This window comes from Amblyomma mixtum, chromosome 10, assembly GCF_055824585.1.
Source record: "Amblyomma mixtum isolate Tamu chromosome 10, ASM5582458v1, whole genome shotgun sequence".
Classification (NCBI taxonomy): domain Eukaryota; kingdom Metazoa; phylum Arthropoda; class Arachnida; order Ixodida; family Ixodidae; genus Amblyomma; species Amblyomma mixtum.
In genome coordinates this window covers 12,431,475-12,500,814 of record NC_143021.1, presented here as the reverse complement: position 1 = coordinate 12,500,814, position 69,340 = coordinate 12,431,475, and the positions used below count along the sequence as shown (strand labels likewise).

At 46.7% G+C, this 69,340-nt stretch overlaps 1 protein-coding gene across 2 annotated transcripts; it reads left to right on the top strand.

Annotated features, from left to right (window-relative positions):
* Positions 1-19,685: 19,685 nt before the first annotated feature.
* On the top strand, positions 19,686-60,284 carry LOC149325153 (uncharacterized). Of its 2 annotated transcripts, XM_089562692.1 has the most exons (4): positions 19,686-19,859; positions 25,492-25,575; positions 29,460-29,543; positions 56,715-60,284. In XM_089562692.1, the coding sequence occupies exon 4, from the start codon at positions 56,887-56,889 to the stop codon at positions 57,982-57,984; it is 1,098 nt and encodes a 365-aa protein (XP_089418818.1). In that variant the 5' UTR covers positions 19,686-19,859; positions 25,492-25,575; positions 29,460-29,543; positions 56,715-56,886; the 3' UTR covers positions 57,985-60,284. The 2 variants fall into 2 exon arrangements, with proteins under 2 accessions (XP_089418818.1, XP_089418819.1); XM_089562693.1 differs by lacking the exon at positions 29,460-29,543.
* The last annotated feature ends 9,056 nt before the right edge of the window (positions 60,285-69,340 follow it).

Here is a 69,340-nt window from a genome sequence, read left to right as displayed (position 1 = left end):
AAGTGCGCAAAAATGCTGGGAACCCGAAAAATCAGGGAACACGAAAGAAACGTTCAGCAAAATAAAGAAGGCCCAAATATGCCTAAGCATATAAGGCCCTGCCCGTCACACTCTTGGGAGCCATGTTTTTCTGGTGTACGAGTTCTGTCAGAAAGCAAAGATACAAAAGCCAGGGAACCAATCGAAGCATTTTTCATTGCAAAAAAAAGAAAAGGAAGCATGTGCGTCAGCGACACATCCATATCTTTGTACAAGGTTGAGAGCAATTTTTTCACCCGTTCGCTATCGTATTAACTTTGAAGATGACAGTATTCCTTGCATGTAATATTTATGCATGTTTTCTTCGAATAAATCAGTTGTGAGTGGCGGTTTGTCCCGTCTTTCTGCCTTGTGTTCTGTCTTTTTTCGCGCCTGTAACCAAAGATGAACAGTTACCAACTTTCCCAGCAAGACGTTCTTTTAAGCACAGACAATAGCTCCGTTTTCGGCCACGTAACGCCACAAGCATGTGAGCGCCATCGAGCTCAGACACAATGGCGAAGCGGACGAGCGCCAGCTCGCGTGTATCCCTTTGATCCGTGCCGCCTCCCGTCAATGAGGGGAAGACGACTTCACCGCTAGCCATGCGGACGCGCTCGAAGGCGAATCCCAGCCGCCGGGCCAGAATGCAAAGTGCTGCGGTAATTGACCTCTCGTCAGGGGCGCTTACCGCCAGCGCCGGTGTAAAGTGTCGGGTTGTGCGCGGGCCGCTAACGAGACGCACTCCACCACGTGGGGGTCCCGCAGTGGTCTCTCGGCACGTGGCCCCGTAGGGCGCGAACGTGCTCACGAGTCCACTGTGGGGAATCGCTGCAGGAAACAGAGATGCGCATGGTTTCACTCTCTTTCTCTGCCCTCCTGTTCGCATCGTTGGCCACCCCTGAATGACCTCCTGCCCCTCTCTCGAAACGGCATCGAACGTTGCAGGCACAGATCGCGACGTTCGGACTGAACCTCGGCGACGATTTCGCAAAACCTCCAGCGGATCGGCCCTGTGTCCACTCAAGCACGGCGCAAAGGACTAATTGCTCACGTCGCCTTGCCGAAGGTGGCTTCGTGCATCTCACGCCATGTTCACTTTATGATACATGGAATTCTCGAGAGACGTTTTCACGGCGGATTAAGACACATCGAACTTCATGCTGTCCGATGTGGCAGGGTCACCACGTAACGGAATGCTTAAATCATACTAAGTTAAAATGTTCAACAGGGCTTTGTCTTGGGCGGGTTTTTTGCGCGTGATTTTCACGAAAATGAGGAGCACAACAAGACGGGCACTAGCGAGAGACGCAGGACAAGCAGAGGACACAATGATACTTCAATGAAATTTCGCACTTTTTATGCAAGCAGAAGTCATACTGCTAAATGTGAAAAATAAGGCACGTTACTTAAATCAAACTTTAAATTTAAATAAAATAGGCGCGACACACACTTTTGCTGCGACGACTTCTCATCACACCGTCGCACATGGGTGCATCTGCAACCTGCAAAATGCGACATCACAGCAGCCTCGCTTCCCCGATCGAATCGAATTTCTTAATTTCTATGCGCTGGTAGTAAACGCAGCCAGGTTCTCTGTGCACGCGCGGTGACTAATTCTCTGCCTTTCCGCGGACGACCTTCGCCCTTAAGCGCTTGGCCCGACGAAAGAAAATTCTCAGTTTTCTGTTAAGCTCAAGGCCCTCATAACAGCACCCTTGTTATGTTCTTAAATTTGTATGTTCGTATCCCATGCTTTATGCTAAATAAATACATTTTCTTTCTTCTTCTTTTGAACTGACACATCTCTGCATCCAATCCTACGAGATGAGAAGGCCTGTGGCGGCGTACTGGGCATCCATCGATTGGTGGGTTGGTTGGCCTCAAATATAGTGGCACATACCCACTACGGGGGAGTGGCCAAGACACAGGCGGTGAACTGATAGAAAGAGGAGCATTTAGGGGGGGGAAGGATTAGTATTAAGGTATAGGCAGCGATCGAGGCCAGCATGAATGCCCGTGCAAAGCAACTTCATTTTAAGGGCGCACTAAAGAGGAATATGAACTCGTCTTTTTACCGTGGGAACTCGATCTACACGTTCCGACAAACATCTCTTACACCTTCGGGACGCCAGACGGAGCCTACTAAAAAGGTGGAAAAGGCAAAAGCATAATAGGCGGCTCAAGCGTAAGATCGCTGAGGTCACCAGACAAGCCGTATATGCGACGGAGCTCTCGAGGCGCGACTGGAACCAAAAGTGCAACGAACTTCAGGGGACTCTAGGTTGGGCCAAGACATGGGCCTTGCTAAGGGCTCTCATAGACTCAACCACGACAAAATCCGAAACTCGTAAGACGACCCAAAGGATCGCGCACCAGTTCCAAGGCACTCACGAGGAAATGCTACAGAACATCAAGCAGCGTTATATCGGCAATGCAACACACGCCGACAGCAGGTTGGCATACACTGGCGAAGCGAATCCCGCTCTGGACGAACCCTTACCATAGAAGAAGTCAGACACGCTGTGATGTCCACCACAAAGAACAAAACACCAGGGAGGGATGGCATCACCAATGCCATGATAAGGAATCTGGATGACAATTCAATCAAAAGATTCACGGAATTCGTCAATAAACACTGGCAACAGGGGACCCTCCGGGATGACTGGCGACATGCGGAAATAGTAATGATTCCGAAGTCCGGAAAGACTCCAAACCTGGAAAATCTTAGACCCATTTCCTTAACATCATGCTTGGGAAAAGTGTACGAGAGAGTTGTGCATCACAGGTTGCAGACCCACCTTGAGGACAACGAACTCATGCCGCACACTACGTTTGGATTTCGAAAATACCTATCGACACAAGACGTTCTCCTGCAAATCAAGGAGGAGGTGCTTACTACCGTTCCAAAATATGGAGAAAACATCTTGCTCGGTCTCGATCTTAAAGCGGCCTTCGAAAACGTCAGTCACAGGGCTGTGCTGGAGGGACTCAGCAAACTGGGTTGTGGGCAGAGAATATTTAAATATGTGAAAGCCTTTCTGACTAACCGAACCGCTCCCATTGGAATAGGAGGCATCAGGACTGACACCTTCAACACCCCCGAAAAAGGAACACCGCAAGGCTCTGTGTCACCTATGCTTTTTAATATTGCAATGATTGGTTTAGCAAGCGCGCTCGAAGAAATTGAAGGAGTCAGGCATGCCATCTACGCAGATGATATCACAATCTGGGTGACAAGGGGATCCTTAAGAGAAAAACAAGTCCTTCTTCAGCGAGCAGCAGACACGGTCAACGCATACGCCCGACACTGTGGACTTCCATGCTCCCCTGAAAAATCCGAGGTGCTCAGAGTCTACAGACAAGGGTATGATCTGCAAAACTTCATAGATATCTACATAGGGGAAACGAAGGTTCCGGAAGTATCGAAAGTTAGGATCCTGGGCATGTGGATCCAAAGCAACCGTCGTGTTGATCACACGATCAGACAGCTAGCAAATACCACAGCACAGATCACCAGGATGATTGCAAGAATTTCCAACAGAAGAAGAGGTATGAAGGAGGAAGACACATGTAGGCTAGTACAGGCCCTCGTGGTGAGTAGGATCTTATACGGCGTCCCCTACCAAACACCGCTCGAGCAAGAAAAGGAGCAGTTAGAGGCAATTCTTAGAAAAGCATACAAATGCGCTCTCAGACTGCCGGTCAACACTTCAACGGAGAAATTCCTTAAACTGGGCATAAACAACACAGTACAAGAACATATCGAGGCCCACCTTCTCGCGCAGAAAACAAGGCTGATGCTGTCCGCAACAGGCCGAAACACGCTGCGGTTGCTCGGCATGAGGGACGCTTTGAAAGTAATCAATAGATCGGCGAGCGTTCCAAATGAAATCAGGATTATCATTGAGATCAGTCCGATTCCAAAAAACATGCATCCAGATATACATAAGGCGAGAAGAAAGGCAAGATCTGAATTCCACGAAAGAAGCTTCGCCGGGGCAAAAGACGTATTATACGTTAACGCAACAACATACAGACACCGATACGGCTCGGTAGCCAGCGTTGTGGATCACCAGCTCAGGGAAATCAACTGCGCTTCGATAAAAACCAACAAATCCTCGAGGCTGAGGAAGCAGCAATTGCACTCGCCATCACCCAGCAGTGACGAGCCCCATGCACACATCATTACAGACTCGCAAGAGGCGTGCAGAAGATACAGCAGTGGACGCATATCCACTGCAGCCATTCACATACTCAAGGCGAGGACAATCACCTTTACGAGATGCTTTATCACGTGGACACCAGGCCATGAGGCTGTCAAAGGGAAGCAATGTGCGGACGCCAATGCCCGAGCATACGCCAACCGGGAGGCGCGCACCGAAGGGCAACTGGATGCAGTCACTAGACGGTATGGAGCCATCTTAGAACACCAACAAGCCCTCCGGAGGACCTACCCTCCTCCCCACAAAGACCTTAGTAGAGAGCAGTCGGTTGCGTGGAGACAACTACAGACTAATACATACCCCAATCTGAGTTTACTCAGCAAAATCTATCCTTCCACATATGACAACAAATGCCCGCTATGCGGTGAACACCCAACGGTTTACCACGTTACATAGGCCTGTCAGAAAATGCAGGCAGCGCCGATAAAACAACACACCAACACCAGAGCAGTGGGAGGCTGCGCTGTCCAGCTCGAAGCCTGAACAGCAGCTCGAGCTGATCGACAGGGCTCGCAAGACTGCAAAGGCCGCTGGGGCCCTGAACTGAGGGCTCCACCTACGTTGCGAGAGAGAACCCTTATACAATAAAGTTTTTCATTCATTCATTCATTCATTCATTCATTCATTCATTCATTCATTCATTCATACACGTTCTGGGCATTCTTAGAAATTTCGAATTATTGCCGTGTGCAGCTGATGTCCCTAGTTTAAATCCGTTGGTCTGCGGATGGTATGCAGTTGTCCTCCAGTGGCCGGTTTGGATGTAACGCAGGATGGCTTGCGTCAGTTCCACCGTGAATGCTGTTCCTCTGTCCGTGATGAGCACACCGGGGGCGCCGTGTCGCTGAAAAATGCACTTCACAAAAAATTTAGCGACTTCTGCTGTTCGGCTTAATAGGGATCTTGCCTTCGGCGTAGCCGGTCAGGTAGTCGGTCGCTATGATGATCCACTCATTTGCAGACGTTGACTGCGAGAAAGGGCCAAGCAAGTTCATGGCGATCTGCTGAAAGAGCCTTGAGGGGGGTTCAATGGGGTTCAGAAATCCTGCTGGTCGATTGGGAGGGGTCTTTCGTCGCTGACAATCTCGGCAGGTTTTAACATAATGTGTGTCATCGGCAGACAGTCGGGGCCAGTAGTACTTGTATTGAATGCGACGGAGGGTGCGAGAAAACCCAAAATGTCCAACTGTACGCTCATCATGGGAGACCTGAGGAGCTTCTCCACGCAGACGTGTAGGTACAACAAGTACGTAGGCTGTTTTGTTCGCTGCAAAGTTCTTCACGAGGTCATCATTCTGTACACAGAAGGAATACAATCCCCACTCGTAAGAGGCGGAGGTGAAAAAATTTGGCCTTCTAAGTACTCGGTGAGGCGTTTTAGGTCGGGGTCTGAGCGCTGCTGCTGTTTAAAAGAGCTGGAACTGGTGGGTCCCCGGAAGGCGTCCTCATCGTCGTCCGACGGCGGTGCATCTACAGGGGCTCGTGACAGGCAGTCGGCGTCACAGTGCTTGCGTCCGGACTTGTAAACGACGGTGGCATCAAACTCCTGCAGGCGGAGGCTCCACCGAACGAGGCGGCCGGCGGGGTCCTTAAACTGACAAGTCAGCAATGTGTGTGCTGACAGTTTACCACCTTGAACGGTCATCCGTACAGGTAGAGGGGGAATTTCGACGTAGCCCAGATGATGGCAAGGCACTCCTTCACAGTTGTCGAATAATTAGACTCGACCTTGGACAAGGAACGGCTGCCGTATAGGATTACCTTATCCAGTCCACCAGTTTTTTGAACGGGCACGCTGCTTGAGTCGGCATGAATTGCAGACTCGCGTTTTCTTCAAAGTGCGCGAGGGCCGGTGGGGACTGCAAAAACGACGCTGAAGTTCCTTGAATGCTTCTACTTGCGCCGCTTCTCCATTAAATGGCAAGTGTGCCTTTCTCAGGAGGTCAGACGCTCGGCGATGCTCGAAAAGTTCTCGACAAATCGTCGGTAGTACGCGCACAGTCCCAGAAATCTGCGCAAAGCTTACTTATTGGCCGGCGGTGGAAATAGTGCGATAGCAGCTGTTTTCTGCGGGTCTGGGCGTACTCCCTTCTAGCTAATGATGTGGCTCAGAAACAGCAGCTCTTCATAGGTAAACTGGCGCTTCTCTGCTTTCAAGGTTAGATCGGACGTCTTGATTGTGTATAGTAGTGTTAGAAACATTTTTAGGTGCTCTTTCAAGTTGGACGCGAGAACAACGACGTCATCCAAATATACCAGACAAATCTGCCACTTCAGGCCTGCCAGCACTGTATCCATCACTCGCTGAAACGTCGCTGGCGCGGAACAGAGACAAAATGGCATCACCTTGAACTAGAAGAGGCCATCCGGAGTGATGAATGCGGTCTTCTCGCGATCTCTTTCGTCGACCTCAATTTGCCAGTAGCCGCTGTTGAGGTCCATGGACGAGAAATACTTGGTGTTGCACAGCCCGTCCAGTCCGTCATCGATGCGGTGAAGGGGGTAGACGTCCTTCCTTGTGATGTTGTTCAAGTGCCGTCTGTCTTTCTCACTATAACAACCGCAGAAGGCTGAAGGCTGTATGACGTCGTCGCGAAGCATTTCTACCTCTTGGTCCCGGATGTCTTGTCATTCCCACGGCGACACACGGTAGGGGCTTTGGCGGAGAGGTCGGACGTGCTGGTCGGTTATAATGCGGTGATTGGCAATCGGCGTTTGTCGGAACTTCGAAGATGAGAAACACTCCGGGTAGCTTAGAAGCAGATTGCGGATCTTTTCTGCTCCGGGGCATAGCTGGGCTGATGTCGAAAGTGAGCGAGTTTTCTTGGCCAGGCGAATCTTCGGATGAGTCGGAGAGGGCGAAGGAGTCTCGTACGTCGGATATTTAATCGAAAAAAAAAAAACAATCGTCGTTCCTCTGTTAACGTGCCGGTATTATTCCCTAAAGTTAGCTGTACTTTGGCTTGTCCTTTGCGGAAGTGTGCGATGCCTCTTGCGATGCCGATTCCATGGTCTAGAAACAATTACATGTTCCTCTCGATGAAGGCTTCAATGTTATTGGCTTCCGTGGCTCCTACGGTGACGATTACGCTTGAACGGGGTAGGACACACACTTTTTCCTCCAGGACACTCAGCGCAACGTGATGTTCCGGAGCTCTCATCAAAAGTGTGGCGTCGTCCATCGAGAGCGTGTTCAGCTTGGATCGCAGGTCGATGATCGCCTCCTATTTCCTATCCTCTGGTGAATTATGTCAGAAGCAGGACAGAAATCATGAAATTGGTCAGTATATTGCCTCCCCAATTGGAAGTTCCATATTCTTGAATCCCTGCACTGAACAAGAAGTATTCACATTCCTTAGAAGCCTAGACAAATCCACTGCGGCAGGCGCAGATGAAATTAAGGCCGAGCCTATTATTGCTGTTGCCGATCTGATTAGCTTGCCCTTGCAGCATATATGTAACAACGCGTTAGTTCAAGGTGTTTTTCCAGATGGTATGAAAATTGCCACAGTGGTTGTTTTACACAAAGGTGGAGTAAAGTTCACAAGTTCACTATCTTCCTTGCACCAGAGGTGCCCCGCCAGAGACGGTTTATCTAACGAAGACCGAAGCTTGATCTCTGCACCAGGGGTGCCCCGTCAGAGACGCTCTCGTGATGAGTTGAGACGCAGGGGTAAGGCGAATACTTGAAGTTTATGTACACGTATATTTACATTGCATACAAGTTCAGGCACTAGAGACCAATTAAACAGCAAAGAGATACACAACAACAAAAAGGTGGAACTGGCTAATTCTAGGGGAGGCCCGTACTCGGCGTAGCCGAAGATACATAGCATCTCACCTTAGCGCAGAGCCCCGCTTCCGGCTCCGGGGCCCGGTTTTAAAGCCCTAAAGGCCCGGCCCACATTTGGTAGCTTCCAATCATGTTGCCCTCTTAACATGATTGGCTCTTCAAGGGCATGGCCAGCCCTCCGGCTTCTACAAGGTAAACCACCCTCTCTACCACAAAATAAAAATAAACACAAATACACATTCGTGCCAGTACGTGCGCGAATCGGTAACGCGGGGCGGGGGGACACCCGTAGTTCCCGGCGCGTTCGCGAGCGGCCGCGTTCCAAGAAAGGAGACGCTTCGCTTTGAGCGCCCCCAGCCGCGTTCCGATGACCCCGCGTACACTACCGATCCCTTACAGTGGCCCTTATGACAATATAAACAACTACAGACCTGTATCTGTACCCCCTTTGTTTTCTAAACTGCTGGAATATTTGATAAAAATCAGACTGTGTAAGTTCTTTGACGACAGACAAATTTTTGTTAACGAACAGTTCGGGTTTCGTGAGAAGAAGTCAACAGAAATGACATTGCTTAGTATAAAAGAAAAAATATTTTCTAATATGGATGACAAACAATTCCCAGTTGGACTTTTTTTAGATTTCAGGAAGGGATTTGATTCAGTTAAACATGATATTTTATTTTATAAGCTACCGTTTTATGGCATTCCAGGAGTTGCCTTAAATCTGATCCGTACTTATCTTTCCGGTCGCGTGCAGTATACATGTTTGGGTGGTCATCAATCACAACCTGGCCATTTAATATACAGTGTTCCACAAGGGTCTATTTTGGGTCCAATATTTTTCATTCTTTCTATGAATGATATAATAGCCATCCCTCGAACTCCCACAATAATTTTATATGCAGATGATACCAGTGTATTTTTTTCTGGCATGCATCTTAGTAATATTCAGGCTGAGGCAATTGTATGGTTACAAGAATTGTCTTTATGGTTGAATATAAATAAACTAGAGTTAAATGTTAATAAAACAAAGCTTATTGTATTTAAGGCGCGTAACAAGCCTGATTACAGTGAAATTAAGCTTACGTTCAAAAATAGCGTAATTGAGCGTGTTTCTTCCTACAAATTTTTAGGCATAATCTTTGAAGAACACTTGAGTTGGACCCTGCATATTAATAAGATTCATGCCAGCATATCAAGGTCATTATGTGTATTATATAAAATTCGAGACCTTGTTCCGAAATGGCTGAAGTGGCAATTAATTATACCCTAATTCAATCACATCTTCATTATTGTTTACTTGTTTGGGGATCTACTACGACAACTGACCTCATGAGGCTGATAACGTTACCGAAAAAAGCAATACGATACGTCGAAAACCTTGCATACAATGATCATACAGGTTTGTATTTCTCAAAGCATTCGATTCTAAAAGTCAACGAATTATTTGAGTTGAAACTGCTTTCTTATGTGTTTGAAGATTTCAAACATCATCCCACAAAATATGTTCAATTAAACTCTAGTAGTGACGCGCTTTATAAATTAAGACACGTCAGTTACAGAGTACCACTCGTAAGGACTAACTATGGAACCGAAATGATTTCATATTTAATTTCCAGTCTTCTAAATTTTTTTCAATTCAATTCATTTCATTTTCCGGAAAGATTCTGGCGGATTCATAGGCAAAAAGCTGTTCCTGACAGCTTGACAAAGGCCTACAAAACCACCAACGAGGCAGTAGGTGATGACCTGATGATGCAGAATATTGAAGAAGAATAAAACATGTTTTACACACAATATATGACTACAAACATGGATAATAGCTGAGTAGAAAAATATACATTAACAAGAACATACATTAACAAGAATTGCGTTTTAGAGCTTGACACCAGTTCTACAGAAAACAGTATTGACGAAGTATCGATTTTAACTTCAAAGGAAATTTACAAATATTGTTTTAGAAATACAATTTTGTGGCATACAAAAAATAAAAGACATTAAGGCTAAGCAAATAATAGCATGAACCAACTATCCATCAAATAGTTAACCGGTAATATATCTAGGAAAAGGCAGCACATAATACACACGATCTCGAAACCTACATTATACAATTATAGCTAAAATGAGTACACTTGTGCACATCTTGTATAATTTGTAAAGAAAGGTACAGCTATGTGGACAAGAATTGGTCAAGTAACTGTTTTAGTGTAGGCTTAGTTATGTGTTTGTATTTATTTAGGATGACTGGAAGATTATGCTGAAGTGTTTGCACTTTATAATTTGTGCGGAAACGAGGTATGAACCATAGATCAGTGTTCCGTGCATGAGTGTTTTTATTGAGTTCTAAAGAGGCTAATGACTTAAGGAAATGCCTGAAAGAATCCATTGCTAAATAAAATGATCGCAGGACTCGAAACTCGTACGCACGTTTGATGCTAATTATATTGTAGGACTGAAAATATTCTGCTGTGGACGACAGGAAGTCTATATTGGCGATGTTACGAATATTTTTTTTTCTGGAGTACGTATATCCTCTGGACATTTCTTTGTGATGTAGTCAACCAAACTAAATTGCAATAGTTAGTGTAGGAGGCAAACAAGGCATTGTAGACTTGTAGTTTTTTTTTTTGTTGGTAGAAAAGAACGGCAACGTGATAATGCCCCTGTAACTGTTGAAAGCTTTTTGCAGAGGTTATCTATGTGAGAGTCCCACATAAGATGGGAACTAAATGTTATGCCAAGTATCTTGATTTCTTCAACAATCTCAATAATTTGGCCTTCGCAGCGGATATCTTGTTCAATTTTAACTAACTTATTTCTGGCGCGAAAAATAACTGCTTTGGTTTTTGAGGGGTTGATTTTCAGCTTATTTGATCGTGACCAAAAGGTTAATTTTTCAAGATTGTTATTACCCTTTGATATAAGAGTATTAACATCACTGCCTGATAGCAAAATACTGCTGTCATCTGCATACACGATAAATTTAGCCCCCCCCCCCCCCATCAATACGGGCAATATCGTTTATATAGATGATGAAAAGTAATGGGCCCAAGATGCTACCTTGTGGTACACCAGTTAATATTGGTAGAGGCGAAGATTTATGATTGCCAAGGTGAACACACAGAGTCCTATTTTTTAAGTATGACCGAAGTAATTCAAGAGATTTGCCACGAATGCCATAATGTGTGAGCTTAAATATTAAAATGTTGTGATCAAGAGAATTGAAAGCCTTACTGTAGTCAATAAAGAAACCAAGTGTAAAGAGTTTTTGATCAATATTTTGCAACACAAATTCTTTAAGTGATAGAAGTGCAGATTCGGTTGATCGTCCCCTTCGAAATCCAAACTGGTTATCTGAGAGCAAATTACGCGTGTCCAAAAACTTGGTTAATCGTACAGATATTATTTTTTCCAAACCCTTTAAAAACAGGTATTACAGAGATTGGTCTGTAGTTTCTCGCATCATTTTTATCCCCGCTTTTATATATGATGGATACCCTAGACCTCTTCATGGCAGTAGGAAATACACCTTTTTCTATAACAAGGTTGAATATGTATGCGAGTACCGGGACGATATGCTTCAAAACGTGTTTTACGGGCGTAATCTGTAAGTTATCTATATCCAGGGCTTGGCTGTTCTTTAGATTCATAAATGTGGTGTAAATTTCATGTTCAGTTATTAAATGGAGAGCAAAACTCTCTAGGCTGAACAGCAGGAAGGCAGCTGTCTTCTGCGGCAACATCGACACACTTTATTGAAATGATCAGCCAGTTCTTTACCAATAAGCTCGCGGTTATTGTGTACTATTCTGTCAGGAATAACATGTTTACTTTGGCGACCTAAAACATTATTTATCACCTTCCATGCAACTTGTGGTTTTTTGCTAACGATATCAAAGAACAGGTGTTCATAATACGCAGTTTTTGCGTGCCTAAGTTCTTTATTTACTCTATTTCTATAAGACTTAAATTCTGTTAACGTTGCCAGGAACCGAGTTCGTAAGAAAGCATGGCAAAGTTTATTCTTCTTTTTAATCATCCCGAGGACGTATGGTGTGATCCATGGTTTCCTAATTCTTTTCGATGGCTTGAATGTTTTAAAAGGGAAGTGCATTGTGTATAGTTTTACAAAAAGTTCCATGAATTTTAAATATGCTCCATTTACGTCAGTAATTGTATATATAACTGACCAGTCCTGCGCACCAATATCTCTTTCGAAAGAAAGGAGAGCCTCTACAGATAGGGACTGAACTGTAACTATGTCTCGTCTGTAGGTTCTCTGTCCAAATCGGTTACAGTAGAACATAAAGATTGGACAGTGATCACTAATATCAAACGCGATTGTTCCGGCATGAGAAATGGTGTTTTCAATATTTGTAATAAAAAGGTCAAGAGAAGTGGAAGAAGAAACTGTCACTCTTGTGGGCGATGATTATGTTAATAAAGCCAGTTGAATAAACAGTGTTGTTAAAGTCTTGTGCATTCGACCTATCACTGCAAACGTCTGTGTTGAAATCACTGCCACAAATCAGCGTAAAATTGCCATCGGAAACAAACTGCAAAAAGTTTTCAAAAAAATTCATGAACTCCCTAAAATTGCCCTGTGGAGGGCGGTAAACAACAGCTATTAGTTCAAGGTTCTGCTTTAAAGTTAGGATTTCATAGTCTGCGGTAATAATACAATATTCAGAGAGAAGTTCGTAATCGCGAGTAGGTTCAACATAAATTGCAACGCCACCCCCTTTGCGGTTAGTACGATTCATGACAAAACTCTTATAATTGTCAAAATGAAGTATGTCGCCCTCATCATAATACCATGTCTCGGTCAACATTATTATGTTATATGAAAAACAAAACTGACTTAGGAGATAAGATATGTTATCATGCTTTCCGGGTGCGGAGCGTGAATTAATGTGCAGAGCTGAAGTATACGATGCAGAGGGAGAGGGAACTGCTTGAGGTAAAACAAAATTGTAATATTCCATTGTCAATTTTTTGTTTTCTTAGGGTGATTGGCTATGAGGTGGTACTGAAAATATCTTAGCAAGATCGTCTTCTTGGGTAATGGGTACAATCTCAGAACCATCGGACTGCCTTGCAAGGATTTTTCCGTTTTGTGTTCACACTGACTTCCATTTGTGTTCCTTCTTACGCTTTATTGCCATACTTAGAAGCTTCTTCAGACTGGGGCATAATAAGTGCTCATACACATATATCGGATTGTCATTATCCAGTCCAATGTCGCGGTTGGTGAAGCGAGCTTTCTTACCTTTCTTTAGTGTGGTGTCACGTTTCACTCTAGACTTAAATTGTACAATTATATTTGTTTTGTCACTGTTTCGGATCGGAACCCGATGGCAAACCTCGATATCGTCTGCAGAGATTGGTTCTTTGATGAGATCACCAATTTTTGATACAATGGCAGTGATGTTTTCATCTTCTGTTTTTGAAACACCCTGGATCTCAATGTTTGCATTCCTGGAATATTGTTCAATGTGAACGAGCTGCTTTTCAAGGTCAGCATTTTTCTTTTCAAGCGCCACACATCTCTCAAGAGTTGCCTGGTTTTCTGTGGCAAGATTAGCATTCTTTGCTACTTCCGCATCGAGTTTTTTCTTCAGTGATTCAATTTCTTCATAAGCAAACTCAAGACTCGTTGTCATGCTTTTCTGCTCAGACTTCAGATTGCGCATTTCATTACGCAAGTCCTTTTCATAGGCCTCTCGGGCCGTTTTAAATTCCTGCCTGAGATCATCTTTGAGCTTCGCGTAGATTTCGTCTTTGATTTTGGCAATTTCTTTTGACATCTTTACAGAGGAAGAACAGCCCTAGTCACTTGGCAGCAGCGACGGTAGAGTATGAAAAAGAATACACCGTACAACATACACTGCACTAACCTGCGTAAAAACGGCAGAAACAGCGTGAGGCGGTGCACCCAGGTCGTCGCCGCTACTGCCAAGTGTAAGCCGGCAGCATCGTAGGCTTCTTTTTACAGCAAGAGACAGGTGACGTCACGGCCTCTGGTGTCGATAGGAAACGCTGCTGGTCGCAACGCTATCGTCCGCTTGAGCGTCGTTCCGGTGGGAGTCGTTCCGATGGGCGTAGGCGCACGTGTAGTCAGCCGATCCTTCCGTAGCCACTCGTTGTACTTTCGCAGAGTCAATGCGCGTAAAAACGGCAGAAACAGCGTGAGGCGGTGCACCCAGGTCGTCGCCGCTACTGCCAAGTGACATACACAGGCCATAGAAATTATTCCGAAATCTGTTTCCCAAAAGTCTTTCAATATAAATGCTAAAGCTTACCTCCTTTCTCGTCCGAATGATTAAAGGGTTGTTCACGCAGAAATTCTTGATGTCCCTGTTTTTCTGTCAACTCTGTGAATTCTCGTGTTTTTCTTATTCTGATGTGCCTTGTAAATATTTACTTTATAATTATGTCATTGCAAAAGTATGCACCTTCTTCCTAGTTTTACCTTGTATAATTATGTGTTTTTTTTTTGTAATGAGAACGTATGAAGTTCTTGCTTCTTTTGCGGCTTGTCCTGAGCATTGTGTCGGGTGCTTGGGCCCCGTCAGGCAGAGTGCATCTGCCTTTTGCCCTTGTATCCGTGACCTTGTTGTCGGAAATGAAAGATCTGTCTGTCTGCCTGTCTGCCTGATGCTCATTAAGGAAATCCATGCCCAAGATAACTTCGCGTGAACATTGCCGTAGCACTACGAAGGTCGCGGGATAGGTATGTCCCTTGACAGTCACTCGCGCTGTGTATCGTAGATGGCGTAATGAGGTGGAACCCTGCGGTGCGAATTTGTGGGCCGTCCCAAGCGGTCATTACTTTCCTCGGCTGCGCAGCGATTGTTCCATTCATCACCAACTAATCTGCTCCTGCGTCGACAAGAGCGGTGACTTTCCGGCCGTTGATAACCACTCCAAGTCGGATGTTCACAGGCGGTCGAGAGCAGGTTCGCCGGCGGGTGAAATAACGACACTTTATTGGTGTTTCTAGGTTTTATTCGCACTTTTCAGCGCCTATAGGTGGCGCGGCGGCATCTCCGTCATGGAGAACGGAGCGGTGATGGAGGTATCACGGAAGCGCGTGCGTATGAAGGAGCATGCAGCTCCCGACCCTGTTGCGTTTGTCGAAGCGATTCTGCCCCTCGCTGAACAAATGCAGATGTGCGCTGTAGGGAATGATACCCCTTTCAATGTCAGCCATATGATCCGTTAACAGCTTGAAACCGTACAACGCAAAGGAAGGTAGGAGACTAAGGAAGCAGTTTCATGCGCCTCTTTTCGATCCTCTGTTGCATTAACTTGCGCTAAAACTTTTTAACATGAATGGCTAAGTAATTGGCTTCAAAGTACCGTAATTTCGGGTATGCAGTCCGCGGGCTGTAATGTAAAAAAAAGCTGAAATTTTGCGCTTTGCGGCGCACTAACTATAGGCGCGGACAGTACAGTATCTTTCAATATCGCCGGATATGCAATGAAATTCCGTACGCTTACTCTATTAGGATATCGTTCTGGGGTGTGTGCAGATAAATTTTATGCGCCGGTCGCACACGTTGCTCCTCTGGGCTTTGTGTATCGGACGCGGACAGTCTAGTGAATAAAATGTTTTTCAGAAATAATTGAGCCCTGCTGACACGTGAGGACTGCATATTGTAAATTACAGTAATCAGCCACGACCGGCACTAATATAGTGCTTTAACCTCGCCCTATTTACAGAACTCGTGAACATGCTAACGAGCGAAAAATACAGAACATTTCGCAAAACATTACTGTGCACAGGGGTCCGCTACGTTTAAATGTTTCATGAGCACCACGGTCAGAACATCAACTGTTCACATTCAAGCTACACCTTTAAAACGCATATATGCAAGCTCTCTAACCGGCTTGCGTTTTTTTTTTTGTTCCTGACGCCATGTCGTGAGAGTACTCGGTAAACTGTAGCGACGACACGGTGCCGGCTGTCAGCCGTGGTCGCAGAGGGCTAAGATTCTTGATTGAAGTCAGGAAACTCCGGACCGAGGAGCGCCGTAACCAGTCACGCTGTGGCGGCTAGCTCACCGAGATAACGCCTGAAGAAATCTTTCTAGATTTCTCACAGTACACGACCATCGAATTTATTCCCGATCTACAGCTCCAAGCTTCAATGTGCTTTCAATTTTTTGTACCTAGAGGAACTGCACAGGCTCAGTTCATCTCACCCGGCACGATTTTTGCACTGGGGGACACTACACAAACGATCGCTTCACACTTTTCGCGCCGACACATCCATTGCGCGAAGTGTAGCTGCTTGCACTGCGAACGCCGATCACCGGCAGACCGCTTCGGAAAAGAACCGCGTGGGGGCGCCACCATTGCTGATAAGTGCGAATTATGTTCCAGAAGCGTTTTGGATTAGTCTTCAGAATGTTCAGGAGGGTTACCTTAAAGAAGGTGGATTTAGTAGACTTCAGTGCTCGTTATTATGCTGAAGCAGCTGTATTGTATGTTGTCCAGTGAGCAAAAAGTCTTTTCTTTTGTTAGAAAATCTTTTTAAATATCGGTTATACCATGGAGCATGGCTATATGAGTACACACGCCGAACAAGGATAAGACGATGAATCAGTTAAGAAGCTTTACTTCCGTACAAGCACCAGTTTGTTTCTGCTGAGCGCTCGAGATAACCTGGTAAGAAAATATCTAAAAAAACATGGTGAAAACAGCGCGGGAAAAACGAACGGACGACGAAAGACACAACACAAGCGCTGACTCGCAACTGAATTTTAATGGAAGAAAACGTCCTTTAAATGCTTTTCTAGTCAGGAAAACATGAAAAGTGAAAGAACACAACCAAAAAACCTGATCATACATGACGGTGACAAGACACCAAACACCATGTTCGTGGCGCATGCCACGGACATGGGTAAAAAAAAACAACAGTTATCAAGGGCTACAAAATTAGCTTTGTTATAGTCGCTAATGGTCTTGGAGCGTTTTGACTATGGTGTATGCGATAAATACGGGTGCGAGTACGATCAGCTGTTTGTTCTGCAGTATGCGGCAGCCATCAGTAATTTGAGGTCGTCGTTTCGATCGCAAGCAGCCTGTTCTGCCGTACGCGTGCGTAGCAATGGGACGCAGCAGAACGCGAAGCTACGGAGAGCATCTGCCCTCCGTGATCCGCGTCTTGCTTGCTGCCGTGATTGGCGGCTGTCTTGTTTTCGTGGCCGCCAGCCCATGTGACCATGATGCATTTTCCTGTCAGAGGTGAACTTTCTGGCAGCCAGCGGGCTGCCCGAGCGCGGTAAATCGAAGAGGCCCATTCTGAGTACCTTTTTGCGTCCAATGTATGCGGACATAGGCACTGAGTTTTTAATCTGCCGAGGGGGAGGGAGACGGGGGGGGGGGGGGGGGTGTTGGGGAGGAGTGCTGGAGCCCATTTAGCACCCCCTTTCCTCTTCTTTCTCCCTCTCCCTCCCTCCTCTGGGCATGCTCCTTGGCAAGAGATATTTATTTATTTATTGTCAGTACACAGAGTACATAACAGAGGGGAACGGTAATTCACAGCTATATAAGAAAAAAAAAGGGCGGGGGGCAAGTACTGATTCTAGAGGGCCCTAGAACCAAGTGGTACAGTAGAGGAATCAGCGTCCTTAATGCTGACAAATCTAACACGAGAAGAAGGAAATCCACGGATCTAGTTAAGAACTAACTACAGGGTCAATGTTTAGCACACTTATTTTATGTATATCAGTGAGTGATTAACTTTATCGAATGCTTTAGCAGAGTCAAGAAGCATCCATGGTGATGAAAAAGCGGAGTCCAAATAGAAGTGCAAGTCGGAAGTGAATTAAATCAGTTGAATGCTCTTTTAGAACAAATTATCCTCCAGAAAATTAACAAGATGTGTACATATATGTACCATTATTTTGCATTCTTTTGAACTCTAAGGTATGGGTCTATGGGTAGGTGGATTCTATTTTTCTGGATTTATTTACTGGTACGACCACAGCAGTCTTCCAGTCGTCAGTAGGGCACGATGATTGCGAGAATATGCATTTCATAATGATAAAACTATACTCTTTAGCATTTCGTAGAAATCTGCCATTTATGACATCAATTCTGCTAGAAGTTAGTTTCAAATCCATAATCGGTATGATACCTCGCAAGTCGAACATGATGGGACCCATCGCGAAATGATCGCACAGTTGGTGATCGGCACTTTGGATAACATAGGATGAAGAAGGAAACGACTTAACGAAAGTATCATTTAGTAAAGCAGCACAGAGGTTGTCAAGACCATGTTATCCGGTCAGAGCAATAACGACACTTTATTGGTGTTTCCAGGTTTTATTATGTTTCAAAAGTGTATTAGATTATAAGGCGGATTTAGTATACTTCAGTGCTCTTTAATATGCTGAAGCAGCTGTCTTGTCCAATAGGCGGGATTTACTGAATACTTAGCAGTTAGAAAAAAGTACTTTATTTGGTAGAAAATAGTTTTAAATATATGTTATACCATGGAGCATGGCTATTGGTGTACACGCGCCGAAGAGGGATAAATCGATGAGTCAGTTAAGACACTTTATTTCGGAACATGCACCAGTTTTTTCTACTGAGCGCTCGAGACAACGTGGTAAGAAAATATCTAAAAAGGAGCCCAGTTATTAAGGGCTACAAAATGAGCTTTGTTATAGTCGCTAATGGTCTTGGAGCGTTTTCACTATAGTGTATGCGATAAATAGAACATGAAATGCAAGATATCGTGATCGTCCTGGCCGGGAATATGTATAACGTGTTACATGGTATCTTCAGATGACGTTAGTACAAAATGTAGAGGTATACTGCCGCCCTTCCCCTATCCTTTCTTTTATCATTCCCCCTTTCTTTGCTTCTTCCTGTCCTCTCCGTCTCCTTTTATTCCCGCAAGCCGCAGCTCAGGTGTTTCAGGCAGATGCCGAGGCTAGCAACATCTTTTCCTTCCATTTTTATTTTTAATAGCAATAAATAGCCCCTAAGAATAACAACAAGATGTAGACAGGCGGAGAGGCTGTATAATAAAGACCCTGCTTTCTAAAGTACGGGTCCGCGATCCACCTCCGCCGGTCGCTGTCCCTGTCGTGAAGCATGCGGCTGGAAATAGCGACATCGCCCTTGGCGACTACCCGTCGCCCGTGTGAATGCGCCAGTTCGTAGCACAAGATATGCCTGGAAAAATTTCGGGGGTGGGAGACTTTAATTAGGCAGATACGCATTCGACTGAATGCGTATCTGCTGGATCGTGTCGCCTGCCGCCGTCGCAGCCGGGCGTGAAGACGCCGATCTGCGTCATTTGCGGGAGTGTGGAGATGTAAGAATAGGCTATCCATGCATCCATCCTTGCATCCACACGCAGCTGTTCGGTACGCACGCTTTGTGCACTATGACGAGCCCTGTTCAAATAACGCGCGGGAATTGCCAGGTCACGTGAAAGAAAGAACTTTCGTCAGCCCCGCCCCCATTTGCCGCCCCCGTCGCCGTCGTGGGGCATGGCCTCCAAGATTATAATCGCCTGGTTTAGGCAATCTTGGAGGCCATGCGTAGGGTCGTAGTTTTTCACTTTTTCACACGGAGCGGCGCAAGCGGTGGCTGGTCCGGCGCGCGCGAAAAGAAGGTGACAACGACAAGGCCTGTCCCTGTCGCAAGGAGCCGACGGAGGAAGGCGGCAAAATTATCTTTCGAGCAGCTCCATCGTTCCTGCCGATTTGTGTCGTCTTTCAGCTCAACCTGTTCGACTCCCTGCCGAGAGCTGCCGTTCGACGGAATGACCATTCAGACAGGAAAATTGTGAGAATTAGGTGAGTACGTGTTGCTTTTACCTGAGCGTATTTTGCTGCACAGCAAGGATTTGAACAAAGGAAGAGTGAATGAAAAGTGTGTCGCGCGCTGCATTCGAAAGCTGATCATGATGAGGCTCCTTCATAACTTTTAGAACTCTTTTGTACTGAACATAGTGCCTGTGCAGGAAATTGTGCGCCTGCCGCCTTTCTTTCCATTCTGCTTCGTGGAAATTGAACGAACACATGGCCGTAGGCGTCGCTTGGAAGGCGAATTCTTTTAAAATGTGAACACTTTCATGTCGGAACTAATGGTACTGATCTCGGATATTGAATGTACAGATGTGTAAAGGTACGATCGCGCCTACTTAGACTGTGAGCAGGAGTTTTTTTTTCCGCTCTTTGTACAGCTACGATCAAAATGCGTGCTGGCACAAAACCTCTAAGTTGCGCTTCGTGCTAGCTATCTAAGCGTTGAGAGCAGCGTCTCGTGTTTCCGCTGGGCAGTAAAATATTAACCCATCCTACCTCCTTCCGGACACATTATTAAATAGATGCCGGTTGGGGCATACTGAGCACAGAAGAGTGATTGTTTTCTGCTGCGTTACAATGATCGAGCCCTTGGTTTTCCACGTACTGATCTTCAGCCAGGAAGCTTGCTCTCTAAACTGCGGCATACCTTGTAAAAAGCTCCAATAATCTGATAAACTTCAAGATGCTGTCATTGCAACTATGATCAGAGTATGAAAATAGGAGCGCTTATGAAATATAAATGAAAGAAGCTAACGCTAACCTTTTCAATCAAGGAAACACAGGGAGGCAATAAGGCAATTTTTATTTTTTTCTTGGAGAAAATAGCGGAGCCCTTTAATTTGAGAAGCGCTTTCACAGAAGCGACTTAGGGTCTTGATTCCTGTATGCTCTGCATATCTTGTAGGGAGATTATCCATGCTTGGCCTTCCTGCAGCTGCTTGTTGTGGTGTCAGGGCTTGTCTTGATGTAAATTTACGTTTTGCACCAATTAAAAGGAAGGAGTTCTAATCCGTCAATGAAAAGCAGAGCAAATGTGTTATCCTTTGCTTGACTACAGCATCACTCACTGAGAGATGATGCAACTTAAGTGTCGCTTCAGACCCATGTAAACATGCAGTAGAATGGGAGCGTGGGGCTGTAAGATTGGTTACTTGCTCAAAAAAGGAAGAAAGGTACCACTTGCGGTGTAAAGAGTGCACTGAGTTCATCTTCATTCTGTTATTTGTTGAAGAGAGACTAAGCAGTTTTTGGACACATTCTTATTAGAGACATGCAGGTTGGGTATTGGTGGGCAGAAATGGTTGTAAGATTCCTTCAAGCAGTGTGCTGCTGGGAAGTTATTCTAAAACGGTTGACAATTTGCAAGGCATTGCACTCAAAGCAGTTTCTGTGCGCTGTTCCTAGCGCCTGCTCTTGTGCATTGGTGAATAGCCTTTGCAGAGTGACATTTCTTAACCCTTTATCCCCAAACCCCGAGCTGTACAGTTCATGGGTGATTGTATCAATATCACCAATGACGAGCGGCACTTGTCCGGCGTGATGTTGCGCTGCTCCCACCGGCGAGTGACGGCCAGCAGTTGCGTTGGTTTCGATTTTCAACACTAGAGGGTAGCGGTTGTACACGAAATGCCTTTTGCATCTCGTTTTGAAGCCTGACAACAGTCACTTTCACCCAAAATCGCTGTACAATTTGTCATTTTTGGAAATTAATTTAGTGCTTAAGGTCAACCCCCGAACGAACTCTTTTTTTTTTTTTTCAAAATTAGCAGGATTAGCAAATCTTAATTTAAAAAAAAAAATTTGGATATTGGTAATGGCCTTATTCAAAGCACGAAAAAAATGCGCATAAAATTTTCTTTTTTTTTAATACCGCTATCTTTATTGGTACATTTCTGTTTTTTGAACATGCAGACCATGAAAAGTAACAATCAAACAACGGGAGGGTTTCTTCAGAGAAATGATCAGTTCCTACTGTGAACGAACATTGAAATCCTGCTACCCTACTGTCTCCTGAGTGTATGAGTGCTCGAAGCAGGGAACTGTGCACTGTGCTTTCTGACACCAGTAGCCGAATTACTGAACAATCAATCACAATTTTACCTGTCACAAATTTTTCCATTCACCGTATTCCTATTGGTCAATATGTCAACATTAAGCAAAGCCGAAATTTCGGCGAGTTGGATAACGTTCATAATGTGAAAATAGCACAAAAGGAACACGAGGGACAGAAAGGATGCAACGCAGAGAAGCGCTTGTCTGCGTCATTTCCTTTCCGTTCCTCTTGTTCGTTTTGCGCTACTGTTACATCATGGTCAATGTGTCTGTCTGCCAGTCCGTGCCGACCAGTAGGAGCAAGCCTTTGTGATTGTTTTCTGACTGTCTTGAGACTGTGATCGTTCTGTAATTCGGCCGCTGATGACCGAGTCCTCTCCACCTGCTGATACACTGTCAAGAGGGTCATCGCTCTTGTCGTCGATTTCACCCGAAGAAGTGATTAACAGAACCGCACAGTGCGCAGAAACATAAAACCTGCTTCATGTGGAGAGATATCACCAGTAACGCAGCCGTTATTTTTGAACCTGCTTCATGCAGTAAGACATCACCAGTAATGCAGCCGTTGTGTTTTAAAGTGACAGCACATCACCAGTAATAATAATAATGCCACGCGACCAACGCGCCACGCGGCCTCCGCGCTGAGTCGAAGAGGACGACGAAGCGGCGGTGGGCTCTCGTGGCGCGCTGTTCTGTTCTGTGTCGTGGAAGCTGGCTCGATAATTAAAAGAAGGCTCCCGGTCTTGGGTTCTTCCCGACGTCTACCTTCACGGCTCCTCTGGACGTGACAATAATAATAATAATCTTTATTCAGCATAATCTGAATATACAAAGAAACGGAAGCGCCGAAGCCACAAGTGGGCTTGTGCGGCGACAACCGGCAGCCGCGGCAATCTTCGCGCTACATCAGAGCTCCATCAGAGGCAAAAGAAAATTAAAAGACGTAAACATGAAGAACACAAAAATTTTGGCACGGAAAGAATGAAAAAGCACTGATAAGATTTTAGTACATGTTAAAGATTCTCTAACGCTTGAACAGCAACACGCAGTTTTTTGCGGGTGGTTAAAGAAAATAAATCATTCGGTAATTCGTTGAAGATAGCTGGCACGTAATATTTTCTAGTTGCTTTGCCGTAGTGAGTGCGCACTCTCGGTTTATGATAGCGAGGAACATGTCTCAACGGTACCGGTTTCATATTTATGTGTCTGTATGTGCTATTCCAAAAATATTTCAGTACTAGAATTTGTACCAGTGAGTGTTGCATTTGAACCCAAATGTTTCCGCGCATTTCATGCAGCCAGTTTTGGTTTCGTGTAAAAAAAAAGCACCATACTTCCTTGCGCTATAGAGTTTTCGTGAACTGCTGTTTCTTCGTTCCGGAAACTGGTGTGGCACCGTTTTGTCTGTAGCTAAAAGCTAACCATTGGCACTAACCACCAGACTGATCTAGGTCATTTTAGGTTATTTCACTTCACTTCACTTTATTACCTCAGAGGCTCCCGGGGGTATTACATAAGGAGTGGGTTACATATAAAAAGCAGATTGATTAAACAAAGAAAATACGTAAGGAACATAAATAATTACCATACTTCCTTGCGCTATAGAGTTTTCGTGAACTGCTGTTTCTTCGTTCCGGAAACTGGTGTGGCACCGTTTTGTCCGTAGCTAAAAGCTAACCATTGGCACTAACCACCAGACTGATCTAGGTCATTTTAGGTTATTTCACTTCACTTCACTTTATTACCTCAGAGGCTCCCGGGGGTATTACATAAGGAGTGGGTTACATATAAAAAGCAGATTGATTAAACAAAGAAAATACGTAAGGAACATAAATTATTTGCTGTTAAAGGTAGTTGCTAAACAGTTCGCAAATGTTGATGGGCAGGTGATTGCAGTGATGTCATATGGAAGGCCGTTCCAGTCCGTGGCTGAGCGTGGAAAGAATGACGATGCAAATGTAGTTGTACGCGTGCATGGCCGGGCTACTTGAAGGGGATGACCAATGCGGAGGGAAATGCGTGCCGGCTGGTTGATGTAGGGTGGACGGCAAAGTGAGCTGAAATAAAACCTGTGAAACAAGCACATACTGGTAATACGACGCCTGCAAGCCAGGGATGTTAAGCCTGCCTCTGCTTTTAGTGATGGTATACTGACATTATATGAACAGCACGAATATATGAATCTTGTGGCTCGATTTTGTACTGATTCTAGGGAATTTATTAGATAATCTTGGTTAGGGCTCAAAATAGCTTTTGTGGCGCATGCTGTAGATGTCGTGTTAAAGGTGCACTGAAGAGGAATCTGAATTCGTCTTTTTGCCGCGGGAACTCGATCTACACGTTCCTAGCATTCTTAGAAACTGCGACTTATTGCCCGGTGTGGCCGATTTCCCTAATTAAATCGAATTAACGTCCGGCTCCCGCCTTTATTTTTTTAATTCTGCCTCGTACGGTGGGCGGAGTCGACCGACGCGGGGAGTGCCTTTCACCCAGTCCCGTGGCGGCTTGCGGCTCTGCCATCAGCGGAGTAATACGTAGTAGTCCATAGTAGCAAATAGTCCGCACATATTTTTATTTCTGCAGGCTTATTTTGCGGTTATATTATCTGCAAATGAAACTATTTATTCACGGAAACCTAAAAAACAACATGAAGCGAAAGCAAAGCCTCCACGGAGCTGGCTGAAAGGCACTCCCCGCGTCGGTCGACTCCGCCCACCGTACGAGGCAGAATTCAAAAAGAAGGCGGGAGCCAGACGTTAATTCGATTTAATTAGGTAAATCGGCCACACAGGGTAATAAGTTGCTGTTTCTAAGTAATGCTCGGAACGTGCAGATTGAGTTCCCGTGGCAAAAAGACAAGTTCAGATTCCTCTTCAGTGCACCTTTAAGAATCCAAGGATTCTGGATGATATGACTTTAGTGACATGCGCGTTCCAGGTTAGATCATTGGACAACGTTACTCCGAGGTATTTATAAGTCTGAGCTAATTCTACCGTGACGTGCGAGATTTTATGTGGGAAGAGGAGAGGATTACGTTTTCAGTTAAATGACATGAGTTTGCATTTATTGGTGTTTAGGTCCAGCAACGTGACCATTCTTGACCATTGCTGCCCATTCGAATGGTTTTCTTAACAACTGATGTGTGGCAATTTGTCTCTGAGAAGGTTTTTTTTTCTAATTTGACCGCTATATATACGTTAACCCTTTAACCACAAGCCCTGAGCTGTACTCGTCATGGAAGATAGTACCAATGTCATCAGTGGTGAGTCACGCTTGTCTGGTCCCATGTCGTGTGGCTCGCACCTCCAACGACAAGTTATGCTCGGCAGTTGGGTTGATTGGAATCTTCAGCTCTACAGGGCAGTGATTTCTCAAGAAATGCATTTTGCGCCTTTAGCACGTGTTTTTAAGCCTGGCAACAGTTATTTTTGCCAGTGGTCGCCAAACAATTCGCCGATTTGGATACGTTTTTCAGGAATTAGTTCAATCGTTAAAATTTACGGTATTTTTCTAAGTGCTCACTGATTTGCCTAGTACGTGTTACTCAATAGCAGCTGTGTTGTTTCAGTTTCAAGAAGGAGCTGGTCGCTGGAATCTGTGTGACATCAGTGACACACCACTGTGTCTGGCTGGTTTTGGTGGAACATTGCAGGTTAGTGGCATTTTTTTTTTACTTCCAGGTCATTTTTACAGCATCTCTAATCATAAGGAGTTCCCATTGTTTGCAGTGAGCGTCACATGACGTAGTTCTGCTGCCCATCGTGGAAAAGCCGCTCCAGAAACGTAGTTTGTAAAAATGACTTATTCTGGTGAAGATGTGTCAAAATCCTGTGATTCGTTTTTGTGGTAAAACAAACAAAAGAAAGTCAGTGTGGCTGTTAACATTTTCCACCCCAGTCTATGCACCTAGCTGTGAGACATGTTTAGGATTGCAGTGGACCGCAGCAGAAAGGGCATTGAGCTGACAAAAAATGCTATGTGCTATTTCTTGGCCTCTACAAATGCTGACTAAGCACTTGGAAGTGGTCTGTTCAAGCTGAGAAAGGACATCGATGTTAAGAACGGTTGCTTTGAGTTCTAGCCTGAGGTAATCATCATTATAGGCCCTCCGTACATGTTATTTGTTCTGAATTATTTGTTTGTAGCCTTATGATGTACACAACGCCTACTGAAGTTATTGGGACGTGCCCAGTGGCGTCGCGAGGGGGATGCGGGGGGTCCGTATTGCATCAGGTGCAGCTGTAGTGGTAGGGTCATGACCCAAGTTCCGACCGTGTGCTTGTCACTCAAGTTCTTGGGTTTAAAATGTTGAAGGCAGAGAAAAAGCTCATCATCATCCGCAGCCTGACTACGCCCACTGCAGGGCAAAGGCCTCTCCCATGTCTCTCCACTTAACCCTGACCTTCGCCAGTTGCGGCCACTGTATCCCCGTGAACTTCTTACTCTCATCCGCCCACCTAACTTTTTGCTGCCCCCTGCTACGATTGCCTTCTCTTGGTATCCACTCCGTTACCCTTAAGGACCAGCAGTTATCTTGCCTTCGCATTACATACCCTGCTCGCTCAATTCGCAAAGGTGCATTGATACACCAGTATCAATGCAGGCACTTTTACATCCTTAGAGTTTGCATTGCTTGTCAGTTCGTTTGCCCTGCACTGTTAACTTTCATGTTGTCAGTACAGGTATTCATCTGTATCACAAAATGTTTGTGATCTCGACTTCTTCATTGTTTATCATTTTGAAGCCGAGAGTATGGTGGAATGCCATATGGTCAGTGGAGCGCATTAAAACAAACACCGATGCCATCAGCTGAGTTAAAAAAAATTGTGTCAGCTCCCAGTACGGGGGCCTTGTTGAAAGTTCCTTGCTATTTTCTAATTGCTGTTCTGAAAAAAAAAAAAAAATGTAATGCTCTTTTCTGCTTCTTCTTGTATTTACGACGGTATCCACAATTTCAACTGTTCATCTCCTCTCCTCTTATTGGTAGATAGCTGCAGGTTACATGGACCGTGCAAAGACCACATTCGTTACAACTGATGCATCGCTATGATTTTAAGGCTTGGCCTTTGTAATGCTCCATTCAGTTTCAAGCGGATGATCACCTTTCATGGCTTCAAGCTATTGCTGCCTTAATGAAGTTGTTGTCTTCTCACCTTATTCAAAAGACAAAAATATTGTTTTCATTGTGTTTGTCATTTCATTCCTAGCGTATGCTGTATGTTGTGTTAATGACATATCTTCATTTATTTGTTTTCACAACACTGTCTTGTAATGGTTTTCTCGACCACGTCAAGATGCTTACTAAGCTTCTAGCTCCGGAGAGCATCTAGCTTTTATTTCCGGAAAAGTTAACGATTGAATGAAAGCACAACCAGATCACAACAAAGTTAGCACCATCAAAGCGTTCCTATTCCCTGGTCCACGAAGAATGCGCAGAGCTTTGTTGTCCTTTGTTCGCATTTCTGGCGTGAGCTTAGTGCATCGTAAATTTAAAAAATATGGCAGTCTGCTTGGGACGGAGAAGTACTGAGTAAACGAACTGCACTTGGTAAAGCCAGTTCTAGATGAATGGGAGTCGTGTGTGCCTGGAACGTGTCAAGGAAGTGATGCTCTCCAGTCTCTGTATAGGCCACACACACCTTACACACAACTCTTCGCTGACAAAGCAAGATAAATCAATTTACGAAAAATGTGGAGATGAACTTACAGTAAATCACATTTTATTTTCATATGCGAAACTCAAAACTAAGGGAAAAGTGATTTTACTCAGTTTTGGTAATGAATGTGTTCTTTTTAATTCAGTGCTGCTTTCAAATGATAACGTAATTGTTGACATGTGTTGGGTTTTTAGCTTTTTAAGAGAAACAGGTTTTCGTGACAAACTCTAAATTCTAACCTACTGCTTCTGTGGGTTCTTGGTACACCTCAGCCGCTCTCTTATTCCTGAGAAGAACACTGAGAATTTTATTCGATTGATTGGTAGCCTAGATGCCCAGCCAAGGATGGCCGCTGAGATTACCCGACTTTCTTTATAGCTGTTACTGTTCGTCATTTATAAAATTTATTTTCTCTGTCGTTACTAGGTAGTACCAACTCACTTTTTAGGCCCTCTACACCACTGATGTTTGTCACATTTTTCTGCTGGTAACGATTTTCCTACACCTTGAGCGTGGCGCATGATAGCCTTAGATGCTTATGCGCCACTAAACTTGACACGGCTCACTAAATAAGGCAAGTAACACTAATAGTCAAGAACTTAAGGGGGGACGAGGGTCTTTTTAAAAAAAATATTATTAAGGAAGTCATAGTTAAGAAATCTTCAGGGAATATCTATTTTTGTGTGCCAATTCTACACATGTCATTCAGTTTCATGTAAAACAATTCCTGGAGCATTTGTGTAATTTTTATGCGTGTGTTTTGTGAAGTGCTTTGAAAAAAATTTCTTTCGGGAAACTTGCTGAAATGTATGCCACTGGGTTCTCTTGACACCAAGGAATGCAATAAGGGTAAAATTGTCTTCCTGCCTATCATAGAACTTAGGTTATAGGGTTTTGAAGGTGTGGCTTCAGAAATGAGAAGAAAAATGTGTATTCCTGTTTCTGAAGTGGCAGCTTCAGTACCCTATAACTAAAGTTCTATGATATCCAGGATAATTTTACCCTTATTGCGTTCCTTGGTACCAAGAGGACCCAATGGCATGCATTTCAGCGAGTTTCCCGCAGCAGATTTTCTCCAACACTCTTCCCAAAATACTTGCATAAAAAGGGCATAAGTGCTCAAGGAATTGTTTTACATGAAATTAAATGACATATCTAGAATCAGCACACAAAAATACATATGCCCTGAAAATTTCTTAACTATGACTAGATTAATGAAATTTCGTTTTCTAGACCAGGCTCCCCCCTTAACTACTCAAACCAGCCCACTAGTTGGGACTATTAGCTACATTCAGATGCACTACACTGCTGACAGTGCTATGCTGGAAAAAGCACTCTTCTAAAAATTGCAGATATCTTAGGTGAAACTTCTGGTTAAAGTGTACCTCGAGCGACTGTTTTCTGATTGCCATTTTGATTAGGAGGCATTTTGGCCATTGTCGGATTGCCAGTGACATTCCTCGTAGCTCTGGTTACTAACTGACAGGCAGGTACAGCTGAAAGTAAGGGTTTGGTGGGAAGAATATAAAAAGCATGTACTAGTTGGGAAATAAGGTGAGCCAGTGCCCTGATTTTTGCTTTTCCTTGTCTCTCACCCCCGGTGGGTCAGTGGTTATGGCGCTCAGCTGCTGACCCGAAAGACGCGGGTTCGATCCCGGCCGCGGCGGCAGAATTTCTTTGGAGGAGAAATTCTAGAGGCCCGTGTGCTGTGCGATGTCAGTGCACGTTAAAAAACCCCAGGTGGTCGAAATTTCCGGAGCCTTCCACTACGGCGTCCCTCATAGCCTGAGTCGCTTTGGGACGTTAAACCCCAATAAACCAACCAACCATTCTCTTTTCATAATATTTCATGCAGGATTTTTTTTTTCTTTTGCGCCAGGGCAAGGACAGCCAGCAGCTGCTGCTCTCTCATCACCTGCACGTTTTCATAGAGATTTCCTGAGGGAGGTGGCTCATATTTCAGGTATGGCGTAGATGTTTCTAATTTCTAACCTATTTTCAGTGCTTGCCTTTCGGGAGCTTTTAGCCACATGGCTGTTGTAGCGTTAGCATCACTTTAGGTGACTCCACCATTGAAGGGAATGGGGTGCAGACATGTTTTTTGCATGTGTTGTGGTGTGGGCTTTTCACTTTGTTTTGCTGATCGGCGAGTTGCACTTTTCTGTGCCTTGTGTAATAAAGCAGTGTGTGTTGTTGTTTTTGTGTGTAGTGGCGACGATTCCCCTAGAAATTCTGAAGCGGTGGCTAGAGGCTTAAGGAGGGACGAGGGTCTTAAAACTAACTTTCTTATTTATGGCTAGAATGTCATGAAATTTAGCACACAGATGTGTTTTTTTCTTCGGATTCCAAACATGTAATTGTAATTGAGCTGGTGGTCTTAGATCTTACAAAGTCTAGAATGTAATTAGGTAATTTCTTACGCAGCTTTAATGAACTTTCTCATCGCATTTTGTTGCTTTTAACTGCATGAACTGATAGGCGGAGAGTTCCCATACCCGGTGACCTTCTTCGTTTTTCTCTAAAGGCATGTCATCCTGATATACTGTGTCGAGAGTAAAAGGTTCCAGTATTTTTACACTGCAACTCGTTAAGCTAATTGTAAATTGCTATTCATACGTGGCCTAAACAGAAAAAGTAAGAATGTCATTGGGTATGGGAACTCTCTGGCTATCAATTCATGTAATTAAATGCAATAGAATTCAGTGAGAAAGTTCATTAAAACTGCGCAAGATATTACCTGATTACACTCTAGAATTTAAGATAACTTTTGATCTAAGACCAGCAGCTCAATTATGATTATATTTTTGGAATCGGAAGAGAGAAACGCATCTGTGTGCAAAGCTTCACGACATTCTAGCCACAAATAAAAAGGTCAGTTTTAAGACCCTCGTCCCCCGTTAGCATCTGTGGAAAAGGTGGAAAGTGGCAGAAATGGTGGGTATTGCCGCATTTTAAATGCGACCTATTCATGTGACAGCAGCACCTAAGCAATTTTCAACAGTAGTGCTTGGTGGTGGCCTTTTGGTATCTGGACCTTCTCTACATGTGGACGGGGCAGTGGTCCAGTGAAGGCAGCTTCAAGCAGTTCCTGAAGCAAGCTTTGTTTCTTTTTGTCTCAGGGCGTTAAGAAGTTGTTCGGTCTGTTGCAAGTTTCGGACAGCTAGCTGTTTATGCCACAAGGCGACGCAACTTCTGTGGATACGTTTCCATGCATGCGAAAAGCTGGTAGCGTCAGATTCCAGACGTGTTCTTTCTGAAACATAAAATTTGGGAAGTCTACCTGGTGGCTTAGCATGTTTCCATTGGGTAACTTATTCTAGTGGTATTAGAAAGAATTCCTTGCTAGCATATGAATACCCTACCTAACGACATAGTTTTACGCAATGATTCAAAGTCCTTTCGAACAGAACTCGCCCATCATCTTCAGAATACATGAATACTTCGTCATTTTTAGCATGTTTGCTCATTGACTTTCATCTGTGCTCGCTGCCGCAAGTGAATTTTTTTCTTTGTATGCTTTCACTGCACATATAAATCCTTTATCCTTTTCCTTATTTTTTTTTTCTCTTTAGCTTTTGAAGTTTGTAGTGTGTATTCATTGTGCGTGCGTTTTTTATGCTTCTTTTATATCAATTGTAGCCCCCCCTTATGTAATGCCCTCGGGCCTTAAAGGATGAAATAAATGAAATGAAACATTCAGGTCCAGGCGGCAAGTTTGGTACATTGGCTCTCTGTGCTCTACCTTGATTTTGTAAATATGCATGTTTCAGTCCACCCCTGTGGCATCGAAATACCATAGTTACTTGGATCTAATGCACCCTTGATTTTACTACGCCCCTGGTCTTCAGTCAGGTTTAGCAGAAAAAAAATACTGCGATGACTTCAGTTGTAATGCACACCAGGTTTTCGTGCTTTCTTAAAGAAATGAATCTTTTCACTTGCAATAGCCGACCTTTATTGCAGCTGCTCTGTCACGATGAAGCAAGCCAAGCCGCCTGCTTGTCGTCTTTCTGTCAGATGCCTGTTCGCTTTCCAGCCATAAACCTACTCCGTTCAAGAAAATTTGTAATCAAGAAACTGCTGGCTTGGAACTCGATCCGCATTAGGCCTTTCTGCCTCACCAGCTGCATCCACATCACACACACAAGTTTCAGGGGCACGAAACTCAAATGGGGCCGCCCAATTGCCACTGGCCTCTGTACACAAGATTAGCTTATTTTAAAGCGTTGGCTTTTCTTAGCTCGTTTCTTTGCACCCTCATCGGCGTCCGCAGTGCAGACCTTGGCAGTGTGTCAAGATGCTGCGCTTTGATAGCATCGTGGCTTATTTGTCTATCGATGCAAGTTCCGGCAACGCTGGCGAGCTTGGCAGAGCGCCAAGATGCTGTGCGCCTGGACAGGAGTGTTGGCGGTTGTGCATTCGGCACAAGGCTGCCCGGCTACACCAGTGTTTGCTTAGACAGCCTCCGCACACAACGTTGCCCCCCCCCCCCCCCGTTCTTTTCTTTTAACCCGACATCATAATGAACTTGGAGCATATTCGCAATGAATATTTCCATGTTGTCTCACATCGAGGTCTGCGCCTTGCTGAAAGGGCACTTCAGATGCTCGTGAAACCCATCGGTATCCATGACTGTGGTAGGCTATGCTCCATCTCGCAAGTCGTTTGCAGCGCTGTGAAGATTGTGGCAGTCTGAGCCAATCTGAATGGTGTGCGCTGCAAATTGTGTTCCTCTGCGCTCCTCACCGCGCGACTGGTGGCTCCATCGCTTGGAAGAAAAGAGCACTGGTATCTGACTGTTGTGCGCAGGAGACTCCATTGATTCATTGGATGCCATGTTTGTGATTGGCGGCGCACCGCTTTGCAGCCAGCCTCTGCAGTGCTGTGTTCTTGTGGACATTTTCTGCTCATTTAAGCAGTGAATGAAATGCGCTTTGTACCGTATTTACTCGAATGTAACGCGACCGCGAATGTAACGCGAGGGGTGACTTTACATGCTGCCCAGTGGGAAAAAAATAAAACCACGAATATAACGCGAGGCTTACAGACGCAAAACAAAGTACCTTTAATGAACATCGTGGCCAACATGTTTATTCATCTTCCTCGCTTTCGGACTCGGAGTTCTCGGAAACAGAGTCCTCCTTTTCGCTGTCGACCTCCCAGACGATGTCATCCTCTGTGCCATCGAGGTTATTGGATATGCAGCACTTCTTGAACGAACGAACGACCATGTCGCGAGGCAGGCTGTACCACGCGGCAGACACCCACCCGCGGATGGTTGACTCGTTGAGATCAAGTCTTCGAGCTGCAGCAGAATTCCCGAGTTCTTCAGCTAACAAAATCGCTTTTCTCTTAAAACGAGCGTCGTACTGAGCACGACGCGTTGCCATCGTGTGCACTGAATTGACTGAATCAACACCGCGAAAGACGCCACAAGAACACCACGCGTTGAGCGCAAGATTGCAACGAACACAAAGAACGCTTTGGCTTTGGATGGATGGGGATTTGGCCTAATTTGGCTTCCCTGGTACCCATGTTGCCAACATAAGATAGCAAAACTGCGGAAACCGAAACCGAGCTGATAGCTTCGAAATGGCTGCACCGCGGCACTGCTTTAGGCTACAGCCACTGTACTTTAGGCCATTCGAAGTGCAGTATTCGATTATAACGCGAGGGTAGACTTTAAGCGGAATAAATCTTGGAAAAAACTCGCGTTACATTCGAGTAAATACGGTACTTTCGAAGCATCATCCTGAACTACCTTCTCAACACTGCAATGATTGTTTGAAAAATAGTCGCTACACTGCTCAAATATTTGAGGGACTATTTGTTGTCTTCCTTGTTCCTGATTGAATGACGGAGCTCTACCTTTCACAGGGCTGCAAATCACTTGAGAGTTTAAGTATAGGTTGGCAGTATCAATAATATCATTGTGTAAGAAGGTTCCACGCTACCATGCTGCTGATGACAGAGTGTTGCTGCTGTAGTTTCTTTTTGTACTCAATTCTAATGTGCATGTCTTTTAGGTTATTTTTCTAGAAAAAAGGCGTGTGTTAAAGGGACCATGCAAAGAATTGAAAGCCGCTTGTAAATGTTAGAAGTGATGCTCAGAAGCATTGACACCAAGTATGAGTCTTCGGAACTGAGCTGGCAATTTATTATGAATTTTTAAAAATAGTGTTTTTTTAAAATTCGCGGGCCGTTTGGTGTCTTCGTCGGGAGCCATTTTGGAACCAAAATCGGGAAAACAGACGTCACTAGTCCCATGACGTCGGCAGGCCACCACACGCTGTCATTCGCTCCAGGCCGCGGCAGCTACGAACGTCACGGGCACACTTCCGGTGGCGGTGAAAATCGTCTGCTCGAGCCGCCGCTCGCCCCCCTCGGGCAAGTGCGATCCAGGGCATTGCCTTCGCGCATATATTTTCAATTTACCTCTGCCGCCTCTTTCTGTCGCGAGTTCGGGAGCCAAGAAAGCGCAGAGACCGGAGAGACACTGCCGACGCACGCTGCTCCTCGGGAGTGGGACAAACGGAAGTCGCAAACCGAACATCAGCGAATGACGTATTCATGGGCGGAGCCCAGTTCCGGAGCTGTTTTCTTTATTCTTTATGGTGCCCCCCCGCGTACGAGTTGAGGGGGGAGAGGAGGAGCGTGATTTTTAATCGTCCATAACTTCGTTGTTATTGATGCTAGCTCAAAAATTCTTGCGCTGGGGTGATGAGTGATGGATTGCCTATCTTAACGTAATCTCAATAAATTTATTTCATAGTCCCTTTAAGATAGGGTAAATGTGGTATTGTTAGGGAGCAAAGAAACAGGATGACACGATGACACCATAAGGCTTGCTTTAATGGCCAGCGGAAGTGCCCCGCCCTACACTACTGCCTGCTTCTTCATGGCACTAACCGAGGCCACCAAGTTATCGTCCAATTCGAAGACTTCAATTCTGAGGGATGAGGTGACAGTGGGGACAGTAGGAGAAGGACAGAAGAGAATGGATTGCTTGCCACTGCATTGAATATGCGGATGTGATAACCGCTTGCCCCGGGGCTTCTGGCTCAACGGCCGCAACATCCGGAGGCTAGGGCCTGTGGATCTGCTGAATGGCTGGGATGAGGGTCCATCATGGTGTATGCAGTAGTCTGGTCAGTACTTACTCATGAGGTCGATAGCATCGGGAAAAACAGGGTCATTTTCTGCTCGTCGCGTCTTGTGGGGTAGGGCTGGGGACGAGGGATGGGGAGAGCAGCTGATTAAGTCGATCAGTGCCGGGCGGCAGAATCCAGGGGCTCTTGGCCGGCGATCAAGGCAAGCAGGAGGCAGCGCCTCCACGTTGATGTGATGGGGTGGCGAGCGACACGACGGTATGATGACGCGATGAGATGTGCTTCAATGGCTGCCGGGCTTAGTGCGAGCGCCCTGCTTCACTGCCCGCTTCGTTATTGCCTTCATAGCAATATCATTGGCATATAGGGTTTGCCAAGCATGGGGAAGCATCCTCATGCTCCTAGTTGCCTTCGCCTGGCACGTACTCATGGATAGCAAAGGAGAAAACTTAGCCAGCATAGCTGTTCATGCTGTGTACACATGGATATCAGAAGACCTGCTTCTTGGACGGTTATGGACGGACGCAGGAGGCTTGTAGAACCGCTTCCACCATGCCTCTGCCAGGCACCGCACACAACAGTCCAGCGAGGAACGTGGCAGTGACCAGGGAACGCCTTTTGATATCTATTTTCTCTGTTTATTTATTAATTAATTTATTTATTTACCCTCAATGCCTATGAGGTGTTACAGAGGGGGTGGGTACAGGGGTTGAACAAAATTCCAACAAACAATTTGAACAAAAGAAATAAGAAAGCACACGCCTGCACACGCTGCTGCCTGCAGTATTTGGAAATACAGTCAGGCCCACTTATAACAATACTGGTTATAACAATATATCGGATATAACAATGGTCAGTCACGGCACCTTCAACTTTACCATGTGTTCTATGGTAAAATAAACTGCTTATAGCAATGCTATCAAGGCACATTATTGGTTATAACAATTAAATCCGGTAATTGAGTGTCAACCATAATAGAAAAAAAGAAGGAATTGCTACAACCACACCAGCAAAACCATGCTTACAACACAAAAGTGCGCATGTGTGGGGCCGACCAACGGACTGAGCCGGCGCAGTGATGTCACAAAAGCAAAAGAACCCGTGACCTCGCACTTGGAAGCGCTGCCACCGGGCACGCCGAAGATACTTGCGTGTCACAATGACACAGGCAGGAGAAACGACTGATCCGTTCCCCTGAGCAAAAGTGCCATGCAGAGAAGAAAGTAGAGAGCATGGTAGGGAGCAGTCCATTATTAACGTTTGTGAGGGGTACGCCGCTCACAGAAAAAAATGCACAGATGCGTTTTTCTTTGTTTTTACACTGAGCTACGGCTGGAACCGGCAGTGCGTACTTCATCCCATCTTCCCCTGTTCTTCACTAACTTCCCCACAGTCCCCGCTTCACAAATTTCACGTGTCTTAGGGGCAGGCGTCAGGCGAGCTGCTGCACTTCTGCATTGGCTGCGCGTGCCGTGCGTACTCCCAATCAGTCGATGCAGTGCGCACACACATGCAGCCAGCGCGGTTTTCCTCTTGTCAGCTCTCTCAGCACACTTGGTTCTGCATGCTTCTTGAATTTCCCATAAGAATAGCTTCCAAAAAGCCGGCTTGATTCCTGTGACGTGGAGGTGCACAAAGCTCCCGGTGGCGCAGTGATGGCGGTGCTTTGGTCATCGGTGAACGGTGAACATTGTTCCGGTTCCCTGAAGTTCAATTTAACGAGCTTTTACAGGCATTAGAACAATCAAACCCCTCCGGGTAAAAGAGTAGAAAACTGAGCTAGTTGGTTCATCTTCTTGGTGGGAACAGCCGAAATAACAAAACGCAGACACAGAAAGGAACACATAGAACGTAAACGAAGCTGACTGTCAACTAAAATTTTATTGGAAAACCCGCGCTTCTTGTTTCCTTGTCAAAAAGATCTTGCTTTTATCTCCCGTGGGGTTCGTTCCGTGGGTATTTGCTGTCAATAAATGCTCTGAAGTTTGTCATCTTTTCTTTTTTTCGACACAACCCTGTTATAACAATTATTGGTTATAACAATGGATGAATATTGCTATAAGTGGGCTCGACTGTAAATAAATACTGAAGCATATGGTGCAGGGCGCAAGAAAAGAAACAAAATGCTCTGGGCACAGCAAACAAGTGATAAGAAAAAAAACACGAAATAAGCAGGCTAGAGAGTCATGAAATTTTTTAGTGCGTCTTTGAATGCCACAGGATCTTGAATATAGGCAATGGAGGGGAGCAGGTGCTTTCAATCTGTTATAGTTTTTGGCAAGAAAGAGTGAGAAAACAGATTTGTACAGCAGTGTGGGGCGCCAATTTATATGTGTGATCGACACGTGTTGATATGTAAGTAGGTTTAGAAAAGAGTTCACTTTTCAGTAAAGGGTTATTGAAATAAATTTTTTTATTTAGTGTCTGTAGTAGCATTGTACTTTTTTGTGTACTTTCGAGTTGACTTGGTTGGGTACAAAATTTGTCAACCTTGGCAGGTGTTTGGAGGCCTCTGGTACCTTCTTTGTTCGTATTAGCATTCCTTGTTGATGTCCACACTCGGGGATCTCGCATGTAGTACTTTAGGCACTGTAATACAGTAAACTCTCAATAATTCAAACTTCAGCGGAGTAGAGATTCTTTTTTTTAATTATCAGACATGCACATTAATATCATCGAAACCTAAATGTGATTTGTGTTTTCAAAATGTATGACTACAAATTGTGTTCTGGATCTAATTCTCTATGAAAATGTAGCTTAAAGGCTTTTCACTGCATAAAATATGTTTACTCAAGTGTGGTTGAAAAATAAGCTATCAGTAATGCGCTGGTTTCTCAGTAGAGTAAAACCGCATTAATTAAGACCTCAAGGCACTAGAAGAAGGTTTGAATTATCAGAAGGTTGAAAAGTCGAATGGCTGCAAAAAAAAAAAAAATCCAGAAACAGATTCGCACCGCTGCAGTTTAATTGATGAGAAAATAGGCAATGGTTGTGGTCTTCTAAGGTGAAAAATGCGCCCATGTGATGATTTTTCGGAAGTCGACGATGGTGTACTGCGTGCTCTGTGTTGGGAATATCAAAGAACTGCTCTAACGGAGTAAGGTGTCCATGTAAGGAGGCTTCACCACACAACGAGCAGCTTGTGATCAGTGTGCGTTATCAACGCACAGGACCACATGGACGGACGCGATGCAAATGCACATTTGCGCTGAATGGCTAGACGCTTTCTAAACGAAAAGGCCAGCAATTCAGCAGTTAGCATTTGAACCAGCACGTGGCTATACATTGCTTGCTGAAGCATGGCTGGCAGCTCTAAACGTGGGCTGGTAGCGAAGTTCAGAAAATGAAACTATGTTACGATTGAGTGACTCTGATTGGCACGGCCCTCCTTCGGACCGCGTCCAAGTTAACCAGTCGGAGGGGCCGAATTTACAGCTCACGTGGCACCGAAAGCCTGATCGGCATCGGTCGCTGCTGTTTCGCGTGGCAGGGGTGTTGAAATGAAGAAAAAAAGTTTTAATTGACCAAATGTGCGAAAAATTGCAGTGCAAATTTAGTGGCTTCAAAATAGATTGAAAATATAGCCAGCCAACCAAAATTTTCGAATTTGTTTGAGTGAACTGGAACTATGAATTATCTGACTCGAATTATTGCGAGTGTGCTGTAATTGATTGGGCAACTTTGCGCTACATCAGGCAGGCAGCAGCAAAATTTTCATCCAGAAATGTGAGCAGACCAGCTTCCTTTGTGTTGCTCCGTTCCTGTGTTTCTCCGGAATGACTTAAGGTTACCGCAGTCTTTTCATGGTTACTGAATAACTCCAACACCGAGCATATGGCAAATGACTCAGCAATGCTTTTCACCATTTCTAGCGTGCTGCTGTGGTATCCGTGTTGGGGATTTTTCTCTGGGGTTCTCAGCAACGTCTGCTGTTAGTGTGTTACTGAAAACTCCACACACGCTCCGCTCCTTAGCAGTGTGAATGCAGTCGGTGTGGTGAGGTGGGGGTGCTGATGGTACACAGCCATTGCTGTTGCTTAGTTGGGTGGGGTGGAGAATTGTGGCTTCACTTTGCACTCTGCCCAGTTCATCTGCACAAACTGGAGGAGACTTAAAGAACTGGTTCAGTAGCTGAGTGGAACCCTTAAACTTTGCTTATAGCTCAGGCGTGTGCAGCCTGGTTTGCTGCTACATTAAAGGGGTTGTGAAAAGAAAATAAAGCTGCCCGGTTTTAATTTTTCCTGCTTCCATAAACATTAGACATGCTGATTCCGAAATATTTCGACTCAGTATTGAGTCTGCATTTAATAAAGCCCGTTCGAAATCTCTGCCTTTTTATGCTCATGAAACGACCATGCAGCGCCAGCGGTCGGCACACGCACTACTCGACTACGTCATTTTAAAGGGATGCTGAAAGGTTTCCCCAAAAAATTGAGTGAAGAGATGCACTTTACAGTTTTCCACCCTCGGAATTCGAATTTCTCATCGAAATTAGGCAGAGGAAAGCGCAAACCTATTTTATTTTGGCGAAAAGTGCAGCAGCAGCCTCGGGCCAGCTCGCGCGCCTCGTTGCCGCCTGTGATTGGTTGGGCGCCTCGTGACGTGAACACTGGCGTTGGCTCGGTGAGCCCGGCTCGGTCGCCGCCGATGTAGTACATGAAGCGCGGCGCACGGTGGTTCGGGCTGTTGGTTTGATGCTTATATCAAGATGGAACACATCGAAGATTACCAGGAGGATCTTGGCGTCATCCCCTACATGTGCGAACCAATCGCAAAGAGCAAACCGCTCCACGGAAGCAACGATGCTGGCGCAAGCGGCGCTTTTGGCTTGAACGAAAGCGAAGTGTCAGCATCTCCACGTGTTGGAAATGTCCTTTCGTAAGCATACTTTTCTAGCCAAACTTCATTCAGAGATAAAATAAATTAATTTTGAAGCGAGCAAATGTAGTATTGCACTGCTCCACGAAATTTTCCTAATGCAATGTAAGCGGAATGCGATCGTCGGCATTGTTATCTTGCCGCTTGTCGGTGCTGCCGCAAATCTGCTTGTAATCCACACAGACCACTGACATGCGCAAGAAGTTATCAGGCTCTTTTTGTACGCAAATTTTATGCTGGCATCGCTTCATGGTCGCTGCGTGCCGGCTCGGTTCATAACACACGCGTAAAACAGAAGTTCGCGGCGCTTTGCGGCAGAACTCGTCGAGGTGACAAACGTGCGCCTTCCGTTCTGCGTGCCAAGATGGGATCTGGCAGTAAATTAAAATCCTTGTTTAGGCGAGTTCCTTCATACTGCAAGCCCTTGCAGGAATATCTTCATCCGTTTGCGGTCGCCTTTATCGTGCTGTTCTCAGATCAAGCGACAAGTGATTTTTTTCACTAACTCGATGGCCTCGTATTGCAACCGAGCAGGCCGAATCGCAAGGCTGGCTGTAGAACACGTAGCGCACAATTATACATTATTATAAATGTATGAAGCCATGCTGCACTCGGCAATTTTTTACGACTACATGTGTTTTTATAAATGTATTCCTGGCAGAACACTTTACTGGTATTGGCTGCATTAGAACGTGAACAGACTTGTCAGCCTTGTCATCACTTTTAGAAAAGTTCGATGCAGGGTCCTCAGCAGCATCTGCCAGTGGCATTCGACTTGTTGCACAGTCCTGATTTGTATTGCTGTTTGGTGTGCATTCTTGACTGTCTGGTGTGGAGCCATGCACTCTTGATTTGCACTATCGTCTGGTGTGCAGTCTTGATCTTGCAGCAGTTCGGCAAGAACCTGAAAGGCATAAGCAATATGATGTTATTTTTGCAAACAGAACAAAAGTGTGCTTCAGTATGAGTAAAATCTTCTGGTTTATTTCATAAACCATTTTGTTGATTGGCGAGCTCCGTGCAAAGTGCGGTCATTTATTATATACCATGGTGTTTCTTTAGAAGGTCCAAAATTTATTTTAAAAAATGGGTAACTAACCTTGTATTAATTCTATCCCTGGGGCTATATTGGGGGATATGGCAGACACCAGTAATAGGCAGAAGGCTTCCATTAGCTCACTAAACTGCATATCTTAATTAAATTTTTATTTTCATATTATGTTGTATTTGCAGATTTGGAGCACCTCCAGCAAATACTATAGCCAAGCAAAAAAGATCTCTTTAAAAACTTACACCCTGAGAGGTAACTTCACGCGCTAACACAGCGCCAGCGGGCGCGTCCGACGTAGATCACTCAAAAAAAAAAAGTACGCTTTGGGGCCGGACTGCAAGCGCCATGACTGCGCACATTGGGCGCTGACGAGGCGGCTATCAGCCAGGCCCCAGGCGAAACCAAATAGAAAACGAACCGCCGCGCGCCCGTATACCAGAAACATCTGCAAAGAATTTTCTCGGCGCTCCGAGCACGAAGAAAAATGTACCGCGTATGTTCTCGCCACTGAGGGCTACGCATGAATCCTAGAATATGTGAGCTCGAACATAATTGAGTAAAGAGGCTGCATATAACATCTTTTCACGTGCTCGCTTACCAAACGAAGTTCTCTGCTCACGCGCGGTGCGCAGTCTCCGGTTGTGAGGCGCACTTCGCGTCGCTCCAGCTCTTGCTTTTTATTCAGCCAAAAACTTTAGGGCCGAGCTCTGATATGAGCAATGCTGTACGAGATGCATGATGCATGCCTGCAAGCATAAAAGCTAAGCACTTATTTTGTAAGCTGCAGTTTGCTGCCGTCCTGACGTTCTCATTCCAGCGCCGTTCATCTCACTACTACCGAAAGTCTTGCATCCACGAAATTACGCGCCATACACTACACAGAACACCGGTTCGCGCAGTCAAATTCTCATAGAGTTAATACACAAATTCTTACCTCGAGCTTCCTCCTTTTCGCGAAAGCTGGCCTCGGCGGCGGTGACGAGCTCCTGTGCGCGAAGACAGACTGTATTGCGCCGGGTTTCAGTCGAGCTGACTTTGTTGATGAACGCATTATCGACAGGCTCTGGTTATAGTCTTCATCACGAAAGTGGTCAGAGCATAGCACTGTAGTCTTTGAGGGCCTAAAATCTCTGCGCTTCACAGCAGCGACCCACCTCGCGGAGAGCTTCTTACTTTGCGGGAAATAATGAAAGACCCCATCGTCGCGGCCGCTGATGTTAGTGCAGCCGAAGGCTGCGCAGAACGCCGGCATGATGGTCCACCGCTTCACTCAATGCTGCACACGTTTCTGGTTTGGTTTAGGTTTGGTTTAGGGGGGTTTAACGTCCCAAAGCGACTAAGGCTATGAGAGACGCCGTAGTGGAGGGCTCCGGAAATTTCGACCACCTGGGGTTCTTTAACATGCACTGACATCGCACAGTACACGGGCCTCTAGAATTTCTCCTCCAAAGAAATTCTAGCCGCCGCGGCCGGGATCGAACCCGCGTCTTTTGGGTCAGCAGCCGAGCACCATAACTGCTGAGCCACCGCGGCGGCTGCACACGTTTCTGTACGTCACCACAAACATAAAAACGCAAAAATGCAGGAACACACGGCAGATCGAAGCAGCTTACGATGGCATGCACGCAGAAACAAGCACGGTCGCGGAGGCTGCGAGGCGACGGAACACCAGTGTTTACGCCACCACCCCACGGTTTCCGGTTTCGGCTCGCATCGTCAGTGTCATCAGCAGCGCTCGGCGGACAGCGGGGGGCGGAGCTACCGCGCAATTTTAAACGGCGATTACGTTGCTCCTAAGTGATTAATCTGCAAAAAAATTTCACCCGCATGATTTTTAAGGTTTCCACATCCATCCGTGAGCATCTTAATGAATTCGAAAATCTCTTCAGCTTCCCTTTAAGATCTTCAGAAACGTAGAGATATCTTCAACTTTCGTTTGCTCTAAAATAATACCTTTATGAGAAATTCAGAAAGTGAAACAAGGTTTTCCAATTATTTGCACGCGTAATTGCACTCCGTTAAGCTGTAGCGCGTGGTCATACATCAATCACTGACCTGGGACCAGTTTCGGTTTCGGTTCTTCTTCTCCATCCTCCTTGGCTTCAGTATCAGCGGCTCGATATAGCCTTGCTTACGGGAACCTATCTAGGTGGTGTTCCTTGACAGCGGTGGTTTGAGTCAGAGAATCGAGCTGAGCAAGGTCAGCCCATCTCGACTACTTGAACATGAACTCGATATGAACGAGTCAGCTATCGCGGCACGCATCGGCTCCGCGCTTCTGTTCTTTGCTGCAGAAAAATATATTCCAGAAGCGAGAAGAGGGTTAAGGCCCGTTCACACTTGCCCAAAAATCCGGCGAGCGAAGCGGATTCGCTCGCCGCGAAAACAAGGACCTGTTCTCACTTGTTCACGCGCGAGCGAGGCGGATCCGCTGTGCCGCTGCTGTTTCTCGCCTTTCCACACCGCTTCGCTGATAGCGGCATACACAGATATAGTGACAAAAGAGCATAAATTTACGCTGTCTACGTACCATAAGCGTATGCATGCTTACGTACGTTAAACGCAGGCGCATTCTCACTTTTAGTTCAGCGTATGCTAGCACAGACGCCAAAATAGACTTTACCTATAGTGGCGCCATCTGGTTGTCAGGGCGGGAACCATTACTGTCAAAAAACCGACTCTGCTGTTAAGCCTAGAAGCGGCAGAATCGTCACTCTGAATAAAAAAAATAAAGCAAGTTTATCACTTATACGTCTTCGTAGAGGCGAGATGAGACGAAGCGAAAGACCTGTGCCGAATTTCTGGCCAGTGAACGCACTGAAAAAGGCAGCAACAACGAGAATTCAATCCGAAGCGACGGGTCCGGCTTCGAAGAGCGCCGCCATGTTGGTCGCCGCGCGGCGGAAATGGGTCCAGCCCGATCGCCCTCGCCACGCCGCTTTCCGCGTCGCTCGGCGTCAAAAGCGGCCGAATCCGCTTCGCTCGCCGGATTTTTTGGCAAGTGTGAACGGGCCTTTAGGCATAATTTGCAGATGGGGCTGCGAGTCAACCCACCCCTTGCGACAGAGATGAAGACTCGAGTCCACGACCGGGTTCGGAGGTTCACGGTTGGGGCTCCCGCAGGCAGAGGTGTCGCGGGCTCTCGGCATGACTACTACTTGCCGGGCGCGCGACGTGCCGTTGCGAGCGGCGTAACAACGACTGACAGCAGCTCGCCGCCTGCGCCCAACCGATGTCAATGACAGGCCGCACGCGGCGCGTCGCACTGACAAGGGGCAGAATGCGAGCGCGCAGAGCGCCAGCGTCATAATGACGTGGGGGCGCGTTTCTCGGGGCCGGCCTGTCAGCCTGGATGCCGGCCGCCGGCGTCAGAAAAACACGCTAGTATTATTTGTTCACGTTCATAACAAGCCCTGGGATAGATGAATGCCAAAAATGAATAATTTTTGAGGATCGTTGGCTGATGCCGAGTTGCTGGCAGTATTTAATTCGGCGATACAAGCAAATTTCATCCCATGACCGCTTTATTTGCTGCCTGGTCGCCGCTCGCATAGCTGGCATTTGCTAGCTCCGCTGTTGAATGCGTTGCGGAAATCGAGCATATCTTTATTTCATTATGGGTCAGGTTCACAGTTAAAGGGGTGACGAGAGTAGTCCCTTTTACAGTGCTGACCAGTTCCGAAGCTAGCTGCGGTATCGATAGTATCGATGCGAAACCAGGTAGGCTTAGCGATGACCAGGGCCGCCGGCGAGCCTCGCAGTTCATCGCCCGGCGCGCCCGCAGGTGATGTCATTGCCGAAAGCTCGGCATGCTGCCACTGCTCGAATATAACAGGCAGCCTTTCTGATAGCATGGCTGTTTTGTATTTTCTGGTGTGAATGTGAAATACATTGAGCCTGCAGGCCGGCCGGCAAGTCTGGATCCCGTCCACTGGCGTCATAAAAATGTGCTAAAGATTATTCTTCACGTAAATAATAAACTGTGGGAGCAAGAAGTGTGGAAAATAGATCATTTTTGAGGATCGTTGAACAATGCCGAGTTGCTGGTAGAAGCAGCAACTGTAATACGAGCAAATTTCTTGTCACAACCGCTGCTGCCCAGCCGCGTTGCGGTCCGGCTTGCGCGCCTGGCGTCCGCTAGCTGCGCTGCCGAGCGCACCGCAAATATGACCATATTTTTTGTTGTGAGATGATGCTGTTGACAGTAAAGCGATGCCAAAAGCAGGCATTTTATTATAACCCAGGCTACTTCCGAAGCGCTGTCCACTGCGGCTTCGATGCGAAACAGGCCTAGCGACGACCAGGGCAGCCAGAGAGCAGTGCAGTTTATCGCCCGGCGCGCCCACGTAGTGCGCTTTCGGCTACGGCGCTGGACGCCCGCGTCCAGCGCCGTTGCCGAAAGCGCGCTACGTGGGCAGGCATGCTTTGTCGCCGCCCGAGTACAGCCGGCAGTCTTTCTGATAACATCGCTATTTTGTCTTTTCTGGTGCGAACTTCAATAGCCAAGCAGCGCGCAGGCGCTGGTGTGCGGTGGCAAAGTGTTACACCGGATGTGGGCCGGGCATGAGTCTAGCGGCGCAAAGAATTGCAGTAGGCGGCAGTTCGCAAGCGGCGACTGGTGCGGCGCGCCGGCCTAGTTTTCGCACATGTGTCAGCTTGACAGCTAGCAGACTCCATTCTGAGCAGACAACGGTGCCACATTCGAGTCAATATGCATGCTGTGACCTCAGTCAACTATGGCTCAACACACCTCGCTAAGCCGCCTTGTTGTGTTGACGACAGAAGCCTCTGATTGGCTTCTTAAAATGACGTTTGCTGTGAGTTGAGGGGGAAGCGCGCTGGGAAACAAAAATTTAGTTTTTTTCGCTATTCATTCAACCCGGAGGATGAAACGAACCAAGGTATACTATAGAATGAAGGGTCAAAATTCCAAATACACACGTTCAAAATTTTCGGAAAACATTTCACGACCCCTTTAAGGCGGGAACCTGGTCTTGAAAAGAAAGCTTTATTAATCTAGTCATAGTTATGAAACTTTCAGGGCACATGTATTTTTGTGCGCTGATTCTAGATATGTCATTTAATTTCATGAGAAACAATTCCTTGACCACTTATACAATTTTTATGCAAGTATTTTGCAAAGAGTTTTGAAGAAAATTTGCTGTGGGAAACTCGCCATTGGGTTCTCTTGACACCAAGGACTGCAATAAGGGTAATACCTGTGCTACACGGGTACTTTCGAATGACATCTGAGGCGAATGGCATTCGAGACTTGGAATGGCATTCGAACTCGACGGACTCCCGCGGTGCTACACGGCAGTTTCCAAACGCATTCGAAATTCTCAGCTCGTTTTCAGTGTACAACGACGACGACGTCACACTAGTCCGACAACGGCACTATCACGGTGTACAGCATCATGTGATTATAGTGAACTATCTAGTTTACTATAACATGATTGTAGTGGGACAAGTTTTTTGGCTAAACGACACCGACGATTCCGATCGGCGGACGGTCAGCCTTCATGCCCTCGGGAGTTCGGCGGCTGAGCGAAAACACGCTGATGAGGGGACAGTGCGAATACATGCGCGCTTATACATTATCCGTATTGGAAATAAGCGAAATGAACGGCTATATTTCACATGTGCACACTTGGACACTCAATAGCGATAACCACTTGCCAAATCAATTTCAGCCGACGACGACTCCGTTCCCTTCAGCAACGACTAGGCCTAGCGAGTCTGCAAAGTTGGATCGGTGATTGCGGTGGTTGTGAAGAACGAATTCACAAGTTTTAGCGAATGCAAATGGTCAACGAGTGTAGTTTTGACAACAGTGACATGAAATCAACTATTGCTTACATCGCAGGACGCGCATACGATGAACGGGAAGCGGCGGTGTGACTCGAGCTGCCGAGCAGTGCTTTACGGCCAGCAGCAGTCGTCGCCGTCGCTAGCTTGTGACTAACAAGTTAGTCATGATGAAGTTTAGCGCCAAAAACGAGGACAAAGAAGGAGTGAAGACACAACACGAGCGCTGATATGGCCTAACAAGTTAGGCCATATCAGTTAGCGCGAACGGTCACCAAACATACTTCTGGATAAAGTAGTTTAAAATAAAGTACTGGGCATGTCGGAGGAAGCCGGGAAAATTAGCGAGAAGCGCCGATCATCCGATGTCAACAACCCGGCTGTCAAGTGTTTCTCAGGCGAGCGATCGCGTCGGCGCTTCCCACAGATTGTCGCACTGCGTAAACAAGCACGGGTACAATTGGTACAGAAGAGAAGAGATTATTTAATAGAACTAAAGTGCATATTTCGTTTTGTGTCTTGCAAATGAGCACAAGCTGTTCATACGAAGCGATGTAAACCAATGTAAACAGTAGTATGACTGCAGTCGTCCTCATCGGCGCACTCCTGGGGAAATTTCATGCACACGCGGTAAATGTTCATTGGTGTACTATTATCTGCAAGCACTCACTTAGACGGAACACGAACAATTTGCTAAACAAACAGCAGAAAAAAGCGAGTAGCGGGTATCGAAATGAACAGCCACAGAGCCGAAAGCAGTCGCGCGGCGGTGGGCGGGGCGAAGCGACGGAGGCGGCGACGGCTATTGGTTGGTTCGGGCTGTGTCGCGTTTCGAAGGCATTCCAAAATCTGGAATGTCTCCGCGGAGCTCCTTCGACTCGAATGTCATCTGAACCGAATGCCGTTGAAAAACTTCGTGTAGCAGCGTTAGTTCGGCAGTCGAGTCGAATGACATTCGGTTGGAAGGCATTCGAAACGCCCGTGTAGCAGGGGTATAAAATTATCACCCTGGCTATCATAGAACTTCAGTTATCGGGTACTGAAGCTGCCACTTCAGAAACAGGAATACACGCTTTTCTTCTCATTTCTAAAGCGACAACTTCAAAACCCCATAACCTAAGTTCTATGATAGGCAGGAAGACAATTTTACCCTTACTGCATTCCTTGGTGTCAAGAGAACCCAATGGCGTACATTTCAGCTAGTTTCAAGCTGCAAATTTTGTTCAAAACTCTTCGCAAAATACTTGCATAAAAATTGCATAAGTGGCCAAGGAATTGTTTTACATGAAATTAAATGACATACCTAGAATCAGCACACAGATATACATGTGCCCTGAAAATTTCATAACTATGACTAGATAATTAAATTTTCTTTTCAAGACCAGGCTCTTCTTCCCTTAGATGGCTTTGGCGGCTACCATAGCATGAGCACTCCTCTGCAGCATCATAATGCTACCAAAGCAAAGTGCCCCCTCTCATGCTGGAGCGATCGCTGTGACCCATGCTGTGACTGGTGGTGGGTTCTTTATTAATTGCAGCTCTCCGTAACCGATCTCCTTTAGTCAGAGCAGGTTTGAGGGTGCCAGTTAAAATTGCGACGTGGAGTGAACAGTCGTGTGACACTTTTCAAATTGTGGAGGCATTATTTTATAAAATAACTTAAATAAAGAAAGCGCTAAATTTAAAGCGAAGAAAACTGACGTGGTCATTTCTGAACTTTCTTTCCAGCTTTCACAAATAAAGTTTTGCAACAATGTTAAGGATACAAAGGTTAGCCACTTTTATCTTTTTGGAGCAGTTGGCATTGGGTTAGGTCGGGTTGGGTTAGGTGCATTGAAAATTATGCACAATTAGTCAAGACAACTACCTAAAACCTTGCACTACTGATTTAGTTTTTAAACATTGGCACCAGTGAAGTGAAACGTCCTATATAATCACATTTCTGCCTTATTTCTCAATGTCGGACTTCTGCTACAAAACACGACGAGCCTGCTTCAGCTCAAATTTTCGCCCTCTACAAAGCCTGCTCCAAAAATGCTCTTGGCATTTCCCACCACTGCGCTATGGTTGACACGCCTTCTGCTGTTCTTGCGCTATCTCAGCTGTCTTGCAGAATTGCACAGCCTTTCCTAACAAGCTGCCGTGGTGACTCAGTGGCTATGGTGCTCGGCTGCTGACCCGAAAGACACGGGTTCGATCCCGGCCATGGCAGCCGAGTTTCGATGGAGGCGTAATTCTAGAGGCCTGTGTGCTGTGCGATGTCAGTGCACGCTAAAGAACCCCAGGTGGTCGAAATTTCCGGAGCCCTTCACTACGGCATCCCTCGCAGCCTGAGTTGCTTTGGGATGTTAAACACCAATAAACAAAACCTAAGCATCCGTTGTCATTCTGTTCTTTGAGGCAGGCTGGCTTTAGCAATGCAGTTTATTACAATGATGAAGCAACGATTATATCGCAGTTTTTCATCCATCATGTGACCTATAAACACATGTTGACGCCACAGTCATTGTTCAGCTGTCGAAACCTAAAGAGCATAACAAATAAATTTCATTATAAATTATTTTGCTGCCTTACGAAAATATTATGTGGTAATACATGCGTAATAATGCCTTATGCATCATTACATGTGCATAAAAAGTTAGGTGTCTTTACGCTTTAAGCAGCACACGGCTCTTTGTGGCCGAAAATTGGTCGAAAAATCGGTTTTTCGATGTTTCCATTTTTGTAATCCTGAGGTTATTGCGCAGCTGCCTACAAGTTTTCGCTAAAAAATACTGCCTAATTCATGCGTTATAGCATTCCAAAGATGTGAAACCACACATGTGGCCCTTTAAATTCAGGTTTAATCCCACCAAATATTTATCGGCCGCAGTTCGAGAAATACGCGCTCCGCCGGCACCATTTTGGTTTCGTTTTAAAGTTCTCGATTCAGGCTATTCCCATAATCCAGTTGGCGACCATGAGCAAGCCCTGAAAGCGGTAAAGAAAGAAATAAAATGGTACAAACCCGCGGATCTATTGGTTTTCCAAATCACGTGACCAAAATGGCGACTTATGGTTGGCTTCTGGTTGGACCACTCGCAGCCCAGTGCCATTTTGAGTTGGTCGCGCCGTCCCTTGGGCACGGCCATGGAGGAACGAAAATCTCAAGGAGGGGTCGTCACATGACGTTTTTTTGAAGCCTGAAACGAGCTTGGCACCATGTTATCCGGCCGTGCTCTTGTTTACTTTTCTCCACCCGCGTTTCAAACCCTTCGAAGGAGCTGGCCTAAAGAGACTCCAATGCAAGTAGCACTTGGTTTCTGGCCATCCATGCGAGACATTCGGCTGCTTGCAGTTATTGCTGTGGGCCGCGTCGTCTTCGCATCATTCCTGCTCTCTTGTTTGAATAAAACAGTCTGGCCTTGCGTATGGTCACAATGAAGTAGCATTCGGCGAAGGCGCTTATCACAACTGTGGTAAGCACGGGAAAGAACTTTGGCTTTCACTTCTTGCAGTGCCCCATCATGGTATGCAGTGTCTTTAGCCGCTTTTGCCTGCGTTGTTTTGCAACGGCGGAGGTAGGTATATGTCCCTGGGTTCCTTGCAGGCTGCACTTGGCAAAATGTACTGGTATACTTGTACAGTAAACTCTCAGTTGTACGAACGCCAGTTTATCTAATATTTCAGAATAACGAACTTTTTAAAAATCCCCGGCAGTTTTCTTATAGATTCTATGCACAAATGTTTCACTTAAACGAATTTCGGAATAGTGAATATTTCACTTTAACGAACACGCTGAGAGGACCCAGGCTTATTTTTCCGATCAGTTCAACGAAGTTTTGAGCCCTGCATTGCAGGCGCAACCGATGCCCGCCCTCATCGAACCGCCGCTCCTGCGGCAGTGTAACGTCGCTCGCGCTACAGCGCCCATCTGGCAAAGCGGCGGTGCGGAAGAAAAACGGCAACGAGGCATGGCCTCCGAGATGAACAGTAAAACGTGCAAGTGATCTCGGAGGCCATGAACAAAATAGCATCGCTGGCGTTTACAGCGCCGCCAGAGCAATGCGGCAATGTTTCACACCACAAACCACGTGGTGTGCCTGTTCTTTTCCGATCGCCTACGCCTAGTCGTGAATGTCGCTTTTTCTTTCTGGTCTCATCGCTTCCGCGTGCCCACACAAACGACCCACGTGGTGTGTGTTTTTCATCGGCTCCGTTCAGCCTTCAGTTTTAAGTAAAAACGGCCATTCGCGTGCCCACTTTCGAGATGAGTGCGACGGAACGGAACCGGTTGTCTCTCTCGGACAAGCTGGAAATCCTTCAGCGCCTGGACAAGGGTCAAAGGCAAGTGGACGTTGCAAAGGAGTATGAAATCGCACCGTCGACGTTGTCAACTATAGTTAAACAAAAATCGAAGCTTGAAGGAGAAACTTCAATGAATCCCGCCAGGAAACGACTCTGCACGGGGTATTTCAAAGAAGTGGACGATGCCGTTGCGGTATGGCTTCGCGACCTACGCTCCCAAAACATCCCAGTGTCTGGCTTGATGATACAGGGCAAAGCGAAGGAATTTGCTCTACTTCTGGACGTTCGCGGCTTCGAAGCAAGCAGTGGATGGCTTACGTGATTTCGGGGTAGGCATGGGATCGTGTGGAAAACGATCTGCGGCGAAAGCAAGGATGACGACCAAGAGGCAGCGAGAACCTGGAGGGAAGAAAAACTACGCGCTGTCATTAGCGGATATTCACCTGACGACGTTTACAACGCGGATGAGACTGGTATGTTTTATCAGACTCTCCCAAACAAAACAATGGCATTCAAGGACGACAGCTGCAAAGGCGGGAAGCAATCGAAAGTAAGAGTTACTGTGCTCTTGAGCTGCAACGCCAGTGGCACCCACAAGCTCAAGCCGCTAGTAGTAGGGAAATACGCGAAACCGCGATGCTTTAAAGGTCTCCCTTCACTGCCATGTACAGGGTCCGTCAAAAGTTCCAAGGCCACAGGGTTTGCTTTTGAGCAGCATAGTCGGGCTGTTGAGATACCCCCGAAGCTCAAAATATCTGTAGAGAATAGAAGAAGGATCGTTCTACCATCTGAGGACCTCGATAGCTCTATCGGAATCTTAAGTGCCAGGATATACCGATGAAAAGCGGACCATGTGGCCTGGGAACTTTTGACGGACCCTGTACCTATAAACACAACCAAAAGGCATGGATGACCAGGAATATATTCAGCAAATGGCTCCTGAGCCTGAACGAAGAAATGAGGAAGGCAAAGAGAAACATTCTTCTCATAGTGGACAATTGCTCAGCCACCTTGTTGATGTTCATTTGAGCAATGTGCGTGTCGAATACCTTCCGCCCAACTGCACGGCTGTGCTTCAACCGCTCGACCTGGGCATCATTCAAAATTTAAAGGGGAGTAGCGACGGCGGCTGGTTCAGCGGATTTTGATCAATCTGAGGATTGGCAGCAGTGCCTCCATCAACATCAGGCAGGCAGCCGAGATGGTGACAGGCTCCTGGTGGTCAGTAACTCCGGCTACCATTAGAAACTGCTGGCAGAAATCTGGCCTTTCCCCCCTGAGCAATGAATGCGAGCCTGAGGAACAGCGCGACGAGATGATAGACTCCGCGATGTGGAGTGAGATCTGTCATCAGCTGGAGGTCGATAGCAATAGTACTTCGTTTGAAGACTATGCACTGTGTGACAGTGCACTGATTACCTGTGCTGGACAGACTGATCTGGAGATTGTTTCCAGTGTTCGTCCAGAGGAAGACGAGTGCAATGAAGAGGAGGCAACTGCAGAGCCAGTTTCAAGCCCTGTAACTCTAGCTGAGGTTGTAGGGTGCATCGGAAAGTTCAGAGTTTTCGTGTCTCAGCAGCAAGCTGTGCCAGAAGAAGTTTACAAAAACATTGACTCTTTCGACAGTTATGTAACTTCTTGTGCTTTAAACGTACAAGTGCAGAAGAAGATTACTGATTTTTTTTTCAAAGTGAGAAAGGCAGCATTTTAACTGCTATGCACCTTGTATAAGTTATGTATAAATTCCATTTCACACTTTTGACACTATGGATGCCATGTCTTATGTTAGTCTAGTGAATATTCAGTTTAGTGAACTTTTAGTTAAGTGAACTATTTACTTCGGTCCCTTGAAGTTCACTCAAGTGAGAGTTCACTGTATCTGCTTCATACTACTAGTCTCGTGTTAATTGTACAGGTAGAAGGTTAATTTCAACAGATGAGGCAAAGGGCACAAAATTTTAGTTCAGTGAAACTATAAATATACAGCTGCTACCAAAGGATACGTGGAAGTAGATAAGAAAACCAAATCTAATGCACACTTTCAAAAGCATGCTTATTTGTGTTCCTTAGTCGCTTGTGTTCCTTAGCCTTAGTCGCTTTGGGACCTTAAACCCCATAAAACCAAACCAAAACCAAACCATTTGTGTTCTCTTTTTTTTCTGATATAAACTGTTACACATGGTGCCACTGAAATAGAACTTGTTACTCTGTGCCGAGTATCAGCTTTCGTTCCTTTTTTTTATGCTGTGTGTCCTGGATCGCGCTGTGTATTTCATGATGCTTCCAAATCAACTATCCCCCCTTAATACAGTGTAAGGTACTACTTTCAAACTTAAACTTCCTGAAAAGTTTTAGTGCATGGCTACACTGGAAGCTTTCCTTGTCCAGCTTGCTGGCACGAGGCTTATATTTGAATGGCCCTCTGCAACACTTTGTATAATGGTTTTTGAGTGGACAGCTGTCAAATGCGCTCATGAGGTTGTAAAAGAAAAATCTTTCTTTGCTAAATTGAATTTATAGCCTCATGCATGAGATCCCTGAGCAAGGTTTTTGATGTTGGGTTGTTTGCGGGCTGTGCTCGCATAAAAGTGGCCCACATACTGGCCACACTTTGATCACGCTCTCTGGCCGATAGCACAAACCTCTCAGTTTTATGCTGAATGAGTGCACGTGCCTGCTTTCGGCTGAGTCGTGAACAATCCTGCCATGCATGGTCACACCCCAGCTTAGTGTTCAACCTGCCTTTTAGTGCAGCTCTTGTTGCTGAATGTTTCAGTCTGCCTCCATTGCTTATGTTTAGGAAGCTGGCTGTGTCAACAGTGCCATCTGCTGCAGCAGTGAGGACAAGAAAACACATGCAGTATTTTGTTGTTGGTGTTGAATACCATACTTACCTTCATAGCATGTTTTTGTGTGGCTGGCCATGCAAGGAATGCTTTCTCGTACAGCAGTGGGGATGGGCAATGTACTAAAGAGTTTGAGTTCTTCACCCTGAATACAAAATGTAGTACCGTAACATGTTCGTAATGGTGACCATGCCAACAATGACTTTGCTTCACAACTCCAAGAGCCACTCACAGAGGTGACAGAGAGAGGGCCAAAGTGCATATAGTAGACGGCAGGGGAAGATTTACGGGTGGTGTCACCCTGCTCCAAAAGACTGAAATTTTACTTAGGAAAACCATGCAGAACACTTTTTCTCAGTGAAAAAAGTCCAAGAAATGCAAGTTTCAAATGGGACCGCCCCCCCCCCCCCCCCCCCTAATAATTGCCCATAAATCCACCCTTTGCAGCACTGCAACATAGCATGTTTCACATCGACAGATTTAGTTTGATGTGTAATATATATAATTGTAGCTTTTCAGACTGCTTCTAAAAGCTTAGGAGTACCCAGTGGCTGCAGTATGAGTCTCGCAGTGTTGTGTATTGTTTCATTGCTGTGTTTCATGTTTAACGTCCGGAGCTGCAGCTGTACACGGCAATTTTCACCACTTGGTGAAATACTAGCTTGTAATGTCACTGCATAGTAGCACACTTGTGGTCGACAATACAGACAGTGCAAGTCAATTTATTGTACGTAATGAACGCATGGAATTATTTTTCTTCAACATAACCACAGGCATCATTGATATTCAATGAATATGTGGATCCTCACTTCAATAAGCACTTTTTACCACAAATAACTCCATCACAGGACATGGGCATGATAAACACATGTGAGAAAAGGCCTCCAAATTCGCATTGAGCTTCACCTTTTTCGCACTTCTTAACCATGACCTCACCAGAAAAGCAATTGCAAAACCTGCTACTGGAAACGGGTCTAAAAATAGCACACAACCAAAAATAGCACACTTCACCTCGAGATGAGCGAATGCACTCGAGCCCGGCACGTCCCAGAGGCAAATAGCTCTCTAGACACTTCAGATGTTACACGCTTCAAACGGGCATGCAACAAAGTTTCTCTATACTAAGAACAAAGTGAACTCAGCTGCTTCCTTTACAATATGTCATGGCCCCCACCGCTCACACAAGTGCAATAGCCGGAAAACAAAAATGGCAGTTTTATTATAATCAACACCAGCTACAATCGCTTTAGTGTTGCAAAAACACGCTTGAGTAGCAATGAGGTTTTGATGGAAATGGGAGTGCAAGCGACACGCATACTGCACGCACAAGACATGAAACGTTCGCACAATATGCCGATGACTACTCTGTAGCGCACGCTGTGTTGAATCACTGGTGAACGAACAGTGCGAATGCCCCTCAATGCAGTGGTGGTCTCCCGACGGCTCCGAGCAGTGTCACAGTAGGTGAAAAGAACATGCGATTGTTGTTGCCAAGCACGTAGATGTCCGTGCATGCAACAACAAGAGTTTTGCACTGAGATATGAGTGAACAATGGAGGTGAACGGTGCAAACGTCAGCCTGTGAGCACGATCAAAAACAAATTCTTGCAGTTTAGGAAAGTACGCCTACTATGAAGTATGCCTACTACCACCCGGTTTGTAAATACTATGATGCCATTGCTAATCTGTGTTCGAACAATATGGCCACCTGATCGAGAAAAACCACGTGATTTCCCTCACGTGCTTCTCCCAGGGTGTTGTGTGGGAAGGGCCCCTCCTGAGTTTTCCTTCCACCATGGCCACGGACAAGTGAGGTTCGTCGGGCACCAAGTGCGGAATATTTTGATTCATGCAAGTCTTAGGCCTAAAAGCACTAAAAGGGATCTTGAAAAAATTTAGCGCGACACACAAGGACAGAAAGAGTAGACGACACGAGCGCTGAGAAAGAGTAGACGACACGAGCGCTGAGAAAGAGTAGACGACACGAGCGCTGTTTCTGTCCTTGTGTGTCGCGCTAAATTTTTTCAAGATGTATGTTAACCAACTCGCCCAATCTGCAGTATTACTAAAAGGGAGCGAAAGGTAGAGGTCTGAAATGTGCTGAGTACGCTGCATTGTCGCATCCTGGTGCCTACAATCAGCGACGACACATCGGCCCGGTAACGCCGTCACCGATAGTGCTTAGCGAGACAGTGAGCAGAGATCAGTGCGATTCCTGCCGCGTACAGACGGCGTAATTTTGAGTTTGCGGAAGCAGCGATACCTAAGCAGCTTTCGTTGACAGCCAGGAATGACACCATAGATCGAGCTTTCCGATAAAGCTGGTGGTGTGATGCCAGCAGCGGTCGCGAAACGGCGTCCCGCAACAAGCGGAATCCAAAACCTTCATGAAATAAACTTTCTTCTGATTGTTTTGAGGTGCAAGATGAGCAAAGAGCACGGGTCGAAAGGGACAATGACGACAGCTCTGTCCAGATTTTATTTTTCTTTCTACGGCCCTTTCTGGCTATATTGATGTTTGTCCGGCAGTAAAACGCTGATTTATTGCTGAGAAAATTGGATTAAAAATTTTTGTCACTTCGTGGCTAGAAGGAACTGTGTAATCGTCACTTGGAATCAGTGCTGATGTAGCCTAGCCTCTGGGACTATGGTGTCCTGTGCTAAAAAAATTTTTTACATGTTTTGACGCCCTGCAGTTGAAAGTTGGTTTCGAGGAAAGCAAATGGCGCAATAACTGTCTGGGGTCTCGGTGGACACCCAAACTGTGCTATAAAGGCAGGGATAGAGGAGGGAGTGAAAGGAGAAAGGAAGAAAAAGGTGCCATAGTGCTCTCCGGAATAATTTGGCTTGCAGAAACTGCTGCTGGCGTATTTCATTTTTTGACCTTTCCTAGCTTGTAAAAGGTTTAGTTTTTCTTCTGTTAGCCTCTTTTTCATCAGGACACGGTAATCTATTGATGCAGGCCAAGTTGCATTTTTGCTCATAGTCAGGGGAACAGTTGCTATATTAGCTATATTATTTCAGGTAATGTTGGGGGAGTAGCAATAAAGATTGTTTGAACTGAGAAATTTTTTCACCGTTACGTGTTTTAAAAACAAGCTTTACTGGTTGCTTGTTAGACTACGTGTATTTAGCGAAGTGTATTTTCTGTGCAGGACCAGCCAGTGATCATCAAGGCAAGAAAAGACACACGGGGGATGCGCCACTTCATACACTTGTGGGAAGATGTTGGACAAGTTCAGACACCTTTCTTCACGGCCCTTCGTGCATCAGGCTGTCGTTCTCGTCCGTTAGACTGCAGCTGAGGTGTATGCTATTGTTGTGACAATGCCGACTCGATTGCGGTCCTCCAAGAAGGGCTCCCAGCATGGTTTGGGTGCAGCGGATGCAGAGTCCCTGGTGGCAGATATGGCCCAGCTGAGCTTGGTCCCACCTTACTTTAGACAGCAAAAATGCCCCATCTGCCAGAAGACACTGGCCGACGGGAACGCGCTGACGCGCCACTTGAGGGTGGTGCATTCCGGTGAGAAGCCTCACGAGTGCTCCATGTGTCCGGCGGCCTTCGCCAAGGCAGAGGTGCTGAGGTCTCACCGCCGGACGCACACTGGCGAGAAACCACACGTCTGCCACATCTGCGACGCATCGTTTGCGCAGCGGACGCCGCTGCAACGCCATTTGCACATCCACGCAGGCGAGAAGCCGTACACGTGCCCCTTCTGTCCGGCAGCATTTGGCCACCCCCACACGCTGCGGTTGCACAAGCGGACGCACACAGGCGAGCGACCCCACGAATGCCGCGTGTGCCACAAGAGATTCGCCCAAAGCTCCAGCCTGGGCATCCATATGCGCACCCACTCGGATGAGAGGCCTTTCGCATGCAACGCCTGTCCGGCGGCGTTCAAGGACAGGAAGACACGTGACAACCATGTGCGGACGCACACGGGTGAGAAGCCCTTCGGGTGCACCCTCTGCACGTACAGGTTTTCCCAGCAGGCGAACCTCGTACGCCACATGCGCACGCACACGGGTGAAAAGTCGCACAGGTGCGACCTGTGCCCCGCAGCTTTCGCTACCAAGCAGGCGCTAGACAGCCACAGGCGGTCACACAAGGGCGAGAAGCCGCTCAAGTGTAGCATGTGCCCGGCGGCATTCACCTATCCACAGGGCCTGCACGCCCACGAGAGAACTCACCGCAAGCCGGTCACTTGCCCCGTGTGCAACAAGAAATTCTCCGTGGGGAGCCGGATGCGGTGCCACGTGCGAACCCACATGGGAGAGAAGCCATTCGAGTGCAGCATCTGCAATAAACGGCTTGCCAGGAGGTCCAACCTGGCCTACCACATGCGGTCGAAACACGCTCTCCAAGTGGTGTCTAGTAAGATCGCAAGTGGTCCTGCGGTTGCACCTGTTGTTACGCATTCGTAGACTGAGGTTACGTAGGCCATCTTGGGCAATTTAGGCATCAATGAATGGTTGGCAGACGAGAACTAAGCAGGCCTCCGTGAGACAACACTTCGTAAGGAAGGTAGGCCTGCAATGGGACGTTGCATGGACACATGATAATCGCTTTACCGAGAATTTTTGCCACTTTTTAAACAAGGCTTGTTTACACTCGTTTTTTCTAACTTTCTCTCCCTTTCTCATTGTGCCTAATGGCAAATATCTCGAATAAAAAAAGAGCTGAGCAGGCGCACATCGGCACCAGGATGGTCTGGCGGTTGCGGAAATAGCATTGGATGCGGCATACTGCTGATCAGAGATTACTCTCTCCTGCTGTTACTGACATTTCACTGGTGGGCGGTGTTCGTGCGACGGGTAGGCGCAGTGTTCTGTTACCTCACTGTAAAGTGTTCGTCGGACTATGTGACTCCTTAGACTGCTTCAGTCTGTACCTGATTGTAATTTGCACTCTCGAGCTGCTGCTTCTAGTCAGTGGCCTTGTTCGGGGTGGTTAAAGGAACAGTCTACTGACCTAACGCTTTAGCTTTAATGCTTCAGTTCTGCAGAAAATCCAGCGTCAGCGTAGTGAGCTTAAAAACAAGTAGCCCTCGTGGCACCTAGGTCACTAAACTTGTGATGTCATCACAGTCGGTCCACAATGTCAGATGTCAGTTAAATTAATGGTTGTTCGCGATAGGTTGCTCTGGGAGAGCCGCCTGGGTTTCACAAGCCCCTATGGTGGCTCTGTTTGAAACAGCAACCTGCCGGGGCAGTGGCGCGTCGCTTTGCCGCTGCACTGCTGTGTCAGGAGTGGTATGAGGACTCCCAGGGATCTATGAATGTAAAGTTGAGAATGTCCAGTTCCGCATATATGGGCATGTATGCAGAACCGAGGCGAAGTGATATGCAGAGGACCCCAGCCTGCTGAAAGGAGCCATTAACGTTATCGCTTCATGCCCTTTGGTGTACCTTAAGTGTCCGCTCAAGTTCCTATCGACTATGTTATATTCGGTGTAGTCCATCGCTTTTTGCTTCAAACAGGTACACAGCTCACAGGCTTATTTGAAACAGCATGAAGGAAACATGAAAGACGGACAGGACGACACAGACAAGCGCTCGTCTGCGTCATCCTGTCCATTTTTCGTGTTTCCTTTACGCTTTTTCTTTTACATCAAGGTCTAGGAGTGAACGAGAATGACCGTTTCTGCAAAAGTGATACGCGGATAGGTCCCATTCCGCTGAATGGACCCATTAATGCTATCTCGTTACACCCTTCAGGCTAAGCTTAAATGTCCCCTCAAGTTTCTTCAACTCATTTGAGATAATGAAAAAGCTCTATCAACCATGTGAGAAACTGTGACGAGTTTGAAAAGAAATTTAAACGATTCAGGCTTCTGAAGATTCTTCCATTTGAAATAACCATCTGTACTGCGGGATCCACGGAAGACTGAAAGCACGAAGGTCGGATTCTTAACTCGGATTCTTAACGCGAAACAAAATAAGCAGGGATCGAGGGGATCCTTACTCTGCTAACCAGTATTTTCACTTGAGGCCCTGTCCTTTTTATAACAGCGGTGTTTGCATGACGAGGTCAAATTGAGTTGAGTTGAAAACCGGTTGCTGGCTTCATGTAAACACTGCAGAGTCGGGTCCAAGAGTCGAGAGAGCGAGTCCAGTCAACTCCGCTGCAGGGGATGGGTTGACTCTCTCGACCGCAACGGAAGAGAGCATGTAAACTGGATCAAGTCGGGATAGTGGGAAGGGAGAGGACAAATGCGAACCTTTTTTTCGCTTGTGCCGTCGCGCCTCCAAGACAGCGACGACTCACCGCAATCTTTGAGACTTCCCTTTCCCGCTGCTGTGCTCCACGCTTATTGTCGCTGCAGTTGAACCGGTCTCAACTCGCTAAAATCGAGTTCGTGTAAACACGCAGTTGTCGAGTTGGGCTGACCTTGCTCAACTCGATCCCGTGACTCTACCTGCCGCTGTCGGATTCATGTAAACGAGGCTAATGAGTGGTGTGACCACTCCACATAGCCCATCTGCATGTAGAGTGGCAAAGTTTGAACACAGCACGGTGACCCCGTCGGCTCTAGCCAGAGTTTCTTTTCCAACATAACGTACAAATTTGTGCAATAACTGCGACTTCTGGCGTTATCGTCATAGAGGCACAAGTACAAGGCGATATATTTTGTATGCTCGTATTTGTCAATGGGCTTTTTTTGGGGGAGGGGGGATGCAAAAGGTCACTTGAGAGGCAGTGAATAAAATTTTCAAACATTGTGTTTGCCTGAGGCATGAAAATTCACTTTTGCTTGCATCTGTGAGCGATTTCTTTTGTGAATATTTGCATCCTTGAGTAGCAGAGTCGCGGCCAACGCAGGGATGGCACCCTGCACTACTCCTGTTGATTTTTCTCAGCACTCGTGTACTAGAGATATGAAAGCTTTTGCATGGGTATTCGATCCTTCAAGAGGGTATCAACAGCATGACTCATATGTAAATAAAGCCACCGCATTGGTACGGGTTTACAACTGCTGTCGTGGACAGCGGCTCACAGCCGTTTCAAGTGTGTTGGGGCATGTTTGATAGCCTGTGTACGCAACTATATCAGCAATTTCAATCTGAGTAATTCTTGTTACAGACGGAAAAAAATAACATTGAGCGCCTGCACAGCCAATCATTGTTATCAGCAATTTCAATCTGAGTAATTCTTGTTACAGACAGAAAAAAATGGCATTGAGCGCCTGCACAGCCAATCGTTGTGCTTTGGTGCCGTTGCACGTAGTCTGCTCCTAAAAAATGCCTGTTTGCGTACTCGAACATCTAGGACTATAGGTGTTCATGCAGCCTTCCGGAACGTAGCGGACAGTAGCGCTTATCACGGGACGTATCATGCACTCTGGTGCACGCGCACAGCGTCAACACGGGTTTCCGGCGCAGCCCACTGACAACCCCAAGAGTCCAGTATCTCACCATCGCTAGAGTGCCTAAGAGTACTACGCTCGTATGTCCTAAAATACTTTGTAGTGGAAAAAGTTAAGCGGGCTTTTCGGGAGGCTCTGCAGCAAGAATTTCATGGGTGATCAATGCAATGCTTACGGAATGTGGTGTACCGAAAAAGTGTTGCTTTCTATGGCTTCCCACGATGCCGTTCGCCAAAACATGGTCGATTGCCTCCAGTGCGGACCCTTTAGGCAGCGCGCCAAGCTCTTTTCACGACCATAGAGCGGTACTGAAGTACTCTGATAGTATGAAGCTTGCGCCACAAGAAATGGCGCTGCACTTTTAGTGTGAAAGCACTACTTCGCTGGCCATCCTGAAAAGCTGATGTTTGTCTGAAGCCCCTCAGATACCTGCAGGAATAAAGCAAATACTGCCTCGACTGGGTTTCCAACCCGCACCAACACGAAAAGACCAGTTTCGCTCGCCTGTGTACGAAAGCATACGCTATCGCCACACCCTTTTTTTTTCTTTATTGCAGGAAAAATTGCAAACGGGAAATATGAATATGCTCACGCCACAAAACGCCAGGCTATAAATACGAGTCCACGATGGGGCCACACGTCCCAGCCTTCTCGAAGATTAGAATACTGGGAGGCACACACTTGCATTTAGATAGTGGAGCCAGCTAGGCAGCTCTTCTCGCATCAAAGCGCGCACTGTTCACCGAACAAGGGTTTCGATGACCACGGCGGTCCATCATACGGCTATTCCAGAGACTAAATAGTCCCATCACCATAATCATATGGCGCAAAACAGTTTGTCACCACAGGCAAAATGGATACTTTAAGGTGTGATTTCACTGTGCTTAAGTGTTTGCTGTAATATGGGCCAGAACACCATACCATCGCTGCACAGAAAAAATTCAGGGGGGCACTTTGTTGACTTAAGTGCGGTGAGGTGAAAGCCTTGCAACGCTCAGGGAGTCCATAGAACGCCATCGCCCGTTCGGTTGTACACCTTGCTCGTTGGTAAATTGGCTTCTGAGGAAAGGAAATGTATCTGTCTCGCATATCTAGGTGGACACCTGAACGTCGCCGTAACGGGAATGGAGGAAGATGGGAGTGAACGAAGACACCGTATTCACTAGACGTGCCTTTGTTCATTTCAAACCATCGAGCTGGCATCAGGCGCGGCTCTTAATTTAGAGAAATCCAAAGGCTTTTGGTTGGGTCATTGGGGAACTAGGCCAAGCCAGTTCGGTGGCATATGCTGGGTCTGTAGCCCTCTTGAGTACCCAGGCGTTCCGCTGCACCAAGTTCGTAGCAGTACAGCCTACTGGGATTCACAAATTGTAACCATACGGCGACAAACACAGGCTTGGATGGGTAGGGAACTCTCAGTGTTTGCGAGGGCACAGGTCTGTAACATATTTTTGTTTGCAAAGCTCGCGTATGTCCTGCATTGTACGAGGAGGAAGGTGCAAGCAATACACACAATATTTGCAACATTCGTGTGGCGCTCTCAATGGGAGCCCATGAGGCGTGACAACTTGTTCCTTCCCTTAAAGGGTGGTGGAGTGGGCCTTGTTCACCTGTTCGTGCATCAACTTGTTTCCCGTTTTTTCTTTTTCAAATCGGCAAACCACCCGTTTCTGGTAGCTGTGCTCATTAGGCGGCTTAGTTTTCATTTGCCTTACTTATTCGCACCGACTGTGCAGGCTCGTGAGGGGACTTTATAGGGATTCCTTAAGGAGGTTGCTGACACTTTCAATTTCCTCACTGTGCGCTTCTCTTTAGATTACCTCTATAGCCTCTCGAGAAAACAGATGACCCAGGCTCTCACTGAGTCTTTGTTCCCTACACCATTGTATCGGCAGCCTTATCTGGGGTCTTTGGACATCAGTGTTCTAAAGCGTGTTAGGCGGATGTGCATTCAGGCAGCCGCTAAAACGTTCTTTTTCAAACTACACACAGCGACGCTGCCTGTCAAGACATTTCTTAATGACAAGGAGATGTTTGTGCCCTGGAATGTGAATTGCCGTCTGTGTAACGTGCCTGAGACAATTGAGCATTGCTTCATCCTGTGCCGTGATGCCATGTTCTTTTGGGACATACTACAACGAACTCTTAAGAAGGACATTGAAATTACACCATACACTATTAGATTTCTGCCTGTTGGCAAAAACTCTGTTGTGCCTTATGATCTGTTTGTGTTGATGGGACTATTCAGTCTTTGGAAAAGCCGTATGATGGACAGACATGCCGAGCCACCAAGATCGTCCAAATCTGTGTTTCGTGAACAGTGTGCTTTGGTGAGGAGTGTATATGCTGCACGCGAAGAACCTCCAAGCTGGCTGCCGTGCTTAGGTGCATGTGTGTGCCTCCCTGAATTTTGATGGTTGGTTGGTTGGTTGGTTGGTTGGTTTATGGGGTTTAACGTCCCAAAGCGACTAAGGCTACGAGAGACGCCGTAGTGGAGGGCTCCGGAAATTTCGACCACCTGGGGTTCTTTTACGTGCACTGACATCGCACAGTACACGGGCCTCGAATTTCTCCTCCAAAGAAATTCAGCCGCCGCGGCCGGGATCGAACCCACGTCTTTCGGGCCAGCAGCCGAGCACCATAGCCACTGAGCCACCGCAGCGGCCAGAATTTTGATGGGGATGCAGTGTTGAGTTAGGGCTATGGCGGGCTCGTATTAAGCAGCCCGGTAACTTGAGACGCGAACCAGTTTGATTGAAGTTTTCCCCCTTTTTACGGAAGTTCTTCCATGCAATAAAGAAAAAAAAAGCTGGCATGGCGGACTGGTAGCGTGCTCGTCTCGCACTCCGGTGACTGAGGTTCGACTACCGAACTCGACCAATTTCCTACTCGGTTTTGTTTATTTATCTGGCCTGACTAGAAGGGTTAATTAGACTAATTGGGTAATTAAGCAATTAACTAAACTGAGTCCCACTTGGAGCATCACTATACGATCCCTTTAATTGGTTGCATAGTTACTAGCCGAAGTACAATTGGCCCGGTTTGAAATTCGCGCACTGTGACGTCACTACCATTTCGACCAATTGAAAAGCGTGACATTTCTGTCGAGAACTGCTTACAACGATGAGGCATTAAAGGCTTCCGCCTTGATAAAAATCAATGGTGTCTGGCGTACTGCATAGGCTGCAGTTTGCCGTTCATGGCACAAACATGTTGGCGTGAAGCCATGCCTGGACAGGCGGCGTCGATGTGTGCAGTTTTAAGCCGCCGCGGTGGCTCAGTGGTTATGGTGCTCGGCTGCTGACCCGAAAGACGCGGGTTCGATCCCGGCCGCGGCGGTGGAATTTCTTTGGAGGAGAAATTGTAGAGTCCCATGTACTGTGCGATGTCAGTGCACGTTAAAGAACCCCAGGTGGTCGAAGTTTCCGGAGCCCTCCACTACGGCGTCTCTCATAGCCTTAGTCGCTTTGGGACGTTAAACCACACCAGTTTTAAGACGAACGTTTTTGAAGCGGATAAAATGCACATTCGCTTAGCACGTTCTAAAACAATGATGTGAAGAAACTCCACAAAATGCAGCCAATACAGCTGGGTAGGAAACGAAGTATTCAGGAAGTACCCAAGTCATCTACCTTCTGGGGAAGCTATACAGGTATTCTAAGGAGAAGCATGCAGTGAGGAAATAGTGTCGGCAACCTTTTTAAGTAATCTGCATAAAGAGCCCTCAAGAGTGTCCAGTCGATGCGAATAGTAAAGGCAAATGAGCACTAAGGTGCCTAATAAGCACAGCTGCTAAAAAGGAGTGATTTGCCGATTTGAAAACTAAATAAACTCGAAACAAGCTAATGAACAAATAAGTGAACAAGGCCTGTTTCACCAGAAAAGAATGTTGTCACGACGCATTGGCTCCCATTGGAGGCGTCATACAAAGGTATCGAATGTTCTCTGTGTCACCTGCACTTCCTTGCACAGCAGAGAACTGCAGGACATGGGCATGCTTTGGAAATAAAAAAATGAGGGCACTTCCGACTGCTTACGTGCTGTGAAGGCGAAAGCTTTAGTGTCATTTTGAGCATTCGACCTCGAGGCAGCTTGGGCGCTAAAATGAAACTAAGATGCGCCTTCGAACGCGGAATCCAGAAAGGTCAGAAAGAAGCACTCGATTCGAATGCCTGTCGCGAGTTAGCCTCCTACATTACCAAAAGACGTGCTATATGCAATGAGAAATCGTATGACATCACCTGCAACGGTGAACGGTTGCGTGATAATTTTGATTCAAAAATTGGTTTTTGAGGCAAGGAAATGCGTAGTAACTGTCTCGGTGGACACCTCAACCAAGTTTGGGAAGAGGTAGAGTCGGGGAAGGCATACAATTGATGGTTCATATGTCGTCAATTCGTATCCCTATTGCAAGTGAGCCTCCAACTTGGCTATTACATGTAAGCTATATGCAACGAGAAATCTTATGACACCGCCTGGAATGCTGTACAACAAACGGTTGCTCACAATTTTGGTAGTCGGGAAAACTGCCGCCATATTGAGGTCAGCCAGTGAGGGGTATATCAGACGGCCGGAATGTATGCGATTGTCTGAAATTTTGCTGCTCGGCTCGCTATGTGCGTCCTACAGCCGCTTGATGATGACGTCACCTTGATTTTCTTGCCATCGCCGGGGAATGGAACGCCGGACCCTCGGAGGGAGCGGACGCACGTCGGACCGGCTCCCGAATTTTGGGCTAGTTTTGCCGAGACAAAGTGGACATGACCGAAATATTTTTGGTGTGCGAGGAAAGCAGGACATCCGGAGCATCTGGATGCCAAATTCGAAGTGGCTGGCCAATTTTACGACTTTTTATCGAGTTATAAAGTTCGCCAAAGATCACGCCGCAGTTAAGCCTAACGAGCCAAACAACTCCACTGGCCCCCGGCGTTCGCGCCGATGCAGAAGCTTGCCGAGAAATGCTCGCCAGCCCTAGTGGGAGCGGAAACACTTCCGGAGATTTGCACATCAAGGGCTTGGATGTGGACGACTGCAATTTTGAGGACGAAAATTCTCCCGAAAACGTGCGAGCGACGCAAACCCAGGTTCAGAGCAAAACGACGGCGCGAATAACTGGACGCCAGTTATGCGGTCCATGGCGCGAAAAGCTAGAGAAAGGCAAAGACAGTGAGAGCGGCAGCCAAGCCGCTAGCCGGACGAGACGTAGTGCTTAACCGGGAGAAGACAAAAGGCAAGACGCCAGCGCGGATGAATCCACCGCCACCCCCGAAAGACGTGAAAGTCATCCTTAGACCCAAGTAGCGGCTGTGACTAAAGCAGTTCCTCGTCTCGAAAGCAATCCAGAAGGCGACCGGTCACCACCCGGCGTGCCGAGAACTTCTCTAGAATACCACTTGGGTCGCACAGGCGACGGCGAAGCAATTCAAGCAAATAAGACGACTTGTCGTCAGTGGAGTCAGATGCGGGAACTCGAACCGGGCCTAGCGACGGAACAGCTAGAGGCGACACTCGAAGTTGGGACGCAGGGAGTGAAAACCGTGTGAGCGAGAATTCTGGGAAGGTCGTCCACAGCAGTGCTTCTATTCGATACGGAATTGCTGCCCAAATAAGTATTCATTGCAGGAACGAGTACCTGCAGTACTACCCATACCGCATCAGGAGGCAGATGTACCACACATGCATGCAGCCCTTACACAGAACGGACGCTTGCCCCACCCAAGGTGCGAAGATATCTAAGACGTGTGGAACCCGAGATCACCATGCAGGAGGACCACCAGTGCGGAGAAAGGAAATGCGCGCCAGGTGACCACGCCACTGCAGACAAGGGCACCGAGAAGCGGTGGAAAAAAGCCAGGTACTAGATGGAGCAGCAGAAGGGCAAGGCTACGTCAGGACAGCAAGGACAAGCTAGGGGACGGAAACACTGCGAACAGCACAGGAAAATCAAGAAAAGTTGGCGGGGGCTTAGCTTTGGTTCAGCCTGGTAGGTTGTGAAATCAAAAGCGCAGCGCCTCCAACCCAAGGAACGCAGTGCGCCGCGTCTACAGGTCACGCGCTGCTACCTGCCGCCGCTGCGCGACGACTCGACTTGGTAGCCCATCTCTCACCCTGGTATGACGTCATTAGGCATGGCATGACGTTAGAGTTCATTCTAAACGTCACGCGTGGCTACCGGCCGCCACTGCGCGACGACTCGACTTGGTAGCCCATCTCTCACCCTGGTATGACGTCACCCTATGACGTCACTAGGCATGGCATGACGTCAGAGGTCATTCTAAATGTCACGTGTGGCTACCGGCCGCCGCTGCGCGACGACTCGACTTGATAGCCTCTCTCTCACCCTGGTATGACGTCAATAGGCATGGCATGACGTCAGAGGTCAATCTAAATGTCACGCGTGGCTATACCGGCTGCCGCTGCGCGACGACTCGACTTGGTAGCCCATCTCTCACCCTGGTATGACATCAGAGATCATTCTAAAGGTCAAACGTGGCTACCGGCCGCTGCTACGCGAAAGGCCGTTCTTGAGCGTAGTATTGCTTTCGCAATAAAAGGCAGGGAGCAGGTGCAAGTAGGCGCTGGCTCAGCTCGGAAGGCGATGAAAGCGACTCCATAGTCGGCGGCGCGCGAACGAGATCGAGGTCAGGATCGGCGATGCGCAAGGAAGGAGACGGCTTCGAGGAAAGTAAGGGAAACTTCCCGAGCTTTCCAAGGAAAACAACAGGCCACAGCAAATAAGGAAACGAGAAGATAGGATGAGGTTAGCTGAACACGATGAGTCTAAAAGCTAGAGGAACAAAACGCGCAATTCAAGGCAGACATTGAGAGACAGAAGGCGCTAACATATATAGAAGACGTTAGGCAACGGCCCTCAAACAGGGCGAACAGATTGAAATGAGCCTATCCAAGAGGGAGACCGTGGAGGTGGTAGCCTTAAAAAACGGCCCAGAATCAACAACAGATCATCAAGGAGCTGGATCTAGAGATGGTGAGAGCCATAGGCGTCCAGAATGGGGGGGGGGGGGAAGGGGCGGTTGCCCCCCATCCCTCTGGAATTACGGATATTATTTATGCACTAGTTCCTTTTTGGTGCTAACCTACCGCCGCCCCCATCCCCGGACATCGGGTACACCCCCCCCCCCCCCCCCCCCCCCCCTCTGGAAAAAGTTCTGCGGACGCCCTTGGTGAGAGGATCAATGGTCGCACTGATACAGCATCAGTGGACAGTTTGGTAGAAAGTGTGGGCGATAAGGAAGGGAGTGAGAAGGCCGCTTCTAGCCCTGAGACATGCCGCTATGGCAAATTAGGAGAGGTTCTGTGCCAGAAAGAGTGTAGGGAGCTGGTATGCCACAGCACCGAAAGACAGCTTTCCGGGAAAGAGCGTGAAGGAGACTCACCGGATAGCAACGTTGAGGCGCCAAGTAAGAGCGCAGAGCAGCTGAAAAGGGCGATGCTGCTCAGATCGTTGCGGTCACCCAGAATATTATTGACGCTGCTCCAAACTGCAGACTTCAGGACAGCGAACTATTACGCTCTGCAGAAATTCGAATGCAGACAGACTGTTTTTAGTTTCCGACGGGCAGCGGCCCATGTATAGCACCCCTTGACAGTTCGATAGCAAGCGCAGAACGCGTCTCAGGGCTGCATCGAAACAAAGAGCAGCTCAGCAAAAGCTAAATAACAGCGGCTAGGGGCAGACCGCAGGAAAATAAGCTATCGTGCTTGGAGGAAATAGAAGCGAACAGTTCGTCAGGTGAGCCGTCGCCTAGCACTGAGAGTAAAGCGCAAGTAGCGTCGTTAAGCAAGAAAGAACGCGAAGGCGACAAGCCTTTGAGAAATGCTAGGACAGGTGTTGATGCTGAGGCGGAGGCCGACAGATTAACTTGGGACGGCATCGCGAAAGCTGATGGCAGGAAGGGGCAAATCAAAAGTGAAATTTCCCCGAAGGCGGATGCGCACGAAGAAAGCCGAATTCTTCGTAGAGACGGACCATTGTCCCCTTTCCTGGCTGCAAACCACGACGTCAAAGAACAGTCGCCTTCTGAGGTGGAGCCTGACTCTACAGCAGTATTGTTATGAATACTAAGTACGAGAAGAGCAAATCGAATGGAAACGCGGGCGCACTTAGCCCTTCTTTCTAAGCAGTCCGGGGTGCTCTTTGTTTATTCAAAATTGCTACTCAAGTTTTTTCGTGCGTCCTTTGGGTGAATGTGTATCGTAGCAGGTTAGGTTTTCTCAGCATACGTGGGTCCTGAGAAATTTTCAGTGGGAGCTTTTCTCCAGCAGCTATAGTAACGAGATTGTAGCGATCCCTCTTTTGAGCTGGTTTGCTCGGAGGGGAGTTAAGTGCTTGCTTGGGCATGTGGTTTAAGTTTCAGAGACGCCTCAACGTATTTGGTCAACGTCAAAGAAGA

Coding starts and splice junctions, on each gene's coding strand:
- LOC149325153 (XM_089562693.1), top strand. CDS start 56,887: ATGCCGACTCGATTGCGGTCCTCCAAGAAGGGCTCCCAGCATGGTTTG.